Source organism: Glycine soja, chromosome 11 (genome assembly GCF_004193775.1).
Source record: "Glycine soja cultivar W05 chromosome 11, ASM419377v2, whole genome shotgun sequence".
Taxonomy (NCBI): domain Eukaryota; kingdom Viridiplantae; phylum Streptophyta; class Magnoliopsida; order Fabales; family Fabaceae; genus Glycine; species Glycine soja.
In genome coordinates this window covers 15,420,025-15,490,512 of record NC_041012.1, presented here as the reverse complement: position 1 = coordinate 15,490,512, position 70,488 = coordinate 15,420,025, and the positions used below count along the sequence as shown (strand labels likewise).

At 32.5% G+C, this 70,488-nt stretch overlaps 3 protein-coding genes, 2 long non-coding RNA genes and 1 other non-coding gene across 16 annotated transcripts; 3 read left to right on the top strand and 3 right to left on the bottom strand.

The window, feature by feature from the left end:
• Nucleotides 1–12,131: 12,131 nt before the first annotated feature.
• Nucleotides 12,132–12,560, top strand: LOC114374970. The gene is made up of 2 exons (XR_003658669.1): nt 12,132–12,219; nt 12,298–12,560. It is a non-coding gene; the product is annotated as an uncharacterized LOC114374970 (long non-coding RNA).
• Nucleotides 12,561–27,028: 14,468 nt separating this feature from the next.
• LOC114376886 (photosystem I subunit O-like) lies at nt 27,029–30,069 on the top strand. Its single transcript, XM_028335197.1, has 4 exons — nt 27,029–27,255; nt 27,600–27,675; nt 27,826–28,005; nt 29,774–30,069. The coding sequence occupies exons 1-4, from the start codon at nt 27,180–27,182 to the stop codon at nt 29,862–29,864; spliced, it is 423 nt and encodes a 140-aa protein (XP_028190998.1). The 5' UTR covers nt 27,029–27,179; the 3' UTR covers nt 29,865–30,069.
• Nucleotides 29,578–29,649, bottom strand: TRNAQ-CUG. The gene has a single exon. It is a non-coding gene; the product is annotated as a tRNA-Gln (tRNA).
• Nucleotides 30,070–34,125: 4,056 nt separating the features above from the next.
• On the top strand, nt 34,126–37,726 carry LOC114373479 (uncharacterized protein At5g41620-like). Its single transcript, XM_028330942.1, has 3 exons — nt 34,126–35,072; nt 35,181–35,306; nt 36,072–37,726. Exons 1-3 carry the CDS (start codon nt 34,596–34,598, stop codon nt 37,455–37,457), a joined length of 1,989 nt encoding a protein of 662 aa, XP_028186743.1. The 5' UTR covers nt 34,126–34,595; the 3' UTR covers nt 37,458–37,726.
• Nucleotides 37,727–39,197: 1,471 nt separating this feature from the next.
• Nucleotides 39,198–43,623, bottom strand: LOC114373604 (bifunctional nitrilase/nitrile hydratase NIT4A). Its single transcript, XM_028331102.1, has 5 exons — nt 43,407–43,623; nt 43,010–43,189; nt 41,336–41,629; nt 40,393–40,674; nt 39,198–39,635 (listed from the first exon to the last, which is right to left on the bottom strand). Exons 1-5 carry the CDS (start codon nt 43,549–43,551, stop codon nt 39,484–39,486), a joined length of 1,053 nt encoding a protein of 350 aa, XP_028186903.1. The 5' UTR covers nt 43,552–43,623; the 3' UTR covers nt 39,198–39,483.
• A 14,673-nt stretch (nt 43,624–58,296) lies between these two features.
• On the bottom strand, nt 58,297–69,863 carry LOC114377511. 11 transcript variants are annotated; one of them, XR_003659096.1, is made up of 17 exons: nt 69,721–69,862; nt 69,578–69,632; nt 69,433–69,475; nt 69,148–69,299; nt 68,961–69,021; nt 67,857–67,905; nt 67,030–67,105; nt 65,098–65,129; nt 64,913–65,008; nt 64,425–64,496; nt 64,212–64,284; nt 62,319–62,638; nt 61,436–61,649; nt 61,097–61,272; nt 60,274–60,379; nt 59,516–59,617; nt 58,302–58,521 (listed from the first exon to the last, which is right to left on the bottom strand). It is a non-coding gene; the product is annotated as an uncharacterized LOC114377511 (long non-coding RNA). The 11 variants fall into 11 exon arrangements; XR_003659090.1 differs by adding an exon at nt 60,664–60,967 and having other exon boundaries at nt 58,297–58,521; nt 64,212–65,008; nt 69,721–69,863; XR_003659095.1 differs by having other exon boundaries at nt 58,299–58,521; nt 64,425–65,008.
• Between the last annotated feature and the right edge of the window lie 625 nt (nt 69,864–70,488).

Here is a 70,488-nt window from a genome sequence, read left to right as displayed (position 1 = left end):
TGCCCACCATTATGTATATTAAGAATTGAAACAAAAGAGCTAATCAATACACAAGTGTAATCACATTAATAAAATTGTAGCACACATAATTTGCAGAAAACCAATTTCAAGAGGTAACAAAACAAAGCTGACATATTAAATTGGGAAGTACTCTTTCATAATAGACTACATGTATATAAATGAGACTAAATGAAGTACATAAATAAACCAATGTTGTAACACTACATGATGTATATGATTTTTTTAATGTATCATTTGGTGTTGACAAGACGCAGAGCTATATTTATACTGTTGATATGAATGAAATTGGTAAAATAGAAATGATTTTCTAACAATTTTAATATAAATTCTGATACCAAATTATAAAAATGGCTTAACACTTATGTATTTTGAAGAATCAAAATGCAATAGAGAAAATGAGGTTTAACACGCAAGACTACATGTACTATGACATGCCTAACACTATCATTTTCTTTTTTTCCACTTGTAATGCACATTGGTTAATTAAAACTAAATGATTAGGTCTCTAATTTGTGTTCCATACTGTTATGATTATCCAAAAATTAATATACTTTGTTAATGAAACAAAGTAAATGCAAAGAATCGTAAGGGTAAGATTATGTTGGCTCCATGAGCAATCTTACCAAGCGCGGTGCTTCGACGCGTGTTAGGTGTCCGGTTGACAGTGGTAAGCAACGACATTGGTGGACACTATCGTTGCGTGTGAGACGGACCAACTTCATCTTTGAAGTGAGTTTCTTTCTTCATTTTTGACAGAAAATCGATGCTTTTTCCACTGGTCAGTGAAGAAGGCACAACAAGGTTTGGAAATGCAAAGGATCAAATGAAACTGTGTTTGCAGTTTTAAAAATGAACAAAGTTTTAGCAGCCCCACTTTGGCTTCCAGCAATCACCAATATACTTGCACACCCAGACTATTTTGGATAGTTCAAAAATTTTCCTTCGATGAATCTGATACGTACTACGAATCCATAAAATCATTACGAATTTGTAATTCGTGTGGGTCAATAATGATTTTTTGTTTATTGCTACTAATTTGAGTGTGTATAAAAATAATTTGTGCTATTGTAGTATATAAAAATAAGTTTCAGTCAATGATTAACATTAATATAACACTTTAAAATTAAGTTTTGAATTAATTAAAAAGCATTGTCATGGTATCATATATTGTGGACAATGCAATAATTAAGGTCTATTAGATCTGTTAGTAACTATTGATAGTTACAGGAATAAAATGTGGATTTGTAGACATTAGACATAGATTTGTCAAATAAAAAATAGTCAAATTCATTTTTTGAATATGTAATTAATCAATTTTTGACTATTTCAATAACGGGTTAATAGAAGACTCTGATATTTACAAAGATAAATTATAATTTATTTGAAGTGGTTATAGAAAACAATATGGGTCAAGGTAGCATGAAAGGATGGAAATTATAATACTTGTCTTTCTTACTTTCTTTATAAATCAAGATATTGTGTAGTTCTTATTGTGCATCCGCACAGGTAAGCTGAAAAATAAAAATTACATTACAAGTGTCCATTATGTAGTTACAATAGTGTACAATATTGGTATTTATAAAATTTGAAAGCAAGTTAATGAAGAAAAATTAATATTCATTAAAAATGAATCATTACTATGTATAAACTAATTTGAAGATGAAGCAAAAGGAAAATAGATATTATATACGAAAATGGAAATAAAAAAGTCATAATGTTAAGAGAAGGACATTGTTGATTTACAAAAATTTACATAACTCAAAATAACATTGTACTTAATTTATAAATATGGCCAAAATAAAACATAGTTAATGGTTGGATCGGGGAATTCAAAGACAATTTGTATGCCAGGTTCAAAAGATTGTGTTTGACAAAAAACTTTCCATCCGAATCCAATTTTAGTTATCTTTCTCCCGTCATTGTAAACAATGTGGCATTCCACAATGTCTTCCAAATTCAAATGATTGAACCATTTGTCTTTCATGAAATAATACATACCGCTTGGAACATCCGGATGTTAACAATAACTTTTTGTGAGAAATGAAATAAATTAAAAATTTGGCAGATAAAGGTTAACTGAATGATTAAGTAAATTACTAAGTAACTTACCAAGCTACTGCAAGTAATTTTGTATTGATTCAGAAGCACCGTGAAAGTCACCGAATTCGACACTTAATGGTATAATGAGTGCCATTTTGGGAACAATTTTGGATGGCTGTTGGTTTTGAATATGGCCAGCAAGAATACACTCTGACCAAAACAGATTAACGTCAGTTAATGATCTCTGGTCAGGTGATAGAAATCCCTCAGTGCTGTCCACCCTGAGACAATGGTTGGGCTGTCCAAATCTTAATTGTACACAACAGATGCATATTCCCATTTTTGTCAACCAAATGCAGTAATGTTCAGGCTAGTCCTTCCATCTCATGGCAAACGACCTACTAACTTCACTATAAGTTTACATTAGGTGTAACATTAGAATGAGAATAATTGGTTGGTTAGTTGTACAAAATAATTGAAAAAATGATATCTTAAATTAAAATGAAAATGATAATAATATCATAATAAATGGTTGACCTGCTCCTTAGCATGAACGGTGTTTAAAATCTCCTCTGATGTTCTTGTGATCTGTGACATGATCTTGGCCATTTCGTAGCACTTTGTCTGCTCTTCTTCGTTCATCAATTTTAACTCCATATAGAGTTAAAAAGTTCGCAGCATTAAATGTTCATACATAAATAACCATTTAAGCAAACTATTATACAATCCTATAACAAAATTGACACTAATCTTGTGTCACAATGAAAGTCATTTCCTACAATACTTGGCATAAAGATGTACATCACACATCTATTATGAATTGATAAAACTGCAACACTTATAAATTGCATATTATGAATTGATAAAACTGCAACTCATAAATTGCATATTATATACATCCAGATTATGCATATTATGAATTGAAACAGAACAACCAACCAATACATAAGTGTAATGACATTGATAAAACTGCAACACTCATAAATGGCTTGAAAGCCAATTTCAAAAGGCAACAGAACAAAGCTGAAATATCAACTTCAAAAGTACTCTTTCATAATAGACTACATGGTATACCAATGATACTAAAAGAAGTACAGAAACAAACCAATGTTGTAACATTACATGATCCATATGATTTTTTTTCAATGTATCATTCTGTGTTGACAGTAGCCAGAGCTATGAATATAGTGTTCATATAAATGTACAGAAGTAAGGACTACCTATATTGTAATTTTTTTGACAGTTTGCCCCAAAATTATCACTTATTAAGATAGTTCATGAAATATGTTGAGTCTTCAACAACTTAACATATAATGTAATAATAGTTAAGTTCATTCAATTCACAAAACATAACCTGTTGTTGGCCACTAGTAATGCAGTTTGATAAATTAAAACTAATGCCCAGGTCTATGTTTTCTATTCCACAGTTTTATGATTATTCAAAAAATATTATACTCTGTTAACAAAACAAAGGAAATGCAGAGAATTGAAAGGCTAATATGATGTTGACTCCATGAGAGACAATAGATAACCCTAAATGCAATGTATTGGTACAAAAAATTTACCAGGCACGGTACTTTGATGCTTGGTAGGTGTCCGATTGAGAGTGGTAGGTAGCGGCATTGGTGTAGGAAGGCACTGTCATTGCGAGTCAGATGGACCAACTTCATCTTCCAAGCTAGGCTCCAACTTCATTTTTGGGAGAATATCGATGTTGTTTCCACTAGTCAGTGAAGAAGGAAAAGCAAGCTTTGGAAATGCGAAACATAAAATGAAACGCCACCTTTGCTTCTTGCACCCACCAATATACTTCCACACCATGCCATTTTGGATAATTCGAAAATTTTCCTTTGGTGAATCTAATACGTATTACGAATCCATAAAGTTGTTACGGATTTGTAATTTGTAGGGGTAAATAGCAACTATTTGTTTACTGCTACTATTTTGCGTGTGTATAAAAATAATTTGTGCAAATTTATTTAAAATTAATTTTTTGCCCAATGAATGAAATTAATATGACAATTTAAAATTAATTAGAAATCAATTTCATGGTAATGTACAATGTGGACAAAGAGATGATTAAGGCCTATTAGATCCGTTAGTAATTATTGACCGCTGCAGGAAGAAAATGTGAGTTTGTAGACATTATTATAACAGTCAAATTCATTTTTTGATTGTGAAATTAATCTATTTTTGACTATTTCAATAACTGGTTAATAGAAGACTTTGATATTTAAAAAGATTATAATTTATTTGATGTGGCTATCAAAAAAAATATGGCTCAAGGTAGCATGGAAGGATGGAAATTATAGTTATTGTCTTAGTTCTTTCTTTATAAATTATTCAATTTTTTAATTCTTGTTGCCTTTGAAATCAATTGATATCAACAGGAATGGTCATCATATACACAGTACAGGTATGTCTAAATGCTAATTCATTGTATTACATCAAAATGCAAATGATAAATGAGGTCAATTTTAGCTCTGGTGTATTAAGAAAGATGAAGGAATTGCTTATGATAATAATATATTTCAAATCATGATACCTTGTAGCTTAAACTCTTAGAAAGTGATGCTTATGATTCAAAAATAAAAGTTGCACCATTACATTGTGATATCATTTATTCACAAGAGAGTATTACATACAAAATCAAATTAATTTTGGCTTACATGACATCTGTGGCAAACACCAATGTTAAACATTGCATTCAGTATACATGCATTCAGCCTTGAACTGAAACCTGATGCTCCATACAAGAGTGGTGTTTTTATTCAATGAGTAAGACCAAATCATTACACTGTAAATACAATATAATACCTTATCCCAGAATTACAAACACATGTAATCTTAAACTGAGTCCAAATCAATAAACCATTCACCACAAACACATGTTACGATCTTAGGAGGAACATAGGTAATTAATGACTCATATTCAGACAACTGACAAACACAAAGAAATGTATTTTAAGTGCCTAGCTTGTAGATACTGTTAGCTGTGTTAAAAAATTTCAAAGAGTGTTACAAAAATTTGGCTTGTATCGAATTCAACAAGATGTTGATGTGATCAAACAAATTCAGCAAAAACTTGATGTGATGAAGGTGTTCCAACATACACTGTAGTAAACAACCCTGCATGGAAAAGGTTCATGATGAATATCAATAGCTTTCAATGTCATCAATAGTTATTTAGCTAGTTTTAGATCATAGTACAGATTTTGAAGAACTTCCTTGAAAACCAAATTGGTTGTTATGTTTAGTGGTTTTCCTTCTTTATCATGAATAAGAATTTTCAATCCACTTTTGCTTTGAACTCTTGAGAATTCCACATAAAGCTAGCCATGACTGAAAACTAGTTTATGAAGATATAATCCTACACTTTGAAGAGATTGTCCTTGAGATTTATTGATTGTCATGGCATATGAAACTATAAATGGAAATTGTCTTTTAGTCATCTTGAAAGGTCATGGAGATTGAGATTGAGATTGCGATAAAGACATTCGTGGAATATACACCAAACTTCCTATGTTTTTTCCCCAAAATTATCCGTGCTTCAATAATGTGATTGGCCATTCTAGAGACAATTAGCCTTGTTCCGTTGCAAAGGCGTTATGCTTGATCTAAATTTTGAATCAACATAATAGGTGTGCCTGTTTTTAGCCTTATCTTATGATTAGGTATTCCCGATGTCTTCAATGAATGTAGAAATTCTGGTGTAATAGCTTCATAAGATTCATTTGCTGCAACATCTCCCATGTCAATTGAATCACAACTGAAATATTCTTCCTCTTCACCTGGGATGATGTTTGATATCTAGTCATTTATTTGGTCTATGACCTCATTTGTTGTAGCTATAATAGCTTTGGATTTGAGAAATTCCTCATCCTTATACTTGTGCTTGATGTCTAGGTAAGTATGGGCGACAATTGCTTTAATATGATCAGTGAAGTTTGTAATCAACAATTCTAATGGAATTTCTATGTCATATAGCCCATCATCACCTTTTCCTAGTTTCCCATCACCAATATCTATCAGCCACTGAGAAAAGCACTTAATTTCTCATGCATTTGTGATTGTTAGGATGGAGTGCAAATGCATGTTTTTTGTCAGGTTTAAAACTGTGCAGTAGTCCCACAGATATGAAGCATTTATACTATGTTGGATCTACTTCCTCTTAGGATGACAGGAAGAATTTGCTTGAAATCACCTCTAAACAGAACAACTTTTCCACCAAATTGAACACTGTTGGAATTAGACATGCACATGATGTCATTCAATGTTTTATCTAATGCTTCAAAACAATACTTACGAGCCATAGGAGCCTCATCCCATATAATCAACTTAGTTGCCTTTAACTGTTCAGCTTGTTTTGTACCTTAGTGGATATTACATGTGGAGTTATCTAATGTAGGCACATGAATAACAAAATTCGAATGTGCAGTTCTGCCATTGGGTAATAATAATGAAGCTATACCACTTAAGGCAACTGTCAAAATAATATCACCCCTTTCAAACGTAATGCAGAAGCTAATGTCTTCCACATAAAGGTTTTCCCAGTACCTCTATATCCATACAGGAAAAACATTCCACCAGCCTATCTATTGACAACATTGATGATTAAATTAAAGATATGTCTCTATTCATCTATTTTTGTAATTAAAAAATGTAACTAAATTGACATGATTGAGCCATCATTGTTGCTATTCTAGTGATATTAGAATAAGAAGAACACCAGCTTTTCCTAACCTGTTAGAGAAGCAAAGAATGTTTAGAAATCATGTTGTAATTGAGCCTTGTCATAATTATGTTTAGCATATATATATATATATATATATATATATATATATATATATACACACACACACACACACACACACTACCAAAATGTGGTCGGAACAAATTTTTTGGAAAAGGCATGGTTGGATAATCCTTTAACGATTTTGTTAGACAAGCGGCCTCAGATATCTTAAGAAGGGGGGGTTGAATTAAGATATTCCAAACTACTTCCCCAATTAAAAATCTATTTCACTTTCTATTCAAGTTATAAATTCCCTTAACAATGAACTTCTTAAATATTAATTCAAATAAAAACAATTTGAATACGAATATAAAGCAATAATAAACAAAGGAGTTTAAGGGAAGAGAAAGTGCAAACTCAGATTTATACTGGTTCGGCCACACCCTTGTGTCTATGTCCAGTCCCCAAGCAACCCGCTTGAGAGTTCCACTATCTTGTAAATTCCTTTTACAAGTTCTAAACACACAAGGACAATCCTTCCTTTGTGTCTAGAATTTCTTTACAACAAGAGACCCTCGGTCTCTTAATCCCTTAGAGAATTAAAAGGAGAAGAAGAATGAATCTCTCTAGAAAGAGATAGATTTTACAGGTTGAGCACTCAAATAATTCCTTAATGAATTGCAATTGAATTGGCCAAGGAATTCTTAAGAGGATAAAATGATTTTGCTCTTTGAGAGGATAAACACTTTTGTTCTCAAAAACTCTGAGCAAATTCGTGTTATAAGTCACATATATATAGACCATTGGTGGTCATGAAAAAGCCCTTTGAGAAGTTGTGACTCTTAGAAAGATTTTTCTGAAAATCTTGTCTAGTAATCGATTACAGCTTTTAAAATTTGAAATAAAACGTTTATTAACTGCTGGTAATCGATTACCAAAATTGTGTAATCGATTACACAGTCTAAAATTTAAATTCAAATTTTAGTAGTTGTTGGAAAACATATTTGGCCACTGGTAATCGATTACATCCTCTGGTAATCGATTACCAGAGAGTAAATCCTTTGAAAAAACACTTTTTAATTTAAATTACTTGGCCAAACCTTTTGCTAATTCAATTAGGAATTCCCTTCCTAATATACTAGTGATCATCTTGATGTTGTGACTTGTAATCTTGAAGTATTGTCCTGAATTTAATCTTGAAAAGCCCATTTGCATCAATTGCATCATATCATCATGATCATCATCAAAACACCAAAAACAATTGCATCTACATAAAGTTGAGTGAATAAGATCTTAAATGGCACAAGAATGATGAAACTCTTGGTTCTACTCTTTATGTTTAAATTTTATCTTTACTTCTTTTTATTTTCTTATTTTTTCTTAATATGCACTTATTCCCCATTGCTCCTCTATTCCTTTGGGATTTAGCCACTTATTCCATATTTTTCCATACCTTGTCCTTGGCCCCATTACAACCTTAAAAGACCTTTTGATCCTCATGTGCTTGTGTTTATGGGTTGATTGCCAATTTTAGAATCTTGCCAAGTTTATGTGGTGTTTGTTTTCATGGGTGCTTTGAGGGTAAATAGTAGCCTAGACACTTGAGAGATAGAGTGTATATCTTGTGAGGCTTTATCATTTTTCATTCTTGAGATGATTAACTATTTTGCCATGATTGGGTTGCTTGGATGATTTTCATGAATGTCTTGATCTTCTTATGTTAGATGTTACCCATTCCTTTCATTCCTTGATGTTCATTGAGAAATATGTGAATGTTTTTGTTTGTCTCTCTTTGATATCCTTGGATTTTGTTCTTTGTTTCATTTTGCCCAGGAGTGCAAAAGGCTAAGTATGGGGGGTTTTGATGTGCCATCATTTTCTTCTATTTTCTAAACCCTTTTTGCACCATTTTAATTACTGATTGGTCTTAATTGTCAATTAATCAGGCAGTTTTATTATTTGGGCTCATTTAGCTAATTTGATGTTTTTAATCTAATTTCAGGAATTAATGAAACATTGGGCTTAATCCGGATTTTGGTTATGGACTTGAAGAGGGCAAATAAAGCAGCGCTTACCTTAGTTAATTTCTAATTAGGAAATTTCGCAATTTTATTTTATGTTGTTCAGTGTTTATTTCGTTTTGGGCCATAGTATTGTAATAGGGCCCAGTGACTTTGAGTGACTCTTTTTAAATAGCAGCCTTGTGGTTCGTGCAAGGCTATTCTGTTATGTTATTCATTATTCAGAGCTTTTGTTTTAGGGTTTTACGTTTTCTGCTTTGATGCTACTGTTCACGTAATGCAATTTTACATTTTCTGCTTCTAATTACAATTTCGTTCTTGTTTCTTCTTCTACTTTCAATTTCGTTTCTGTCCCAAATTCGTTTATGTTCATTTACATTTCTGTTCGTTTACGTTTCTGCTTCATGTTTCATTTACGTTTTCTATTTGAATCTATGGAAGGCTAAATATTTTGGTGTTGTTTCCTTTTGAAAATGAAGCCCAACTCTCTTTGAGGTTTCGTTTATAATGTGGTTTCCTGGCAGTTTTCCCTTCACCAGTTAACCCAAATTCGTGAACATTAATCAGTGCACGCTTCGTGTTCGATTAATTGCCTCTGAGCCTAACTTATGTTCATGCTTAATGGACGAAGGGCTAACTAGTGTATGTGGTGCCTAATCACGTATTGACAACCCTAAGTTGATTTTCGCTTAGTAAATTGAAATAGGGTTGGATTAAGTGGTTAACTGTTAGGGACAAATTCTCCATGACCCAGGATAAGAGAATGGCTTCTGAATCAGAGGAAACAACCCGTTTTTAATATTAGTAGTTTCATATTCCAGTTTACTTATTCGGCTCTTTAATCACAAAACAAACAAACCCCCCCCCCAATCGTTACTGTTACTGCGCAAGTATATTATGAACATTTGGTTTGTCATTGCTCGTTGGGAAACGACCTAGGATCACTTCCTAGTTACTTCATTTTCATGTTTATTTGATTCGGGTACGGCCTCGATTACTCTTATAATCACTAATTATATATACCTTTTTACACTTATGTAAATATCACCCTCATCTAACAACTGAGATAGAACAAAGAAGATGCATGTTAAACAACACCAAAAAGATATGCTATTGGAGTATGATGTTTTGGCCAGGGTACCAAGACAAGATAAAAGGAGCTAAATGCCAATAGTAGGAAAATGGATGAATGAAATAGTTTCAGTGTTAGGACATAATAACATAATTTCATACAAGGATTCAAACTGCTTTTTATGAGGGACTGCAGTTGCAAATTCTGTTCATCTTTCCGCTACCCTTTTATATATTCTCAATGTCCCATTGGTACTAAGACACATATAAAACTTAGCTTCTAAATTCATTTTAAAGGAAGGTAGTGCTAGTGACCCAAAAATCATTTGCTATCTATTGTTACCACACAACAGCAATTATATCTAAAGCACTTTAAAAAAAAAAGAAAACAAAAAGAGGAAGAAGAAGCAAGCCGGTGCGAGGTAAGGCAATGTGTGGATAAAAAAAAACTAAAACTCAGCCATACGAGGTGAGCCCAATTCACACTACTACAAAGTGCGCTTTTTAAATCGGTCGAAAATGACATTCTACATTGGTGGTCAACTGATGTAGAATATGACGTCGTTGTTAGTGTTATGTTTCAACATTGTTCCAAAATCCACCGTTGTAGAAATACAACGTTTTCTACATCAGTCCTAACCCCACCACCATCTTTGAAAGTATTTATTGAAGACGTTGACGGATTCATCAACGACTTAGAAAGTGTGTTATCTACGCCGTTGCAAAATTTACGCCCGTTGTTGAAGGTCGCATTTTTACATCGGTGCTATCCAGGCCACCGATGTAGAAATTACATCTTCTAAGTCGGTCGTTCCTTCGTAAATGATGTAGAATATGTTTGTTTCCACATCGGTGCTGACGTCAGGAACGATGTAGAAATATGTAGTTTCTACATCGTTCTTGACTTGATGTCTACACAATTCTACTTTTGGCCATCAGCAAAATGTATGAAATACAAGAAAATTAAAAAAATAATAAAACTTTGGAAGAAACTGGATGTCTACACAGTTCTACTTTTGGCCATCAATGTATCATCCAAGAGGAAAATCAAACTCTAAACCAAAATAATGCAACAAATTATCTACTTTGAAATACTTTAACTGTTTGGCATCACACCCACCCTCAATTTTTACTTCACTGGGCATACCATTAATATTGCACCAATCGCATATAACACACATTACATCCAAGGATGAACAATTCATCCAGGTCAGAATTCAGTGATTAAAAAGATATTCATAAAAAAACAATGATCCTTACCATTAAGTTCATCCAAAGTAAGGCAATAACAGTTCATTAATAGGTAACTTGGTACTGTAAAAAATATTCATCCTCATTTACTATCATCCCTAGTAATTAATTACAAGTAGCAGCATGAATCACCCAAGTGAAGACACGCTGCTACATTTGTAATTTGTAAATGGAAAGAAATCATGGGACTACATATGCAAAATACCTCCTGTGGCACAAATATAAATGGGTGCACAAAACATACACATAACTAGTTTTTAATTGAAAAATCGAAATTTTCATAGAAGTGAGTTTTAATCCAAGTATGTAATATTATGCATCATAAATTTTAGCCTCTCTGTGATTTAAATTTTCATATTCAAGCCACTAGGGTCAGGCTACTGGGAGGCATGGGGTTCAAAACTCAATGCCAGTCTTGTATCCACAAGAAAAAAAAGAATCATATTCTACTCCAGACTAGACAAAAATTACCTGAATAATTTACTAACAAGGACAAGCATTAGTGTTTGGGGATTCTTAGCAAGTACACTCAATTACTTTTGGTGATAGTTTGCTGGTAACAAGAGTGAATTGTTCTGCTAAATCCTTTGTGAACCAACATAATATTCAACATAAATCCTTAAGAATGTTAGTTAAGAGTTGATGATAGCAAATTATGTTAATCATTGCCTAAAGGACTTGAAGATGTCTTACATGTGGGGACAAAAAGATGCATCAAACTCCTATAAATTTGCATGACTTGAATTTTCAGTGTACTTGCATCGAGTTTTAATAGACTAATATGAGAATTTGAGATTTTCTTTCTTTGTCAAGGTCTGATGCAGCAACAAGTAAGTTAGAAGAAGCTAGTTTAAAAAATATAGCATGCATAACATCTGGCCTTCAAACTGTAAAACCAGGTTTAATAATTATTTCACTTGTGTTTAGAAGTTAACTTATCTTTTAGGATAACATTAAACTATTTTTACTCTGTAGGGACTTTTGATTCTATGGGGTCTACAGAGTTGGAGAATGTCGGCAAAGCTGGCTTGGTGACAATCCAAGGAAAAATCTCAACTGTGCTGGGAACTATTCTTGTTTGTAAGTCTTTTTTTTCCAACATTTTTGTATTACTATTTTTTATTCTCATATTGATTTTTTTTTAATGAAAGTTTTCAGGTGCATATATATTCGTTACCTTTTTCCCTGACCAAGCAGAGAAGCTATTCCAATTGGCCTCTGCAGGCTAAGCCTAATAAATTCATTGTAGTCTTTCTTGATTTTGTTCTTCCTCACTCATTATGCATTTATGCATGTAGCATAATTAAGGAACGTGTGATTAGAATTGAGGGGGAAAAACATGAAATGTGAATAAAGTAATGTAAGAATTAGTAATGTGAGTATATGGCTATGATGCTCAAGAAACCAAATGGTTTATATCACTGGTAGTATACTCACTACTAATTTAAATTTTGTCTCTACTCTTTCAAACAATATTTAAAATGAAAATATATAAAATCACCTATATATGCACTTGGTGGACAAACAAAACAGGTTGGTTAGAACAACTTATGGATTGTGAGTGGAAACTACAATAGTAAATATGTACAGCCCCGACATCACCGCGATGTTTTTTTTTTTATATCTCATGACATAACTTCCCTAGTTTTGTGCTTCTACATCACTAATAATGTAGTGGCACCACTGATAATGTAGTGCCTACCAAATTTTAGAAGACATTGTCCACAATTATTTAGCAATTGGTGAGTGTCTATGATAACTGTTTGGATACTAATCTATCAAAACACTGAATTTCGAAGGGGCTTTTAAACTAATTAGGAAAATAGGTACGCAACAAATAAGAAAAATAGACATGAAACACTTCCAAATAATGCTTACTACCATCACTAAAATTTAAAATTGTGATAGGTAATTGGGGAAAGTACAAAGAAGCATTTAAGGAATAAAAGTACAAATTAGGCATGTGCAGCACATAACAAATTACCTGTATACATAAATCAGTGGAAGACCAAAGAAATAAGCAGTATCGTGCCAAGAACAGGGAGTTTGGTATCAATCTAAATCCTGCAATACTAATGCCAAGTGTGTTCAATTCAATAGGAACACATGAATCAGAAAACAACATTATCCCATAATAAAGTAATACTTATTTGAAATACATGTTACATATACATATAAAAACTTAAAAAAGTTGAGTTAGTCATATATGCCTCCAAGACATTCAGTCTTAAAATGAATCAGCTTGAAAATGTCTAACACTCTACATACATAGTTAAACAAGTATTTCATGATTTCAAACACGTAATATCTTCTATATCTATATTTCTAAAGGAAGAAGTTCCAGCAAAGTAGCTAAAGGTCATTGGCAGATCAGAGACAATCACACATTTAGTATCTTTGTATAAAGTTGACACTATGAAATACTTTAAATTTAAGCCGTATATATGTTCAAACTTGTAGAACATATGCAACAAGTCAAACAAATCACAAGTCCAAAAAGTAACATGCGAAACTTGCTTGGTTTTGGTATGAACTAACAAACATTAGTATGAAAATGGGACATGCTTAATTCCCCTTATATTAACCAAGGTTTGAAGTATTCATTAAGTAGCAAGAAATAATCAACAGTAAGAAAGAATATTTTGTGCCAAGATGAAGTGAAATGTTGTGGATAATTAATAGTGAAAAGGAAAATGAATCCATGTGTTCCTATTATTGATCTTTTGTTTGAGGAGTTCCAAACATGATTAACAGTACTTGATGGCTTGATGCCTATTCTATTTTTCTGTTTTGCTGGACCAAGAATTGTTTTCTCAGAGAGCCTTGGATTTAAGGTTGGGTGGGAAGTTCATCTACTAGATCTGTGTGGAGTCTATGCGGAATTCCATGAAGTTCTGATTTTAAACTGTATCAATTTTTTTTTTTAAAAAAATCCTTACTGTTTCCATTTAGAGCATAATATCATGGTTAATTGAACGCGTTTGTAATTTTATAGGTACCTAATTCATTGTACATCGAAATGCTTAAATATGTAAGTAATTTTACATTACATGCATAAGCCATTGATTTAATGTTATACAGATGCCAAGACTTAATATAGAGCAAGAAATGGCATGACACATGAGAGAGAGAACATTTTGTCACATGATGATGCTATCAAAACTGGGCATAAAGACAAAAATGACTGCTAAGCTAGAGGACAGAGTATGACAAAGCATTATGAAATAATCGTAAATTCCAAGTGTGGGGATCTAAAGGATGCCTGGGAATTAATTGTTCGGATTCCACAGAAATATGTTATGTGCTGGAATGCAATGATTTTTGGGTATGCTCAACACGGGGCTGGTGAAAAAGCTCTTTGTTTGTTTGATGAGATGAAAAATCAAGGCATGAAATCAGATTCAATTACTTTTATTGCAACATTGTTAGCATGTAACCATGCAAAATCTTGGGGTCCAATATTCTAACACAATGGTTAGAGATTTTGGAATTGAAACTAAGCCAGAACACTACGCATGGATGGTTGACCTTCTTGGTCGAGCTGGAAAGTTATCTGAGGCTATAGATTTTATCAAAAGTATGACTTTTAAGCCCCATGTTGCCATTTATGGAACACTTTTGGGTGCTTGTAGGATTAATAAAAACTTACAGTTGGCTGAGTTTGCTGCCAAGTTTCTGCTTGAGCTTGATCCAACTATTGCAACTGGATATGTTCAATTGGCTAATGTTTATGCAGAGCACAAAACAAATGACCATCTAGCTAGTATCCAAAGATCAATGAAAGAAAATAATGTAGTGAAGATATTTGGATATAGTTGGAGAGAAATAAACAATGTGGTGCATGAGTTTAGATCAAGCAACACATTGCACCCCAAATTGGCTTTTCTATACATGTAAACTAAAAGACTTGGAGAAGAAAATGAAGCTGACTGGTTATGTTCCTGATCTTGAATTTGTGTTGCATGATGCGGGAGAGGAGCTGAAAGAACAACTTCTTTTATGGCATAATGAAAAGTTGGCAATTGCATTTGGACTTCCAAAGGTACCATTAGGGGTTCCAATCCCCACACTTGGAATAAAAGTTTTATAATTTGGAATGTTCACCCAAACAAATGTTTTAAGATACAAAAGCTCTGTTATCAATGACACCCAAACCAAGTTATATTATATAACCTTAATTTACTCACAAAGCCTTTTCAAAACACAGCAAACCTACAATTACTTTCTTGTTCTGCTACATATTGAAGCTTTGATTCTCATGTTTAATTTGAAGAAAACAAATAAAGAAAAACTTAATTAGAGTTAGAAGGAATAAGCCTTTATATGCAAAAACTCAAGGAATGAGTAATTCAGATGAAGTTAGGCATAATGAGATTGTTGTGGCAACAAATTTTGTATCAGCAAGAAGACTATTTTATAGACAATAATAATACATGCTTTATAAAAATATAAGAATACTAAATCTTGTAACAACAACAATATTACTGTAAATTCCAAGAGGGATAAATGTATTTTTAATTAATCTAAATTCTAAAAAGGAAAGAATTTTTCACTGGTGTAAAGGCTTTATAGCAAAGGAGAGCACCTTTAAAACAGAGATGTCTTTCTCTGTTCTCGCAGGAAATGTTACAAGGTTTTTAGATTATTTTTTTAAAATTCAAAGCTACATCCTTTTTAATTTATTAAAGAAATAAGGTAAACTACATCCCGTCTTTCATTCCTTTCACCTCTTTTTAAATCCAAATAAATTTCAGTCAACAATCATTTTTTTATACATGTGCCAATAGTTGTTAACCATTTAAGTGGATCAGTTAGCTAGTGGCATTATGTTAGTTAGTTTTGTATTCTGCTATATTCAATGAGTGGGAAGTTAGTGCAGGTCCTACTCTCATTTTCATGAATTGAAACAAGAATAGGAGTTACCCAACTCACAACTCAACCATCAAATGCTACCCACAAACCAATTCAAGGTTCTCTAGATAAAAAGTGCTTCAACCAGGATGAAAGAAATAATTAAAGCAGAAATAGTTCAAGGTTCTCTACATAAGGAAGTGCTTCAAGATTGAGTTATCCTTCCATCTTGTTTTAAAACAAGAAGGAAGGAAAAATATTTTTAGATGCTAATGTTCAAAATTGATTCAGAGAAGCTAAGTTATACTTGACAAGAGATGCTAATTAAGTTGAATTTCAAAATTGATTCAGAGAAGCACAAGTGCTCTCAACAACCTAAGTTATACTTGACAAGAGATGCTGTGAAATATCATAATGTTCGTGATTTCAATAAACCCTAATGTTCCAAAAAGGTCGAAAATTGCCATAGAACTACTAAAGACCATGAAGACCTTGAAGGAAATGTTCGACATTTCAGGAAGCGTACCTTAATGGAGGGTTTTCCACATATATGTAACAATAAAATTAGGGAAATCAGAGACTGACCTAGCTACATGATCACAGTAAGTGACAGCGGCCGAAGATGTTTGACGTCAAGGGCGAGGCGGCGTCAAAGGTAGCTACTAGGAACACCGTGAGCTCAGGGAGGGAAGGCTATGACGCGTGCGCGAAGATTAGAACTAAGTGAGCACACAAATTCCAGGGAGGGAAATCTTTCACGTGACTAAATGACGGGATAGTCAACGACGATGCTTCCCAAAAATGCGGTGGAAAAATGGGAAAGGACTGTTCAACGACGTGTTTTTGTAGCATCGTCGTTGATGAAGAAGCTAATATTACAAAAATCCCACCGTCCAAGCAACTACGACGGGTTCGCACAACCAATGTAGAATGCGCGTCGTAAATTTGGCTTTTTCTAGTAGTGTCAGCCATGGTATTGAATACAAAAAGATGCAGAGAAGAAGACAGAGTCACAAAAAAAAATGCAGCAAAATACCTGGGTATGATGGTGAGGTGTCACGGTGATGACCTGTCATGGTGGCGGGCTGTCACGGTGACTGCAAAGGGAGATAGAGTCACAAAGATGAAGCTTAGGCAAAGAAGAAGAAAGCGCGAGTAAAATAGGGCTCGTGTTCTAATATTTTTAAATGTACCTTCAACATCGATTTTCAATACAAAAAAAACTGATGTTAACAAAACAATGTAAACGTTAACATCGGTTTTATTGAAAAAATCGATATTAACTTATCATACGTTAACATCGATTATGCATAAAACTGATGTTAACAAATTTACATTAACATCAATTTTCTGCATAACCAATGTCAACTAATGTACATTATTTACAATTATGCCACCACATTTATATTAACATCGGTTTTATCAAACTTTATTGGAAATCGTGGTGATAAAAAGTTTATTAATAAGCGTGGTGATAAAAAGTTTATTAATATAAATATCCTATTTGTTATTAAAACTAAACTTTATTGGGATAAAAAAATTTCTAAGGATATTTATTTCTAAGGATAATTTTTTTTTAATTTAGAAAATATAAGAGTAAAACAATTTATTCTATATTTATTATGAAATAATAAAATAATTAATTATGTACATATTTTATTTTTAGATAAGTTATAATCTCACCTTCTCATGTTTAATTAATGTTTAATCTCAATAGAGGAAATATAATTTTTTTTCGCATGTAACATGAATCCCTTCATGAATAAAAATTTAGATATATCCTCGTATACATTACTCCACTAATCTCTCAATGCTCCTCCACGCTATGTACTGTAACTTTTTCCTTTTCCACAAATTTCGTTCCTACATGTTGCGTCAATTTCATCCATCTTACCGTCAATTTCATCCATCTCAATGCTTCTTCGTGAGTGAATTTAAGTTACTTACCGCCGATTCTTGCATGATACTCACGAAAAAAAATTCATTTCCCTTCAATGTTCTTCTTTTAACAGGGTTATGTGTATACTTAGATATGAAACTTGTTTAGCATTTATGCATAGATAGAAATTGTGAAGGTTCTGCACATTGGTTACATTCCATAAAAAAATACCTTTAACACAATAACAATAATTTAATAATTATAATATGCATTCTTAGAAAAAGAATAAGTCAATCAAACACATATTTTGATTATTTTTTAAATATAAAAAATATTTCCAACCAATTTTAATAGTTACCCAAAAATATTTTTTTAATAATATCCAAAAATAAAATTCTGATGTTATATTCTCAGAAAAAAATATTTCTAAAACTAAAAAATTATCCGTGCAACAAATATCCTTCTGATTATATGTTATTGATTCACGCGTTCAAATTCATTTAGAACTTTATTATTTTTATTTTTCCTTTTGCAATCATTCATTTCCTTTTATTTTAATTAATTGAAATATTTTTTGGATATTATAAAAAATATTTAAATTTAAGATTCAATTAGACTAAAATAAAAAAATAAAATATATATAAAAAGTAACAGTTGGATGAAAATTACAAGTTTTTAAAAATATAAGAATTAAAATCACTAGAAAAAAAATAAAAAAAAATCAAAATCACCGATAAAAATTATGGAAATTAAATTTACAATTTAACCAAGAAATAAAATATATCACTAGAACGACTCATTGACTAATTCTTTATTTACGAATTGAATCAACCGGAGCTCTATTAACTCAATGGCAGAGTATTTGCTAGCCCTTATGTCTTTCATAATTATCATGTGTATGCACGGCCGAGTCCTACTTGAATGATTTAATAATATGAGTTTGTTTTCTTAGAAAAACTAGACTTTTGCCCGTGCATCAGTTTTGAGATTTCTTAAATGTTAAATAATACTAATATTTAGGAATATTTTTAAAAATTAATTTGTATTTTTAAGCAAATAATAAGTAACCATATATCTAGTAATATGATTCAGATTACAAAGAGGAAACATTGTCTGATAAGATTAGTAATGTAATTACAATTCAAGTATTATGACAGACACGCATAACATATTCACGAACAAACAATCATATAAAAAACGTATAAGGTTTCATTTTCAATCGGAGTCTCTGATCCGCATAGAGGAATGCACTACTGAGTGTTGGCGTAGGATCAATGGTCTGCAACAGTAAATATATATACTAAGTACATGAAAATGTCTCTTGGTTTTGCAAAGCTATACAACCACTTTCACTAAAGTGCAAGCCTTTGTCAAAAGCCCAGCCCATATTATTTGGAAACAACAAACATTGAATATAACAAAATAATAAATATGTCATAGAAAAATTAAATCCACGAACATAGAATATAAGATAATAATATTTGTACTTTTGTTAATAATGTTCAACAGAAAGTAAAAAAAAAAATTGTCCATTACCCGAAGGTAATTAAGTTACAAACATAATATATAAAAATAAAACAAACAAATAATTAAAGAGTTCTTCAAATGGAGTTAGCTTCGTCCTCTTCCTCATCTCATTTGACTTGCTTCCTATAGAGGACCTCCCATAAATTTTGGTTGAAGTTGTAGTAAAAGACGACCTCATCTCCAGCCTTCAAATGATCGTCAGTTAAATATTGGATCCAGGACTTAGCAACACATGATAGGCCATTATTCATAGTGATCATCCATTCGTAAAGTCTACCACGACCACAATCTACAATCATATATTTTTTTGATCCAGATAAATAATTTGAAGCCTCTGGTGGTAGAACCTAGGTTAGAACTAACACAGTGATTAAAGATAAAACTTCAAAAATAAATAATATAAAGGATTATGATTATATTAACAAAAGCCTACCAATTGATAATTGTGTTGTATCATATCTTCAGAGACATCAATGGCAAAAACATGGCGCTTGGTGGTTGCGGCTGACCTTTTGTGTGTTTGCCTATGTAGAGGTCCCACGACGTCCACATTGAAAGTAGTATTTTTGTCCCATGCTACAAAATGCATGATAACACTTTTATAAATGCCATGGGTTCTCCTAAGTTCCTTGAGTCCATCGCCAAAAAAGAATCAGTCAGCATATTTATGAAGCTTTATAAAGTGCTTGTTTCCTTTGTAGTCGAATAACACATAAGTTGAATAATTTGGGGACCATTGTCTATGATAAGATAAAGGAACCTCAATGACATTCTGCACGTTAACATTTTAAACATATCACCATTGTATCAGAAACATTTAGTAAGTATGACATTATTTATTTGAGATTAGGATAAATAGATGAATGTTTAGGTGTGGAAATTGTGACCTTCTCAACACGGAATGACGCCTCAAATCGGTGCACAATTGTTGATAACTGTAAATTTGACGGGCCCTAGATGAAAAACATTTATGTAATGAGTAACTAAAGAAACTTGTACCCATTGAAAGGAGAAGATAAATATGCGCAATATCGAACATGTAGTAAGAACGAAAAGAGCAAGCATACAAGGATAAAAGTTATCGACAATATATCTATATCGAATATATACATGTATGAAGCAAAAAAGAAAGGAATGAACGTTAAAGATGAAAGATGCATGATGAAGCAAACTCGAACTTATACTTATAAGAAGGTAAACATGAAGGATGGAAAACTTAAACTTACAACATCAGATGTGTCGAATGGTGTAGTCATGGTGTTTTGTGTTTGTAGATGTTCTTCGACAAATAACTGAAGAGTTGGTGATACTCTATGGTTATGGATTGATATAATACCTTACTTTAATAATGAGAGGGGGAGGGTGAACACTTATAATGAATAGTTAACCATGTATATAGTAGTATATTAACCGATAGCCTTTTACACTTCCCGTGCTAGTTTATTATGAATAGTGTTGTATATTTATTGCGAGGCTATTACACTTCCCATGTTAGTTTATTATGAATATTGTTGTGTAATTAAATGATGATAAATAATTTCAAGCGAAGCTTCAATTTTTAAAATTAGTTATAGTTAACGTTAATAAAAAATAATAATTATATGTATATCACAAAGATGATCTTTTTCACTAGCCGATTTATGAATAGACAGGTAGTATTTTGGCATTGGTAAATTGCACCTCAGCAAACATGTAGTAGTGTATTAATTACATAGATTGTTATATCTACTCTAATAATTACTATGGATGTCACATGTCAATATAAATTAAAATCAGAATATTGACGGTCACTACACACAGCCCATAAAGTGTTAGGAGTCATTAGTACATGTATAAACACAAATTCCCAAAAATATACTGACGGGATTTTGTAGCCGTCTACATGTTACCTTGATAACAACATCAACATTTACAACTATGTTGTACCTTTTATAAGTTAAGTTCACAACGACGTCAGAATTTATGCAATTATTATTAATTATTAAATTAAATCTAAGAAAAAATATATAAAAATAATATTTTTTGTTTACGAAAACAACCCACATGTAGTAAAACAATTTTAAAACATGGTTAAGGATGGTCAGAAACACCAAAAAGGCTAAAGAAGAACAATAATCAACGACGGTCAAATAAGGGTGAAGAAGAACAATAATGAACCACGCTCAAACAATTGCAATGGAAGAACAATAATCAAGCACACTCAAACAATTGCAACAAAATTCAATATTTTGTACCGACAAAAGCCAAAAATAATTTTTTTTTCAATGCAAAAACTAACAAAACAAAACAAAGGCAAAAACAGAATCACGAAATGTACCATTGCATATGGTAACTGAAAAAGAAAGAAATATGAAAGATGAACATTATTTTGTACACCAAACCACTATGGACTAATGCAGAAATCCTTGTATCACCAAACCAAATGAATCCAACCAAATGCTAGCCAACATGGTTGCACTATGGATAGGAATGATGTAGAGTACAGGAAAATTATATAGACAACCACTTTGACTTGAAAAGAGTCACGAATTGGGATTTTCATATCAAACCATAGCAAATGTCATTCAGTTACTAATCTAAGGCAGCAAAAGAAAAAGAAATAAGATTTATCCCAATTATCAGTTCTACAAAACCACACCAAATTTTTAAGTTAGATGAAGTCAAATTATATGAAGTTTTAATAACCACGCAACTGAAAAGCATACAAAAATCCATAACAATAAGAGCATACTAAAGGGGATACCTTCAATTTGCATTGCTTCATAATAGGAGCATCGCTAATAGCTCTAAGATGAACAACCACTGCAACAAAAACGAAAACCCAAATCAGAACAATACACATTGCAAAGAATATTAAAATTTCAACAAACACAAAACAAAGTTGCCCTTTTTTTAAAAATGGTTGATCATATGGAAAACACACTAAAATAACCAAACAAATCATTTACAAAAGGTTCAATCCTTGTGCCACCAAATGAAACCAATTGAACCAAATGCTAGCCAAGATCGTTGCACTATGGATAGTAATCATGTACAGTACTATAAATTATATAGACAACCTCTTGAGCTCAAAAGAGTCAGGAATTAGGATTTTCAAATCAAACCAAAGCATAATGTCATTCAGTTACTAATCTTAGGCAGCAAAAGAAAACGAAATAAGATTCACCCCACTTATCAATTCACCTAAACCACACCAAATTTTTCAGTTAATTCTACACTATTTATTTAAATGAAGGGCTGTGAAAAATTCTTTGAAAGTCCGAATAGAACAATAATCCAGTGCCGGTGGAAGAACCATCTTCGTCATCAACTCAGATATAAGACCATCTCTCTCACCCACAAACTTGCCCTTGCAACAAATTAAGTATAACTGACATCAAAAGAACATACCCATTAAAAAGGAAGGGCGAAAGGGGATACCTTGAATTTGGATTGCTTTAGGATAGAAGCAGCGTCGGTGGCTCTGAGATTAACAACCACTGCAACAAAGACCAAACCCAACTTAGAACAATTAAGATTGCAAACAATATTAAAATTTCAACAAACACAAAAATAAAGGACAAATAAATGAGATCACAAACATGTATTCGAAATGGTGGACACTATTAGTCGTGTAGTTTGTTGGTCTCGGTCAAAATTTAAAACTAATGTCAATTAGGATATACCAAAATATAAGCAACCTTAACTAAACAACATAATACACAGACAAATAATAAGTAGGTGATCCAAAACACACCACGACCACAAAAGCAAACAAAGTTTGCGTATAAGAAAAATGGTCCACCATACAAATTAAGTATAACTGACATCAGAAGAACATACCCATTAAAAAGAAAGGGCGAAAGGGGATACCTCAAATTTGGATTGCTTCATAATAGAAGCATCGATAGTGACTTTGAGATGAACAACCACTGCAATAAAGACCAAAACTCAATTCAGAACAATAAAGATTTCAAAGAATATTAATATTTCAACAAACACAAAACAAAATGAAAAATAAAATTCATCACAAACCTTTACTCCAAATGGAGGACACTATTAGTTGTCTTGTTTGTTGGTCTCGGTCAAAAACAAAAGCCAAGTTCAGTTACAATATACCCAAAAATAAACACAAATGGTCCATCATACAAATTAAGTATAACTGACATCAGAAGAACATACCCATTAAAAAGAAAGGGCGAAAGGGGATACCTCAAATTTGGATTGCTTCAGAATAGAAGCATTGACAGTGGCTTTGAGATGAACAACCACTGCAACAAAGACCAAAACCCAATTCAGAACAATAAAGATTGCAAAGAGTATTAATATTTCAACAAACACAAAACTAAATGAAAAATAAAATACATCACAAACCTTTACTCCAAATGGAGGACACTATTAGTTGTCTTGTTTGTTGGCCTCGGTCAAAAACAAAAGCCAAGTTCAATTACAATATACCCAAAAATAAACACCCTTAACTAAACAAAAGTAAGACAACAATAACAAAGAAACAAAACACCAACAATATGGTAGGGAACCACAAAGACAAATGCAATGAAAAGGGAATGATACACATACAACAACAAAATCATAAAGTTGCAACCACATATTTGACGTAGACATTATTGGGCGGGTGGAAGAAGTTTCATGAAGACACTGAATCACAACTTGGATATTGTATTCAGAGAAGGTGGAATAAGAGAATAAGGTTGCGAGAAAACAAAAAACCGAAAATAATCTGAGACATGGAGTGTGCCTAAGAAGTTAAAATAATTTCATTCATTTTATGGCCAATATGTTTTAGAGCATAACCCACCATAGAATTAATAATCTGAGACAAAATTGACAAAAATATAGGAATTTGTTCAACATAACATAACCTGAATGATATTGTCAAGGCCAAGTTAATATATACTTTAAACTGTGAAGGGAGTAATCTTCAAACCAAATGAAAATAAAGTCACCACTACGGACCAATAAAGATGACGAACACAAAAAAATTGAAACCTATATACATCAAATTAGGGGATAAGGGGACATAACAATGAGTAGGCAAAGGAGAAATTGTATACATGACAAACCTTTAGTCGTCTTCTTTGATGCTCTCACTCAAAAACAAATGCCAAGTAACCTAAGAAATGAAGAGAAAACAAATTTTGCCATCATCTGCTCCATCATATGGTAAACACACTAAAGTAGCTAAAGGAATGACGCCCAAAAATGGTACTGAAAAGGGGCGTTTTTTGAGTTAAAATAAATCACAGCTTTTGTGTGTTGTTGGACCTTCTCTGCGAAACAAAGAACACGCAAGAAAAGTTTAAGCAATAATTAAAAAAATCCCCAACAAATCTAAATGGAAGAAAACACAGAACACTGGGAGGGAAAACAAAGAAAGCGCCATCAAGGTAGGAGAAGGATCAGGAATACCCAAAAAATTAACCAAAAAAATTAAGCCTTGATAAAACTACAAAGAAAACGCACCTATTGTCATAAAAATCACCACTTTTTTGAGATAAAAATCGAAGCTTTAGTGTGTTCTTCGACCTTGTCTGCAAAACAAAGTACATGCAAGAAAAGTTTAACCATTATATAAAAAAAACTGCAACAAATGGAACTCATAGAAAATGCAGAACATCGACAACGCACCTGTAGTCATAAAAATTGTCGCTTTAGTGTGTTCTTCGACCTTCTCTGCGAAACAAAGAACATGCAACATAAGTTAAAGCAAAGCAACATCATAAATCTTTGAAAGAGCATCATTATAAACACACTCGTACTTATAAAAATCGAAGCTTTAAGCATCCAAAAACCGCAACAGATCGAAATAATAGAAAACGCAGAAGACGAGGAGGGTAAACAAAGTGCATCAACGTTGGAGCAACAAAGAAAATGCACCCGTACTCATCAAAATCGCAGCTTTAGTGTGAAGAAATGGAAAAAAACAAAAAACAATAAAACGCAGAAGACGGGTGGGCAAATGAAGAAATCTTACGAAGGGTAGGGTTATGCGTGTATACAACTACGGTGGGAGAAAGCCAATGGTGGGATAAGCAAGAGCATGAGCAGCAAAGAAGACATGAGAAGCTTCCAGTTGTGATGGCCATCATAGAACAACAGCACCAAGCCAGTGTCTTCCATGTTTTTTTCTCACGGGAGAGAAAAGAAACACAAAACCAAGCAACAGGAATGCAAGAGGAATGCAAAATGGCATGTAACTCGAAAATGCAAAACACGTGCAATAAACGCAAAGCAACACGTGGCAAACCCGATTGTGACATTTTTGGGCGGAAAATAGGTGCACCAAAAGCTAACACGTGACAAAAATTGGGTCACGTCAATCAAATCAGGACCTTATTTGTATAAGGATAGTAGATAGATAATGACAGAGTAATGCTGTGACAATGTGGCGTAGTCATTACTCATTTATTTATTTATTTTGGTAACGACTCATTATTTTAAATATGATATATAAGGAGTTTTTGATTCCCCCAGCCCCCACCAAATCTCCAATTCATGTTTGAAGTAATAATAGCGTTTGTCAACAATTGTAATAAAATAGATAGATAAGAAATAATAGAAATTTTGTAAAAAAGAAGAAATGATAGAATTGTGAATTTTAATTCTAAGAAGTTATCGCGTATTAGAAAGATTTTTTTTTTAAATTTTATTTAAACAGTTGAACTTGTGCAAGCAAATAAAAAACTCTTTTAGAACTTAATTTGTTAAAACAAACGATGCTTTTAGACATACTTTAATAAAATTCGATTTTTTATAAACAATTTTTATTTAATAAAAACTTATTTATTAGTGGATGATTAATTTAAATAATACTTATTAATGTTCTCTAATAAACAGGATTGTTGTAATGAAAGATACCAACCCATCCATAAAAAATAAATAAGAAAAGTTATTTATAAAACACACCCTCTCTATTAGTCTAATTAAAACATTCAGTAAAAAACAATAGTATAATTAAAACATCATGAAGATTAGGGTGTTGCTGAATTGAATTAGATCGGGGTCTTGAAGAGAAAAATTATCATATTCAATTATTTTGATTTTCTTAATTTATCATCAAATCGAGTTAATTTAAATTTTTAATTCAATTTGATCTGATCTAATTTTAAACGGTTTGATCTTTTATTTTAAGATTACTTTTATTTTTTTAAAAAATATTAAATAAAAGATAAAATATATAATAAAAATAATTTAAAATATCAAATATTTTATTTATATGTGATTATATAACTAATAATAAAATAATAATGCATCTTAACTTAAATAATTAGTAAAAATATATATAATTAAATGTATTTTTCATAAATAAATATAAGTTATAAGTTACATAATAATTTTATATATATAATAAATAACAATGAGTGATATTAAAAATTTATAAATAAAAATATATATAAATTTTGATCCTTTTCTAAAATCAAATTTAAAAGTTGATGCGATCCAATAATTTTTTTTCCAATATTTTGATCAGTTTGATTTTTAATTTTTTGAATCGGTTGATATTAAATGGGATCGATTTATCAACATATTTTGCTCCATGGATTATCAAGGGATTAATGTAGACCCCACTTTATCTTATAGGCTCCAATGTGGCACAACGTTATTGCATAACGCTCGCATCCATGCAAACGCAATCCAAACCCAATCTAACTCAATGGAATCCATTTGGTAGAAAACAAGAATAGGAACCGAAAAACTACCATAGCCACTACTTGCTTCCACTCCTGATTCAGAAACTCTTAGGCATTCCACATTCTCAACCCCGAACCCTAAGAGCAGAGCGAAAATGACAACCACCTTCGCGACCGTCGCAGGACTCGGTGGCGCATTACTGTCATCCACCTCATCTCGTCTCACCTCAGGTACGATACATACACGTACCTATATCATGCAACGTGTATGAGTTGGTATTTAACAAATTAATTTTTAATGAAATAGATTTTATAAAATTGATTCTAATTAGAATTGATTTTGAAAGTGAAATAAATGATTTATATCTAGGTATTTTAAATATAATATTTTGGATCCAACACAATTGACCTAACTTGTGTTAATTGAAAATTAATTTTAGACTCTGCATTAATTCAAAATTTATCTAAATTCAATGTGATTTTGGATGATTCAATGTGAAAGCATAGAGCAGGATCAATCAAGAATTAAAGATCGATGAGCATGTTGTGTGACATGTTATGTAATTTGTTTGCAGGGTTTGTGAAATCCCCAGTGATTGCTAGGAATCCCTTGAGGCAAGCTGTGGCAATGGGAAATGGGAGGATTACATGGTAATTTTAGTACAAGATTAATAATTTGTCTGATTTTGAAATTGGAAAAAATAACTGAATGATGATGATGTTGTATATATGATATGATACTTGAAGCTAACAAACCTACCACTAACATTTGTCAATAAAAAAAAAAAAAAAAACTTAAAGCTTTGAGAGGAATTGGCTGCGGGCAGATTACAGTGTGATTGGGTTTGGGTTGATTGGTTGGCTAGCACCCTCAAGCATACCGGCTATCAACGGTAAAAGTCTGACTGGCCTCTTCTTTGAGAGCATTGGAGCTGAGCTTGCTCACTTTCCCACCCCTCCTGCCCTTACTTCGTCCTTTTGGTTTGTCACTTCACCCTTTGTATTACTTTTCTTTCATTCCGTATTATTATTATTATTATTATTATTCAATGGTTCTTTACTTCACAACAACAACTATAATCATATTAATATTAAGAGAAAGAGAAAGAAGAAGATGATGATGAGGAATGAAGAGAAAAATGAAATTGAAATGAGTCACTTGGATGTGTTGGACCTTGCACAAAGAGAAAACCTAACTAGTATGTGTTTGGATTGTTGTTTAGAATTTGTTAAGCCAATAATCACACTTTCAAATGTTAAAAACAAGTAAGGAAGTCTCTCTCTTTTTTGTTTTTTTTTTTTTCATCTCCTTGAGATGAAAGTAAGTTACATTCAAAGTAACTGTTATACAAACACATCTAGAGTATGTTTGGATACGGGTTGTATTCATGTTTAACACAAAAATCACACTTTTCAAAACAAAAAATGTCAAAGTAATTATTTTATAGCTTTGATTTGAAGTCTGTATGTGTGAGACTCAATTACTTCCCAAACACACATACTAGTAAAGTTGAGACTTGCTAGTTCTATTTGACACTGCTCTCTAATCTTAAATATTAAGATGGTTGCATAACTGAATGAGTTCACGAGAAAAATAGTTGATGAAATACAAAGTTACAGATTTTTTTTTTTAAATATAAGTGATTTCTTTTTTTCAAAAACAATTCCAACCAAACATGTATTTAGTATATACTTACAGTAGAAAAGGCTTTTACATTCCTTTTTTTTTTTGACAAAAAAGGCTTTAAATTCCCCTTCACTAATATTTTAGCAGTTATTTTTTTCACTTATATTAATCAATGAGAGAATAAGATGGTAATAGATAGTATAATATTGTAATGTGCTAATATAATATTTTTGATAATGAAAATGCATGATAGTATGAAAATGCATGATAGTATTTTCTTATTTTGGCTATGAATATTTATAATAGTTTTGCCCAACTTTAACAACAAAAATATGAGAATGGTGTGGACTTGGGCCCAGATTGCAAATTCTTCAACGATGTAAGCCCAATTCGTTTAGTGGACCAAAGTGTTGTTAATTATTAGAACATTTCTATGGTTGACCAAAAGAATATTTGTGTGGACTCTCGGATGCTTGTTATCTCTTTTCTTTTACAAACTCTATTTGACAAGTTTGATGATGACCGAGGTTGACGAGCTTTTTTTTTTCACTTGGTATTAAAATATAATTAATTATCAATAACTATTAATAAAGATAATTATCTCATTTGGTATACACATTTATTATTTCTAATTTATTCTTTAATTATTTTAAAAAATCACTCTCAATCACAAATAGTTACCGTTTAATAGTTTTTCAATATAATATTTATTACTACTGCATCTAACTAACAAAAACTAATTTAGCTCATATGAACTTCTCAATACAAATTTATAATTTTTTTATAGAAAAAGCAAGAACCATAACTCAAATAGCCTTTCACTAAATACAGCAACATATAAAAACTTTTTGCCAACAATATTTGAAATTTGAAGTAAAATAAAAGCATATTATAAAAACTCTAAACCAACGTTAATAGAAGAATAAAGGTCCCACCGAGATTTGAACTCGGGTTACTGGATTCAGAGTCCAATGTCCTGACCACTAGACCATGGGACCACAAATAAAAAGAATACAATTTATTAAATAAGATGAATAAAACATATCTTCTTCTACTGTTTTCTCTTTCAAAGCATTTTCTTCGAGACACACTAATAATTAACACGAGGCATACGTCATGCAGGTTATGGCTGGTTACGTGGCACCTTGGCTTGTTCATTGTCCTCACTTTTGGGCAAATTGGATTCAAGGGAAGGACTGAAGACTACTTTTGAATTCTAAACCTATGGTCTCTGTTTTTACTTTTTTTTTTTTTCTCTTCCTTGTGTGCCCCACTGCCCCAGTGCCTTGCAATCTATGATGACTCTATGCTACCTTTTTCCTTCTTACTAGGAGAAATCTATGTAATATCGCCTTCATAATGTTGTATATTATTATTGTTGTACTTGCTCCTCATCAATGTCCCAACTTCTTCTAGTCTGCAAAATTTCCAAAGGCTTCCCTGCAGTTTCACTAACCTATCATTATCATAATTATTGGTCAAGGGAAAAAAAAATCATCTCTAAATTGCCTAATATTTTTTCTAGTATACGTGGAACTCACATTTCATCACTTATTTCCACCTAAACTCACCTTTACCAAACCCACATGAAGAGTTCCTCCGTCGCCCCTCCTCCCTAGCTCACCTGCACGGCTGTACCAAACACAACGGTAAGAGTTATCCATATGATAATATTCTCTCTTTATATAATGATTAAATAAATTAAATTCAATGTTTAAAACAAAATTGATAAGCATTTAACCCAAAGGATTTACAAAATTAGTATAATAAGATTTTGTTGTGTTTACATGTAAAATAATATTATATTTATTGAAAAAAAATAATGTTTTATTTATTTTATGTATCAAATTCTCTTAAATCAATGATAATGATGTACTGTGGAATGAAATTAATTATTTATGATCTAATGGGTTGAAGGAATACTCATAATATTTGATGTAAGACAATTTTTTTATAAACTTTTTAATAAGAAACTCATTAGAGTATAATAACGTAGAACATAGATTATCTAAAAAATTCTAATCGATTTGAAAGGCTTTGTACCAATTCTTTACTAATCATAGTTTTGAGTTGAATTCGGTTTTGGTACCGTTTGGCATTTAGTATGGCATTTCTATTGAGAAAAAGTACATTTAATTTTTTCTCCGTTTGTGGGTTACTTGTGTCCTATAGCAACAGACACAAAGAAAGAGTTCATTGATTTTGCAACGGAACTAGCTGTTGGACCGATATATATATATATATATATATATATATATATATATATATATATATATATATATATATATATATATATATATATTATTGACTAGTATTATTTTTTTTAGTTTAACAATTTAATATTTTTTTCTATCATGTAAAATTATATTTTTATTTTTAGTCCTTAATTATAAATTGTTTGTTTTAATTTTTATTTTTATAATATTTTAGATAACATTTTTAAAAATATTATTTAAATTATTTTAAGGACTAAAAATAAAATAAATCTAATTTATAAGAATTAAAAATAAAAAATAATCTTACAAAAATAAAAAATAAAAAATAAAAAATAGTAAGTTATAAGATTAAAAATATTTTTTTTATGCGAAGGATATGGAACCAATATAATATATTCTCATCAATCATTTCATCTAGCAAGCTACCTCATCGGCAATGTTCAAATTAAGGAGGTTTCTCGCAACCTTTTCATGTGATGTACCCATTTCCTTTTCTTTGAACTTGGACAATTTTTCTGTCTTGCCATAAATTTCTCCCTTACCATCGGTTTCTTATCTAGCCAAAACCGAGCATTAATAATGCCTCCACCAACTCCAAACACCAATGTCCATGATTTTATTGTTGAATAAAAAATAATAAAATGGAAAGACACTCAACACTATCGGACAATTCTTCATTGTTAACATGCAAGAAACTACTCAACTTCTACTCATAACAAAATACCATTAAAGCTTAAAAAAAAAACTACTGTATAAAATAATAACTTTAATTTTTCATTTGATTTATAATTGGTAGATACCAGTCCATTTATATAATCCTAGAAGATGTTAATTAATGAGTAATAATTATCCAAATGTCAACATTCCTAGTATTTTTTTAAGAGAACATCACACGTAGTGTTATTTTAACAAAGGTAATATAAAAACTATAATTTATAAATCAGATATCTAATTCCATCCTGTATAATCTCTCAACCATTTTATGTTGGGTCTAAAGGGTATCCTATAAGAGACCTATATAGAAGATTACTGCATAAACCCAAACCGCAACAAGCTATTATGAGCAAATGGATCTTTCCGAAAAGCATTGTCCCCCAAAGGGATAAAAAATAAAACTGATATTGAAGATATTTGAACCTACACTCATAAAACAACAAAAGTTTCTACCAAATTCTTAATCACTTGTATCCGTTAGCATTGACACACACCAATACACCATTGTTGATGGTCTTAGACACTCCACTAATTTGAAAACCCAATTGGGATATACCCGTTTTCCTTCTTTCCCCTACAAAATAGCTGAGTTTTACGTCCTTGGAAGGCAAATCTGAGTAGATACTAGGGATCTTATAGACAATGCAGTAAAGCAAGCGATAAAAGGTGCTAGCTCAATGGACGAAGATTATAACTTGGTATTAATGCGAGTGCCGTGCAAGTTCCCGCATACTTCCAGACATAACGGCCAAATGTCCAAACGAAACCACACTGTATGTTCCCATTCCAAAAGAAAAGAATCATAATAATAGGCAAAATTAACCCCTTGGTGGGGGCCTCCCATACAACAAATTCTGTCTGTTTCCTTTACGACCATTAGATTTGCTAAAAGCCACGTTGAACCGTTTCCTGGGCTCCACATCAAAAAACCCCATTACCCTTAACTTGTTGACATTATTTTTATCATCACGTTATTGATATGAATAATTTATCAGCTTTTATCTAGAATTAATTTTTTTTTTTTGAAAAATCTGACTTTAGTGAAATTTCTTTTATTAGTTATGTTTTTTTATGCACAAAATTTTAATTCTTTGAAATTTTACTTAAAAAATTTAAATCAATATCACTTCAATCAATAACTTATAGTTGATATATGATTGATTAGGAATTTTAACTCATACCCGATTAATAAGATTACTGATTACACACCCTCAGCTCAATTATTATTCGGTACTTGTAATTTTTTTTGGCCTAACTCTGCCGGTGCAACCCTACTTTTTCTTCTTTGTTTTATCTTCCTTTCAATTATCCCATACATCACCTTCTTCTTTTCTCCATAAACGTCAATGGGATTCTGTCTTAATTTGGTTGTAATGTTTGGTTTATCTCCATCTCTGCTGATTAATTTTGCTACCCGTCAAATTAAGAAAACAATAAATCAGCCCTATGACTGCTAATGATCATTAAGCATTCAATGCATCAATATCTTCCACATGCATGCTGAGACGTGACAATAATTAATGTTTCTCTTACCCATTAATCATCTTTTAATCATATCAAGGAAATTATTGGGATTGGTCCAATTAGAATAAGTTTATAACTCCAAGGAATAATGACAAAAGGAAGAGAAAAGTTATTCCTGGACAACAAAATCGTTTTATCGAACAAAAATGTATTCAATCATAAAATATTTGATATGATAAAAAGAAAAAATAAATAATGTTACAAAATATCATTAAAATAAAATAAACTATCATTTATTTCCTAAAAGTTTATATCATTATTACACTAATCATTGAAGCTATTAAGTCTCTACCATTTTTACTTATTTCATCTAAAAGTCTTTAAAATTAATCATTTATTGTCATTTTAGTATCAAAATATATGTTATTATTACTTAAATTACATATTTTTTTTAACTATTGTAATTGACAAATTACACTTTGAGAAAAGTCTCCAAAATTAATCAGTTATTGTCTTTTTAGTTTAAAAATATATTTAAATATTATTACTTAAATTACATATTTTTGTTTTTTAACTAAGATAATTGACAAATTACATTTTAGTTTCATATACTAATGTAGCTGTGTTATACATCGTCAAAGACTAAAATAACAGTTTATTTTATTAAAAAACAATATAATTCCAGAAAGTGGTGCCATGGATACCGTGAAATGTCTGCAATGGACAGATTTGAAGAACATTCCAGGTGTGATCAGGGTTTAAGTCCTAAACGCACAATATAATATAGAATTACAGAATAAGAAGATTGATGAGATGAATCAAAACAGTACAGAGAATCAAGCCAATAAATCAAGACAATAAATTAACAATATCAATTAATGTACCAATATATTAATAATATGAATATATTACAACTCTTGTGTACGTTTCCTTGAACCTTGAAGTGTTTTTAAGTAACACAACACATGCACGTCCCTGATTGAACGCACATGCACCTCACGTGTCTGCCACGTTGTCTCTTCCCGTCTTTTTAAGTGGGTTATTATTATTTTTTTTAATGAGATGACCAATAGATATAGACTGTGTTGTTGTGTGCACCCTTCCCTCTCACAAGATTTTTCTCTTTCTCTCTCACTTTTTTTTTTCTCTTTCTCTTTCTTTCCCTCTCACAACACCACTTCACTTCACACCAAACTCAACTTAAAGCTTCGGTTTTATTTCCATCCTCAAACGTATCTTTCCATTTTTTGACATGTTCCTACTTTCCCTGGTCCTCCACCACCCTCTTTAGCCGTTCAAAAATAATCAACGTAGAAGAAGAAGAAGAAGCATAAGAGGAAAGAAAGAGAAGATCTTTGATGACCCACTTTGCTAAAAAAGAGAAGATGATGATGATGCTGACCACAACTGGCACACCTTGCTGCTCCTAGGAACTTTGTAACACACTACACTACACTGCACTTATCCCGTGTCCGAATCCTCATGTGAATCACGCACACCCCGGGATTATCGGGTACCTCAAACTCCTTCACACAAATTTTCTCATCACCATGCCCTCTTGTCATTACACCACCAACAACAACCTCAACAGCAAGACTAGGAAACGAGGTTGTTCCTCCTCTTCCTCTTCCTCTTTGGTAAGAAGATACCGTTTCAAGAGAGCTATTTTGGTTAGGAAGAAAGGAGGGTCGAGTACTCCAGTTCCCATGTGGAAGACCAAAACAAGTTCTTCTCCTTCTGTTCCTACTCAACAACAACAACAACACATGAAGCCTTTGTTGCATTCTTCTGGCTCCATGTTACCCTCCAAGGACAAAGAACTTTCTGTTTCTGCCAGAAAACTCGCTGCTACATTGTGGGAAATCAATGATTTGCCTCCTTCGAGGGTGAAGAAGGAGTTCGAGGTTGATCAACTGAGAGGCTTCAAGGAGAAGGTTAGAGGCAGAGAGAAGAAGAGTGTGCGGTTGTCCAGATCGGGCCTGTTAAGGCCACAGATGTCAGATCCGTCGCATAGTCCTGCCTCAGAGGTGAATTTTGTGTTAAAGTTTTTATTTTATTTTATTTTTTTGTTAAAGTTCTGTTTTTTTTTTTTGCGTTGGTTCATTGGGTGTGGTGTGATTTTTTGGTTTGTGCAGAGAATGAAGGGGCTTGAAGGGGATAATAGCTGCAAGAGAAGAGTGTCAGGGTTTTCTCATCAGCTTCTGTCTGGTGATTACTATTTGGATGCTCTTGATGCTCATAGCAGTGCCAATTTTATTGAGGTAAAGAGTGAATTTTTATTTATCAGACCAAATTAGAAATGTGTTAAGCATGCTGATTGGTTCATCATTTTCACAAAGTTCTTTTCTTCCAGTTACTTTTGATTTATTATTTTATCTGGTTTTTTTTTTGTTTATTTAATGGACCAAAAAGAAGATAGATCATGTTAGGATCCAATTGGAAGGTATAGTCTCACATTGGGAGTATGGAATTTTAGTGTGGGGTTTATTAGAGGCCTTGTTCTCTTCGATAACTAGCTTTTGTTTTGTTGTGTGGTTTATGGAAGGTTTTTATCAATTGGTATCAAAGTCTTTCACCGTGCCTTGCTACTGCAAACTGAGCGATGCGGGTGTTATGTGGGGTTTATAGGGCTTGAGTTGTCAAACTACAGCAAATGGCACGTGATGCATGTTGTGCCCATGAGATCTTTTAAATTGTTTACTAGGACTCTTTTTAAAAATATAATTTTTTTTTTGAACTTTAATGTAACAATCATGACCTTATAGCTTCTTAATTGGAAATCACTAGTTTAAAGACTAAACTGTTATTATTCACTCTGAACTGGTATGTTATGTTCTTTACATTGTATCCTGTATGTAGATTAGAGATTAGTATTTAAATTGAAAAAGTAACAGCAAGAAAAAATAGATATAGATCCGATCAATTAAATAATTTGTAATTTTGTTGCACATATTGATGTCTTGTTCTTTTTCCTATGTTTTTTTGGGAGGGAAGAAACTGAACTATGTTGAAAAGTTGAAATGCAGGAGGTAGAAAATCAGCCAAGAAGTGAGAAGAATCGCGGAAAAGGCACGGGTGGTGTTAAGAATCGTCTGAAGGAGGCTAGAAGTGGCCTATCTACATCAAAGAAGCTTCTAAAGGTGCTAAATCAAATGTGCCTTAGAGAGCAGCAAACATCAAGCATGCCTCTTGTCTTGGCTCTGGGGAGTGAGCTTGATCGAGTGTGCCACCAAATTGATCAGCTGATCCACGAACAGCGCTCGAACCAGAACGATGTTGAGTTTGTCATGAAGCATTTTGCAGAAGAGAAGGCTGCTTGGAAAAGAAGAGAACGAGAAAGGATTCATGATGCCATAAAACACGTGGCTGAAGAGCTTGCGGTGGAGAAGAAGTTGAGGAGGCAAACTGAAAGGCTGAACAAGAAGATTGCCAAAGAAATGGCTAGTGTAAAAGCTTCCCATTTGAAAGCATCCAAAGAGCTTGAAAGGGAGAAGCGTGCTAAAGAGATTCTTGAGCAAATTTGTGATGAACTTGCCAAAGGCATTGGGGAGGACAGAGCACAGGTGGAGGAACTTAAAAGGGAATCGGCTAAAGTTCGTGAGGAGGTGGAGAAGGAAAGGGAGATGCTTCAGTTAGCTGATGTTTTGCGCGAGGAGAGAGTTCAGATGAAGCTTTCAGAGGCTAAGTATCAGTTTGAGGAGAAAAATGCTTTCCTAGAAAAGCTGAGAACTGAGCTTGAGGACTTTATGAGGACTAAAGATGGACAAAATGAGGATGTTTCTCCCGAAAGTAAAAAAATCAAGGATCTTGAGTCTTATTTCAAAAATGTCTGTAGGGGATTCCAGAATGAAGAGAAGGAGGATGATTCGGATGTTGAAAACGATGTAGGGCATGAGGGAGATGATGATTCAGATGACAGTGATCTCCATTCCATTGAATTAAACATGGATGATGACAGCAAAGGCTACAAGTGGAGTTTTGCTTGTGAAAATGTTGCTCAAGATAAGAGGTTTTCAATTGGCAAAGAAAGTATCGGGAGGAAGTCTTTCTCTGAGAAAATTCAGTGGGGAAGTATTTGCTTCAACAAGGGGACATCAAGTGGTAGGAAGAGGGACTTTTCTATAAATATTCAGGAAGTTTCTGATCATTTTGATCCTGATAGGTCAATTGAATTTCTCTCACAAGCTCTGATACAAGATGATAAAGATGAAACTCAGAGCAATAGGTCTAATCAGGGGCTCCACGACACTATGTCATGTGCCAATTCGGATAAGAGAAATAGTCTACTATTAACTTTGCAGTGTGCTGGTGGAGAAGCTGGGGAAAATGCTCTTGCCTTGGAGGTTGACAATTTGAAGCATGAAGTTGCAGGAAAAAATCTGGATGTTAAGAATTTTGATAGTGTTAGTTAGTAACTTATTTTTATCATAGATAGCTTCAACTATTTCTGTTCTAAACTGTAAATGCTGTCTTTGATGAGTTAAATATATGTTCAAGGCTCATATCATTGTTATGTGTGGTAATTGTTAAAGCCATAGCAAGAAACATGTACATATTGAATAGAGCCACATACTGCAGTTTTGTGCTAGCTACCCCTGGCATCTGAAGTGCAAGTAAATGTTCCTATGTTTTTTATTTTTATTTTTGGAATCAAAGACCGTATCAAGGGATTTACAATAAATCATGCATCTTATTTGAATATTCAGTCGACATATCTATAATAGAAAAAGAAAAAAAAATGTAATTTGAACAAGTTGTTAATAATCCACTAGGACAAAAATTGCTGGCAAACAATGTCATTGCCACACATGTATTTTGATATTCCTTATAGTTCCAAAAGGAAATAATGGAGGCTTTTCAGCTTGACCTCAAAACAAATGAGATAAGAACAAAGAGAGTCTGCTACTAAAAAACTATTCTGGGGACACAATTATACGTATAGTAGCGATTTAAATGAAACAGTACTGGCTGTGACAGCGTGATGGATAACATTATCATTGGATACTTCCAACTCCAACAATTCAAATATTTGAATTCTGTACTCTAATGCTGCCTCAGTTTGGAACTTAGAATCAACCATCGTGTGGTGGGTCCTATTTGATATTATTTGACAACAACGGCTTTAACATTTTGCAAAACAAACGTTTCCAAATATTAATGTGTTCGTAGCTCTTTGTAGTTATATTAATTGAACGACTATTTCTTGAAATTATACATGGTGTGAGTTTATCTTCACATAGTAAAATTTATATGGATCATAGAATCAACGGTACTCAAAGGAATCTGTTTAGTAACATACTTGTGTTCTAGCACCTTTATTGTTTATGGAACGTCCAGAAGAAATACGTGTGTTAAAAAATTAATAGAGAAAGTTCTCATTTCTGAACAATATGAAATACCAAGCATATAACTAGTTGATGTGGACAACTAAGGTAAATAATGGTTCGTGAACAATAACAGCATTAGGGTCCTGAGAAGCTAAGAAAATAGAATGACAAAATACACACTTGAGCTTCAGATTACACAAACTTGAAACAACAACTCATTTTCCCTTCATATGCTCAATTTTTAGTCATCAAGTTATGCATGCTAAAGACTAGGAATTGGGAGTTGAAGAAAAAAAAAAGTTACTCAATCTACGAGCTAAATTCACTTGGCACAAGTAAATTAGAATACAAACCTATGTTTTGGTGAAAAATAAGATAAACGCATTAACAGATTAACACCCGCGTCAAACCAGTACGTTACAGTATACTGGGTGCTAAAATGTAAATGTATTAAGTTATTCATTAATTATTCAACTCATTATTGAAATTAAACTCAATTATTTAAATGAGTCAAATTGAAAGCTCAACAATCAACTTTGATAACTTGTTTATGTATATAAAATAAGAAAAATTAAAATTACATAAATTTCACTATATCATCATACGTTGAAGTTGAACACATTTCTATTTGTAAATGTTTTTTAAATACGAAATTTGTAAAGATAAAATTAAGAAAAATTCTGGTACTTGACTCTTGAATCATTTACACTCTACCGGACACAATAATAGGTTTATCTATGCCTAGTTAAGTAAATCGGGTTTGTTTTTAAGTAGAGCTTGTCAAAGAAACTATATAAGTGCGATTTATTAGTAAAAACTCGTTAATAAAAACAACTACTTGGGTTTGCTTAACCTTTTGTGCAAGCTTACTTTCATAAGCATAATTGTTAGCTTATGAAATTATGGGAAAAATAGCAGACATGAGTTCCAATGTAATTTTAATGTGGCCTCATATAAACCAAACCAAAATGCAACCGCTTATTGTATAAGGTAAGCCCAAATAACCTTTCATATATGGAGATAGGAGTTAACATACAAGGGGTCAAATAAGGGTATATGGACAAGGTCCAGAACTAGAGGTTTGGAAGTTGTTGACCATGAAAGGAAGAAACTACTTGGTCTTGTCTTCAATTTTTGTCGATGTTGATGTAAAAGTAACGGGGTTCGTTGGATGGTCCTTTACAATTAAGCTAAGCACTTCAGGCCTTGAATAGTGTCCAACCACATCAAAATCAAACTTAGCTCTTGCAATTTCTCCAAGATCTGTGCAAAATTTTCAAAAATCAGTGTTAATAGACATTATTTTAATAATAAAAAAGACAAGGAAATTGATCCAACAAAGAATTTCTGGGCCAACCAAAAACAATCTCAAGGAGTTCCATTAGTTTAGCTGACCATTTACATATTTGCCAATCTGTGGTGCAGTAACATGATAGGTCCAATATTAAGAGTTTACGAGAGAGAAAAAAAAAGGTGAAATGCTAGAGAAAAGATTCTAGAATGAATGAATTATTATTCAGAGTAATAACTCAGACAAGGAAAGTCCCTTCTGCATCTGAATGATCAGTTAGTTACAAGTCAATCTCATTGCCCTCCTAATTCCTGAACCCTTAATTTTTTTTTATCCATAGAAATCAAAGACAGTGTCACAAAATTTACAATAACTCACACTCCCTCCTTAACCAACTAAACTAAACCCCTTATCAAGGGATTTACAATAACTCCTTAACCCCTTTATTTATACTAGTGGAAAGGCACATAGAGTTATATCTATAGTAGTTAAAGAGATAAAATATATAAAACAAATGTGTAAACCAAAATGGGGTATCCTTCTTATTAGATATTTGCCTAACTAGCATGTGCATTAGTATGCCTTTCTAACTATCTTACCCACTTCGCTGTTTCCTTTTGGTACATACCTTTAATACCCTTGGTCCCTAACATAACATCATCAAAGAAAGTAACAATCCTTCTGAGCATTGTTAAGAGAATTGAAGCAGCAAGAGTAAATATGACATACCAAGGTCTGCTGAGATTAGGGCTTCCCCATCATAATTTGGTCCAGCCAGAACAGCCCCAGATGGTGATATAATGACACTACCCCCAGCGCATACAACGGAATCCGGTGTCAGGTCCTCTTCTGTGCCAGCAAAAACATACTCTGGAGGGGGAGGATAATCCTTTCTCCTACAGAACTGGTTTGCTGACAAAACAAAACATCCACCTTCAAGTGCAATATGGGTCATTGATGCTTGCCAAACATCCCTGGAATCAGCTGTTGGAGCACAATATATCTCCACACCTGTTAAACAAATAATATAATTAGAATACAGGTACAGTATACAGATTTTTTTTACTGTCATGACTCATGTCACTCAATTATAGACTGTCATGTAACTAAAAATTGACTCTTGTAATAGTTATTTTAAAGAGTAAACAGTACATGCATACACTGTTAGTGTAAATAATCTTGTATAGTTCATCTAATTATAAAACGTCATGTATAATGAGTTGGTTGACTTTTATAATATCTTAAAAGTCATACCAATTATGATTTCTAATTAGTTGATAGTATTTTAGAAGTCATATATAAAAATTGTAGTAAAATTAAAGTTGTTAAAATCCTCAAAAACTTGGCAAAAGCATAAGAGTAAATAGGACAATGTAAAAGGTTTTTATACTTTCATTTAATCACTATGTATAATATTGGTAAATTTGTTAACTTTTATAAAAATTCCCTTAAAAGTCATAATAGTGATGGTTTCTGATTGATTGACAGAGTAAACTTCAATTCTTTTACATTGACAGAAAGTAAAAATTAAACTCAACATAATAACACACCACACAAATGTAAACAAGCAGTCCCACTACAAGGAAAAAGCACCTTTACATGCTCTTCTTTAATGTTCTCATACAACACAGCTTGCTATTGAAAGATAAAAATCCAACAAAAATTTTCTAACCTTTGGCATACATTGCTGTCCTTAACAGTGGCATTCTGTTCTCCCAACAAATGGCAGCACCTATTTTTCCAACGGGAGTTTCAAACACTGGAATGGTAGATCCATCTCCGAATCCCCAGATAACCCGCTCCAATGCAGTTGGCATGATTTTCCTGTGCTTTCCTAGGTAATGTCCCTGGGAATCAAAGAACAGAACGGTGCAATAAAGTGTGTAGCCATCCCTCTCTATCACACCCATCACTAAATGTACTTTATACTTCCCTGCCATTGCTGCCAATCTATCAACTTCAGGACCTACAACAATACAACATTTGTTAATGGAAAGTGTGTGCCCACACTAAGTTGGATATGTTAGAATCAATGAGTGATAAATTTAGGGATGAAATTTTTACAAGAAAAAACTCATTCCCAAATTGTCATCTCCAGTTTAAATGTAAGTAAAAATATTTATACTGACAATCAATCAGAAATCATCGACTTTTAAGGTAATTATTATAAAAACAAATTTATCCTACATTGTGATTGGATTATTACACGGATAGTGCATAGCTTATTTTGTCTAAAACATCAAGTTAAAAAAATAGAAGTTTTATTATTAGTAAATTTTTCACCTCTATTTTTATATCATACCAAACAGACCTGGGTCAAAATTCTCAGGCTGAATAAAATAATGTCAGCAGACAGCAAATTCATTCCTTTAATCCCTTATAAGTTTATAAAAATAAAACAATCACTTAGTTGACAGTAGTACAACGAATTAGACTAAGAAAATACATGTATATAATCAAAGGCGGCCAAACTTCTCGACCTTACCTTAAAATCCAACAAGGGGAGTTAGTTAACAACGTATAAGTTTAACACGGAACCTAAGATCTTACTTTTAATGCAAAATTATATTTAAATTGCATATATACGTACAAAAAAAACACAAATGGACAAAATGCTTTTATATAACAATTAAATAAATCCTATACCCCAACTCACTTTTTTTGTTTTTTGTTAAATCTGAACTACAGGGTATTATGTTTGCACTATCAAGGAGGTCTAGTTCAGTTGGTTGGTTGAGTAGGATATGTGAGTGTTATAAATCTCTCCATATAAAAAAATATTATATTTGCACTTGGTATAGTAAATTAGGGCTAAAGTTTGTGGTCCATGCCTCATTTTCATCAGAAAGAGTTTAAACAAGGGAAATACTGGGTTGAGTTTCACACCAAAAAGAAGCTACAGACAATGCCTTAAAGTTAAATCTAACGTGTAACAGTAATCAGGTGTCAGTTACAGACACGAAAACATCAAGCTTTCAGAATCACCATTTTGACAACCATTTGAATTTGACTACCAATACAATTACAAACACACTAATAAAAACAAAAATTTAATTGAAACATGGTAATCACGGACTCTCCAATAAATATTGAAAATTATCGAATATTGATTTCTGTGACTGTAATGCAAAAGTTATCCAAAATTACTTCAAATCAAAATCAATATGAATATATGATCAACTCTTCTCAATGCGGAACTAAACATTGAAATATTCATCGAAAATCATGATAACTGGTACTTCAACGTGATTTTCAATAATCGATTGAGAATCAAAATCTGGGTTCTGTAATAGTTTGTTCCAACATAAATGGCTGCAGAGTGAGAGTTTGATATCTTAGCTCTTACCAGGCACATCAATGGCTGCAGAGTGATACTTGCGAAACTCTTCTCTACCCTTAGCAGTGCGATTTCCTATTGAAAGACCAAAAGCTGAACCACGCGGGTAGCCACCCACAAACGCTTCTGGAAATACCACAAGCTGGGACCCATAGCTAGCAGCTTCAGCCAACAACCTCTCAGCCTTATCTACTCACAGAAAAAAAAAAAACAACAACCAATTCAGAATCAATAAAAGCACTCAACAAATTTGATAACTTCTCGAGCCAAAGGATCAATACTGGGACCAATTTGGAGCAACACAGATGGTGCTTTCAACACGAAAACACAAAAAGACTAGAAATTTGGCACAAAACGGAAAAGGGTAACGGATAAAAAAGAGAAAGGTGGAAAATTTTGGAGGGACCTAAGGTGGCTGGAGTGTCGTAGAAGATGGTGGAGGCCTGAACAACGGTGGCTCGTACCGTTGGGGCGTTGAAGTCGGAACCCATGTCAACCTCGGCGAACAGAGGCCCCTCATTGATGGTTGGGTTTGTTGTTACGAGTGCCATCTCTTTCACAAACTTTTCACTCTCTTCTGATCCTCTCCGTTGCTGTTGTTTCAAACAAACATCATCGCAATGATCCCGAATTGCAAGCATTTATTTGTGTAAGAAAATTTAAAATTTTCTAGGCTCGTAATAATTAATACTAGTAATAATTTTTTAACGTTAAAATACAATTTTTATCTTTCTATTTATTTTTTTATATCCGTGATGTTAATTTTAATTTTTTATTTTTTTAATTCAGATATTAAATTTTCTACTTTAATAATTCATAATTTTAATCTTTTTATTATTTAATAAAGATATTTTATCATTTACTTTTAAAAAATTTATAATTTAACTGCCCTTAATCAATTTTAAACTTGATTGTATATATTTTTTTAATAAATTAAGTTTGTTACCAACTAACTAATTTTTTTTAAAAAAGTATCACATGAATAATAAACAAACATGTATTGATAAATGTTTAGGAAATACATATAGATCAATTGACCATAGGAAATAAAAGTACAAATTTTTCTAAAAGCGAGAGATGACTAAAATTAATGTCAAATGAAATATTTCAATAAAAAAATAAGAGAACTAAAATCGTAAATTTTAAAAAATAGAAATACAAAAATTAATCATTTTTATTATTATCTACAACCTCTTTAAACTAACTTTGACCATCGCATGAATTGTTTGAAAATAATAATTAATTTTTATTTATCTTGTGGATTTATAATCTCTTATTAATTGTTTGAAAAAAATAATTAGCTCTCTTTATAACTTCTTTATTAAAAAAAACAATAATACTCCATCCGATCTCAAATACTCTCCAATTTTGATTATAAGCAAAATATATATATATATATATATATATATAAATTATTAAGAAATTAGTTATGTTGTGAATCCCAAATAAAAAATGATCATTTTTCTTAAATTATTCTTTTCAGAAATTAGATATCAAACATAAAAAAAAATATTTAACCTTATTAAATAAAGGATACTTTAGATATAGTCTCATTAAATAAAAGATAGATAATTGAAAGTATCCAATGATAATTAACTTTATGTTATAATATTTCACAGACAGGGCAAGAACAATGGCCATAACAAGTTCAACAGAGACTATAGCATCAGTTAATAGGCGCGGTGGTGGTGATCATACAAGCAGCATGGGAATGCATGGTGGTGAGAATGGTGAACACGGCAATTTGCCTCGCCCACTAGATCATGGTGGCTTAATCCCTTTATATGGTGCTGCTGCAGGATCTGCTCTCCAGAGAAACAACAATCACCACCATGGTAAAAGTAATGGCACATTAAATTACGTGTGCTTTATCATTTCCTTGTTTTGTTTCTTTCTATTGCTATGGGAATTTCTCTATGTACCTAAGCATACATATGTATGTAGTCGCTTTATGTTGATTCTACAGTTATCCAATTTAACAACTTTTGGATACGAGTAAGGTGTGATAAATTGATACATGGAAAGTGTGTTTATTTGGTTAATCTATACTTAATTTATATATTTATTTACTAATATGTCATTGGTTGAGATAGAACTGTGCAAGAGTACCAAGTAGCCCGTTGCTGCAATAGCCTAGTATGTATGTATTTCTGATGCACTTTATTTCGACCCATCTATGTATGTAATATTTTTAGTGGTGATTAATGATTACATAGAATTGTTCAAAAAATAGTCACCATTCAAAAATTTAAAAGATATGCAAAATAATAAATTTTATTCTGTAGTTATATAATTATATTTAAATGCTTATCAACTTTTATTATATTAAATAATTATAATTATAATTCCTAGTATAATCTTTTTATTTATTTCTTTAAAGAACGTATTGCTCATACATAATGTTGAGAAATAAATTTTCTTCCTCTATGAATACTCTAGAAAATTCCGGCCCCAATTAAGGCTACCTGCCATGCTCCACAAAGACTTCAGCATTATTTTCTCTTAGGCTTTTAATTGAGTTATTCAGTGTGGATCGGAGTACTAGTGGACAATGTATCATGTAAAGGTAACGATAATATATTCATTTCTTGCTATATAAGCTTGGTGGCCGATCGAGTCATCTTCTAGAATGGTAGTTTATTTTATTAGTTTGTTTCTAGCAGATTCTTTTATTTTTTTGTTTTAAACAAGTTTCTAGCAGATTCTATGAACATTGCTTTTGTTACAAAAATTGTATTTCCTACTGATAGGAAGAAGAAAGCGCAGAAGGAAGAAACATGTCTCCTAAGGCCCAAAAGGAAAATAGCTCCACCAAAATACCTCAAGGACGATGCATAGCTAAGTAGTGCTGAGCTGGCTGAGAGTAGTGGGTGTTTTGAAATGTTGTCTGCCATGATTCCTGCCCTGATTCCCTTGTCTACCATGATTTTCTCATCTTTACAATTCTGTTATTTTGTTAGGATTCTATTGTTGCCAAGAATTGAGGATTAGAGTACCTCAAATCATGCCTATATATATATATATATATAGCTATTAAGCATTGTAAGTTCATGCCTATATATATAGCTATTAAGCATTGTAAGAAGGCAGGCAATTAATGAAATACCATTCCCCTTCTTCCTAATTGTTTCTAGAGGTAACACTAGACCTCGAATACTAGTGAATTCATACCTGCTTCTGGTTTGCTCCTAACAACTTGGTGCTCTCGTTGTCATGGCCGATTCGACCCGTTCAAAGACCAACATTATCAGAATTGAGGATGCCATTGCACGGCTTACCTCTAATCAATTCTCCCTCACTGCTACCCAGAACTCCATGTCCTTGAAATTGGATGAACTTTTGCAGAAAATGGCCACCCTCGAAACTCAACCCCACTCCCCGTCCCATTCAACATCGCCACCCCAGCCTTCCCCCACTCTCCATGGCCCTCGCCTGAAGCTCGAGATTCCGCGATTTTATGGTTCTGACCCTCTTGGGTGGATCTTTAAAATCACGCAGTTCTTCGAGTATCATGCAACTCCCGAATCTGAGCATCTTACTCTGGCTTCTTTCTCCATGGAAGGACAAGCGCTACCCTGGTTTCAATGGATGGCTAGTAACGACCAACTCACTTCCTGGGCCATTTTCTTGAATGCCTTGCAGTCTCGTTTTGCCCCTTCTCACTACGACGACCCCACGGACGCACTCTTCAAACTTACTCAATGAGGGACTGTCAATTCATACTTATCGGAGTTTGAAACACTAGCTAATCGCATCACGGGCCTCCCATTGCCCTTCTTTTTGAGTTGCTTTATCTTCGGTCTGACACCGGAAATTCGTCCAGAGGTACAGGCTCTGCAACCCCTGACCTTGGCTCAAGCGGCCGACCTAGCCAAATTGCAGGAAGAGAAGTTCCGGGACTTGCATCGTTCCCTGCATGGTCACTCCTCGTCGCCCTTCTCTCTGCCAGCACTTGCACCCTCTTTAAACCCACCCCCTTGCCCTCCGTTGCTTCCATCACCACCGAAACCACCCCTCCATTGCCCATTCGAAGGCTAACCCCAGATGAGATTGCTTCACGCCGAGAACGGGGACTTTGCTTTAATTGTGATGAGAAATTTCATCGCGGTCACCGGTGTGCATCTAAGATTTTTCTTCTGATTGCAGATGAGGAAGATGATTTTGCCTTGGGTACCCCTCTTCTGGACCCCATCACGGACCCAATGGTTACACCCGACCCAGCCCAAACACATATTACTCTTCACACCTTATCAGGCCATCTCGCTCTAGAAACTCTGCATGTACTGGGCCTTATCGACACTCATCAGGTGACTATACTAATAGATAGGGGTAGCACCCATAATTTTATCCAGGAAGCGCTAGTTGGCGTTTTGGGCTTAAGAACGGAGCCCACTACCCCCTTACGCGTCATGGTGGGCAACGATCACCAGCTTTAATGCCATCTCTGGTGCAAAGCCGTCCAGGTCCGAATTCAAGGAGTTCTCTTCTCCGTCGACTTGCATGTGTTGCCTGTTTATGGTGCCGATGTGGTTTTAGGAGTCCAATGGCTTCAATCGTTAGGTGTTCTGCTCTTCGGCAAGTGTACTGATTCGCTCAAGTAGTATAAAACGATAAGATCGAATATCGTATCCTCAGGAAATTTGTTTCACTCAGACACTGTACATCCAGTATGCAAACATTTGTATGGATTAAAAGCAAAGTAAATATCAAGTTTAACTATGTACTAAAGTCTATTTGAACTTAAGCTAAATATCTAGAATTATGGAAGTGAAAACTATCAAGTAAAAAGCGTTGGGTCGTTTTATTGAATTTCTCTTGATGTTAATATGTATTTTTCTCTATTTAACGTTATCCTAGTGTTCTTATGCTGAGAAACTACTCAAACCAAGATTCCTCTAGTGAATGAGCCTAAATCTCTTTAAACTTCGTCCTTGATCCATCAACAAACTTAGTCTAAAAGAGTTGCATTAATTCTACAACATAATATGAACTAGATCAATGCACTCCATTCCTAGACATACATATTTCTAGCTTGATCTACCGAGTTCTAAGGCTTTAAAGCATTTCCCAATGCTAAAAATCCTAACTATACATTCAAATGGGTGATCAAGCCACAAACATGTAAAATACGCATAGATAGAAGCAATGAACTCATAAAAATAACATTAAATAGATAATGAAAGAGTGTTACATCAAGGTTTCAGCAGGACTCCCCAACCAAGAGGCTTAGCCTTCCGTTACAAGTAATGCAATCTCTCAATACAAGGAAGGAATAGTTTTGAGTGAAAGAAAATGGCAAAGGATGGTTGAGGATGTCTCTTACAACCTCTAAACCCTAGACTTCACTCTTTCTAACCTAAGCTCTCTCAGCTGCTTCCTTTCTGTCTTCTCAGCTTCCTCTAGTGCGCTCTCTCTAACTCTATGCTTTATTTTTGCCAACTTTAGTGTTTTAAAGGCTCTTGGACCTTTCAGCTTTCGAAGGCTCGCTTAGTGAGACTAGCTCGCTAAGCTAGAGTAAATGAATTTTGGCTTAGCGAGACTGAGTGTGCTAAGCGCGAGAAGAGACAACAACCTTGCTGGGTGGGCTGGCTGCGCGCTGGGCGAGCACATCTCAAACTGATCCTCTTCTAGGGTTTCCCAACCCACTAAGCGAGCTATATGCCTCGCTAAGTGTATGCCACTCACTGAGCGACTCATCAACTACTTGAACCTTTTCTTCTTTGGCCTAAATAGAAAAATGGGAGTATCTACTCTAGAAAATCACACTAAACAGAAAAATATACACAATTCCTACAAAAAGAACCATAAATTGGAGGTAAAGCACTATTTCCTTGCAATTATTCAATATCAAACTAACTCATGAATAGCGAATAACATTAGGTCCGGTCCTTATGGATTATAAGGCCTTAACCATGAAGTTCATCCGAGAAAGGCATACAGTTGAGCTCAAAGGCGACGCGAACTCCAGCCTTCATGCCATAACCCCCTCACAGCTTCATCGCCTAATCAGCACTGATGTCATAGGGAATTTCTTTCACCTTCGGATTGTCCCTAAAGAGCTTCCTTCGACCTAAACCACCTTCCCTGAATTTTCACCTGAAGTCTCTGCTTTCATCACCAAATTCGACACCCTATTTCAGACCCCCACTTTTCTTCCACCCTCGTGACCCACTAATCACACTATTCACCTCATCCCCAGTGCTGAACCTATCAATGTTAGTCCTTACAGGTACCTATATTTACAAAAACAGGAAATCGAAAGTTAGGTTGAGGCAATGTTGCAACAGGGTATTATTAGGCCCAGTACCAGACCTTTCTCGTCCCTGGTCTTGCTCGTTAAAAAACACAACGGCACGTGGCGGTTCTGTATTGACGAGCTCGGTGACGCGGCTTGGTTCTCCAAGCTTGATCTCCTCCAAGGTTACTATCAGATATTGATGAATGTTGACGACGTTATGAAAACCGCCTTTCACACTCACCATGACCACTACAAGTTCCTGGTCATGCCTTTCGGGTTGTGAAACACCCCCTTTTTCATTTCAGGCCACCATGAACACTCTCTTCCGCCGATATCTCTGTGAGTTCATCATTGTCTTTTTCAATTATATACTGATCTACAGTCGAACATATGAGGACCACATCTTCCACTCGGAGACAACATTTCAACTTTTGCTAGGAAAGCAATTCTTCCTGAAGCTCTCCAAATGCTCGTTTGCCCAAACGAAAGTGGAGTATCTTAGTCATGTTGTCTCAGCTCAAGGGGTTGAACCCGTTTTGGCCAAGGTCCAGGCCATTCTCCAGTGGCCCACTCCCCAATCTCAGAAGGCACTGCGAGGCTTCCCAGGCCTCTCGAGGTTCTACCGGTGATTTATTCGAGGATACGCGACTATAGCAGGCCCACTGAATAAACTTCTGATGAAGGATAGCTTTGGGTGGATTGAAGAAACCTAGCTTGCCTTTGCAAAGTTGAAGGAAGCCATCACAATGACACCAGTACTCCAACTACCCAATTTCAATTTGCCATTTACTCTGGAGACAGATGCTGCCGGTGTAGGGATGGGTGTAGTTCTGTCTCAACAAGGCCACCCAATCGCCTTCTTCAGTAAGCCCTTCTCCCCCAAATTGATGCACGCCTCTACCTATGTAAAGGAACTATCTGCAATCATGGCGGCCATTAAAAATTGGTGTCAGTATTTGTTGGGTCACCCCTTCGCAATCTTAACAGACCACAAGAGCCTCAAGGAGTTGATGACTCAAGTGGTTCAGACACCTGAGCAACACATGTACCTTGCCAGATTAATGGGGTATGATTATATGATTCACTATCATTCCGGTGCTTCGAATATGGTGGCTGATGCATTGTCACGAATATCGGAAGCCTCGTCCGGCATGCTTCTATCCCTTTCGGTTCTGTGTTGCACCTTTCTTGAGGAACTCAAACAGTAGTTGGCCAAGGATACTGAGTTTGCGGCAATGAGCCAGTCAATCACCAACAATCCGACAACATACCCAGAATATACCATGATTCATGACTTGATTATGCATAAAGGACGTATCTAGCTCCCAAAATCTTCTTCTTTCATTCCAATTTTGTTGACAGAATATCATGCGTCACCGACAGGGGGTCATATGGGTGTGAGGAAAACATTGGCTTGACTCAGCGACAACTTCACTTGGACAGGGATTCGAAAAGTTATGGAATGATTCATCGCTGCTTGTGTGGATTGTCAACACACAAAGTACGAATCGCGCAAAGCTGGCAGATTACTCTGTCCGTTATCGGTCCTACTCCGGCCATGGGAGGATCTATCGAGGGACTTCATCATAGGATTACCTCCCTATCGCGGCAATAACACGATCTTAGTTGTTGTTGATCGATTCTCAAAGGGGATTCACTTGGGTGCCCTCCCTCAGAGTCATACTTCTCTAATGTTGGCCTCTCTGTTCATGGACATCATCAGAAAACTCCATGGAATGCCCAATAGCCTTGTCTCCGACTGCGACCCCCTCTTTATTAGTCATTTCTAGAAGGAGCTGTTCCGCCTTAGTGGAACCAAGCTGCGTATGAGCTCAGCATATCACCCTCAATCGGATGGGTAGACTAAGGTGATCAACCATGTGATCGAGCAATACCTTCTCACTTTCGTGCACAAGAGACCTTCCTCTTGGGCAAAATTTCTTCAGTACGCGGAATGGTCATACAAAACTTCCAAACACTCAAGCTCGGGCTTAACACCTTACGAGGTATCATTTGGTAAGAAACCCCCCACTATCATGCACTATGTTGCTGGGAACTCCAATGCTGAAGCATTTGATGATTTTCTGACAAGTCAAGAAGAAGTGTATATGGAACTACGAAAGAAACTTCTAAAAGCTCAAGAACAAACGAAGAAGTATGCAGATGAAAATCGTCAGGAGCTCTAGTTCAAAAAGGGGGATTGGGTCATGGTTCTCTTAAGGCCACAAAGACAGACCTCAGCAATAGGGTCCTTGGGAGCCTATTCTAAACTTGGAAAAAGATACTATGGCCCCTATTAAGTTATGGCGCGAATTGGAGGAGCTGCTTAAAAACTAGAGCTACCAATGGAAACACGAATTCATCATGTTTTCCACTGTTCATTACTTAAACCATTCCACTCTGCAGATAATGCTTTTGCTTTGTTACCCCTGCCAGCCAAGATCACTGAAAATCAACCAACCATTACTCCTCTAGTGATCTTAAGCACACGTTGGGATACTACTGAAACTGAGTCTAAATTGCAGGTTCTGGTTCAATGGGAAGGCTTATCCCCGAATGATGCTTCATGGGAGGATTAGGAGCAATTGAAGGCTGACTACTACCTTGAGGAAAAGGTTCTTTTAGATGGCGTAGGGAGTGATAGGAAGAAGGAAGTGCAGAAGGAAGAAACAGGCCTGCTAAGGCCCAAAAGGAAAATAGCTCCATCAAAATACCTCAAGGACTATGTGTAGCTGAGTAGTGCTGAGCTGGCTAAAAGTAGTGGGTGTTTTGAAATGTTGTCTACCATGATTCCCTTGTCTGCCATGATTTCCTTATCTTTACAATTCTGTTATTTTGTTAGGATTCTGTTGTTGCTAAGAATTGAGGATTAGAGTACCTCAAATCATGCCTATATATATATATATATATATATATATATATATATATATATATATATATATATATATAGCTATTAAGCATTGTAAGAAGGCAAACAATTAATGAAATACCATTCCCTTCTTCTTAATTGTTTCTGGAGGCAACACTAGACCTCAAATACTAGTGAATTCATACCTGTTTTTGGTTTGCTCCTAACACCTACCTTTTTGAATAATCTATAAAATAAGAAATCCTTTAGAACGAGGAATTTACTTTAAAATTAGAAGTAATAATTGTAGACGAGGAAATAAAAATGCCCTTTAGCACATTAAATAAAAACTTTTATATACACATAAAAATTTAACCTATGTTTGCAGTATTTCTTTTTAACAACCTATCTAATAATTTTAATTAAATAGTAATAGTCTTGTGTATTATGAGCGAGAACAACTGCAAACGCAATAGTTAACATAAATCTATGTATAATTGATCCAATTAGTATAAATGAACTTTTTTAATATAATGGAAAGTGAAAGAAATAACAATGAGAATGCAGAAAGTTCTAATCTTGCTCTATTTGTCTCTCAAGATTGTGTTATTGGGAATGGGCTCGTCAACACTCAACAGTGACTTCGGGCATTTTGGGTTTAAAATGTTTTAGTTTTACTGTGCTGGTTATAGTGCTTTGGGTTAGTCTTTGAAATCGCCTGGATACTTGTCCATTGCATGGTTATGCTTAAATGATTATGGGCCTAGTCTGGTTTTCTTACTATTGTTTAGGGAATTGCTATCCAATCCCTACATGTTGAAAACTATATTATTCCAAAATACCCTTTTTGGCGAAAATATGATTTTGATGTACATTGTATAATGGAATCATATTTATGTTTCTTATTATTATACACCCCATTAATAATATATAATAAAAATATATTCCCATTTAATAATGTACAACATGATCATATTTTTGTTGTAATATACAATGAAAATATGATTATGCTAATAATATTAAATGAAAACATACTTTCATTATAAATTTTAATAATATTTCATTTTTAAAAAAAGTTATTTTTGTAATAAATATGAATAATAAATATTTATATTTTAATTATTTGTTGACTCTTGATTAGTTAATGCATATGGATCAATGTGATGTGCATCATTAATTTTTAAGGGCAAATCAGACCATTTCTTAAGTTGGACTTAATATAGCTAAAAGGAGGAACATAAAGATGGTCTTAGGTTGGGCTTGACTTGTTGACTAAAAGGAGGTTCTGATGGCGGTTGCTTTGTGCACCTAACATAATTTCTGGTACACCTAGCACAATAACACAATTCCAATATTGCCATTTCGTAAAGCTCATAGGGGGGTTTACGGTCCGTAAGCCCGTAGGAATTGAACTTATCACTTTCGTGTTATTAACATAACACTCTAACCAACTGAGCTAATATGTCAATTATGTTATAAAATAATTAATATCATTATATTTAACACTAAAATTTATAATGTATATTTAATGTGCATGTAAATTTAGATAATAAATTTTGTGATAATTAATTTTAATCTAATAATTAATTTGTTTACATATATAAATTGTAAATAAAAATCATAGGTTTATTAACATAAATCTACTAATGTATTTTTTGACCTTATTACAATTAATTTTTATCTAATAATGTATTTTTTTTACATATATAAATTTCAAATAAAAATCATAGGTTTCATAAAAATTCGTATATGTAAACATATTAATTATTAGATCAAAATTTATTATCTAAATTTACATCATATTAAATATACATTATAAATTTTAATGTTATATATAACAATGTTAATTATTTTATAACATAATTAGTCTATTAGCGCAATTGGTTAGAGCATTGTGCTAATAACGCGAAAGTCCCAGGTTTAGGCCATTAATTGCCCAATCCATATGTTGTAAATTAAGAATCGATCCTCAACCAACCAAATCCAACTTTGACCACCCTAATTTTGACTCGTCCAACTTTGGGATAATTAAACACCAGTGATAAGCTTTTGATACAATCTTAAAATAATCCTAACCAAATGTAGTTGTCATAACTAACCCAAGAGTTAGCAAACTAACCTAGCATAATTATATATGCAATGGGAATATTACTCAACTGCATACTCTAATCAATTTATGCAGTATGCTCGGTGAGTTTCTTTGAACTTGGAAAAGGAATTTTAGAATTGAGTTTGTGCTATACTACTTTAATTGACTTGAAATTTGGCATAAACTTCTAAGGGCTATATTAAGTTGTAGGAATTGATTTCATCTAAATATCTGGTTGGAATGTTATATGCACTAAGGACACTAACATGAAGCCTTAATTAACTTGCCCTTCTAATTCTAGAAATCTAGATTGAGTTATAGTAATCCAGATGATATGAAAATTTTACAGGTATATAAGTAATTTTTATTGACAGAAAATTAAATTGTATGGGAAAAACATTATCTTAAAAAAGAGTTTTTGGTCTGAAATATGAAAATATGAAGTTAGGCTAATTAATTTATAGAATTTGCCAGTTATGTCGAAATTACTTATGAATTGGCCTCAAACTAGGAAATCATCTTAGTTTTGGTAATCTTAAAATTGTAGGGAAAAAATCTAATAAAAAAACTTCAATTGGAATTTATGCAGATTAGTTACTCGAGGTTTCTATATTAAGCTATCATTGGCAATTGATTGTCTAGTTTGAACAATTTGATTATGTTTGATTTTTGTAAGCAAGTTCTATTTAGGCTACTTGAACTTTGTGTGTAGGTATAATATTAAAAATATTATGGATTGGAAGTTGGTGTAGTGGTCACCAAATGTGTTTTGACTTAAAATGAAGAACATCTCTTGTTTATCAAATATGGTGGTTTTATGAAAATAGATTTTTATTAATGGAAGTTTGTATTAAGTGTAGAAAAAGTTCGAGACAGATTTGTTTGATATAGCTGGTTTTATTTTTATTTCTTTCATTTGTATACTTTTGTATGTCATTCTTATAGGTTTTCCATTTTTTATTGTATTTATATTTTATGTATATATTTGTTCATTTTTGTATTTTCCATAACTTTATATTTTGATTTTTTTTATTATCGATTATGAAAAGAATGGATGAATAATTGTGAGGACAAACAAATTTGATAGATATTAATCATCTCAATTGACTAACCTATTTTTAACAACAACAAAAAAACATAGCTTAGAGAAGATAAACATTTTTCAATATTTTTTTACATCTAAATCTGAATTTGAATTGCCAACAAGTAAATTGAAAATGCCAATTAAAACAACCCTAAAATGAGTTGTTAGATATATCAAGGCCCCCACTCCAAATATATAATATGGACTACTTTGGTGCTAATATTTTTTAAGTTAATTATATTTATGTGTATGTTTTTAACTAATGTGTGGATAATTAGTAACTTATAGTTTTATGCACAAACAAATATTTAGAGAGACTTTACATTATTATAAATAAGAGATTTTATAACACTTATTTAAAGTCTTATGATGAGTTTTAATTGTCGTAAAAAGTTGATTATTTTTCACGATGATTTTTAAAATGATATAGAATATGAATTTTTACATTGATTTTAAAAATCGATGTGAAATTTATTACATTTTTACAATAATTTTTTTATTTATATATATTTTTACATCACAATTATAAAAAATGTAATTTTAATATTGATTTTTCAATAAACCATCATAGAAAATCTCTTTTTTACAATAATTATTGAAAAATTGATATAATTTTTACATATTTTTTTTTTCAAAATCAATAGTAATTGTTATATATATATATATATATATATATATATATATATATATATATATATATATATATATATATCCATTCTTTTAACTGATGTTTTGTAATTCCTCATGCACTATCCGCATATATGGATCCTCTAATTCATCTGCTTGATCTAACAAGAGTACTCCATCAACTAAATCAACCAATTTAAAATTTAGTCAATTTTACAAATTATGGTATCATCAACAATGACACTAAATAAAAGTTAGCAGACCTCATCAATTTTCAGACTCATAATCATTGACTCAGATTTAAATAAAAATGAATAAAAGAAATTACTCCCGATACCTTGTCCATGTAGTGTTTAAGAATAATAGGTACATTAGATTTGGGTTTGAGTCCTCCAAAGAAAAACCTCAAGAGGCTCTTCCCACTACGGAGGACTTCACTACAACTAAGGCTCAGTGTGGATCCTGACTTGTCCACTCGTAAAACTACTATTTTTCCACGACCCTATACGCAAAACATCAATATTAAACAACATTTAATAAGTTTGCATCTGATAAGAGTTTATTAATGGAAATTGCAATCAAGTCTGTAACAATTTGACAGGAACTAACTTCATTTTCATGAATTACTAGGAAATTCAAATTAGTTGGCACAAAAGAAAACTATTACTAGTGTTAGTTTTAGTGGATTTTCAAGTTTTGTGCTATGATCCTTGATTATACATCGTGCTTTGCATGAATATTAAATTAATAGTATAATTAACCTCTTGTTTAAAAGACATTAATTAATTAATTAATTACTCGCACACTCAAAACTCACCACTAACATGGAAAACGTGTTGGTTGAACCTTTTCTGTGCATTAAATTTTGTTCTCGTGCTAATCATAAATAACCATAGTTGTATTTAAGTGGTTGTGTGCACAACACTCAAGCAAAAGTAAATGTTTTACGGACATATATTTTTAATTATGTTATTGGCAGAGACTATTCATCGGCTTTCACTATTGCAAAAGGCGCATGCAATGACGGTTGTAAAGGACATTCAAAGGCGATTTTGAACCGTCTTTGAAACCAACATCGTTGAATGTCAAGACTTTCGACGACGGTTTCATAAAAAACCATCTTAAAAAATGATATCTTTCTAAGATGGTTCTTAGATAAAAGTTGTCTTAGAAGGTTACCTTTCTAAGACGATTCTCTGACAAACCATCATAGAAAACCCTTCTAAAACGATTCTTAGTTAAAAACCGTCTTAGAAGAGTACATCTCTAAGACGATTATATGAAAAATCATCTTAGAAATGTCTTTTGTTTTAAAAAAAAATTAAAATAATGAAAATATTATTATTAAAAAATTATATATATATTAAAAATATTATTTTCTTTATATTTTTTAAAACAAGAAATTTCATGCATAGCAACATATAAAAATGCCATATTATTTTTAAATAAAAAATTTATATTAAATCAGCACAAATTGGGTAACAAATGAATTTTTTAAAATATATACTAACTTCTAACAAAAAATATAGTAATATTACTAGTTTTAAATTAAAATTTATTTATAATATAAACTGTAAAGCACTTTGAATACTCATCAAGAATGCAAGCTTTTGTTAGTGAAATAGTAAACGAATGAAAAGGATAGAATAATAAATGAAAGTTCTAGATGTTGGTTTACATAAGAAATTGCCACAAACCAAAAAAATGTTTGATTTTATTAATAAACATGTAAGGGAATATTAATTCATATTGGACATGTAAGATAAACCCCAAGAATATTTACTTTTTGAATATATTATACATATTAGGCTAGTTTACTTAAGCTTTTTTTTTTAAATAAAAAAACATAAATTTTTTAATAAAATAAACAACTTTTTCCTTCAATATATTTGTCAACATTGTTTTTAAAGTAATTTTTTATTTTTTTAAAGAAGCAAGTTGGATATACCTCTTAAAAAAATTATTAATTTAAAATTCATAATTTATAATAATTTTTAAAATTTAAACAAAGCAAGTGTTACATTGACTTCCATTCAATCCTGTGTTATAATAGGTACTTTACTCCCTAATTAAGGGATATAAATATATTATATCTTACTCTATAATATATATATATTTGAAGTTTTAATTTTTTATATTTTAGAAAGATAAATTAAAATTATTTTTCTATAATTCGTATATTCAATTGTTTATGTTTTAAAGAAATTAATAAAAAGATATAAATAGTTTAATTTGACAAACGATATAGTGAAAAAAATAAGAAAAAAGATAAAAAAAAATGAGAAAAGGTATGTGCATAGTATTTTCCTAAATAGAAGTTTTAATAATACATTCTCTCATATTTTTTCTCATATATTTTCTATTATTAATTGTAATTTATTTGAAGTTTCAAAATTATAAGTACGACCTATTAAATCATAAGTAAGATTCGTAAAATTTTATAACACTAGAAACATTTAATGTCAATCAATAATAACAAAAATGTGTTCACATGAAAGAAAGTCTATGAGCAAAGCAAAGAAAAATGGGATCTAAATGTTTCCTATTGCCACCTAAGACCCAGTTCAACATAGAAGGCATCATGATGTCAACCAAAAAACCTTCCTCCAACTCTGCCAGGATGTGGTATATGAAACTGTAGAGTAAGGGAAGCAAGAATGAATTTGTGCATTTAATAATCAGCACAAGCACATGAGAGGTATATAAATCATTCACTAAAACAAAAATATATTATTATTGTAGAGAAGCAAAAGACAACTAATATTGAAATAATAATTAATAAAAAATGTATTAGAATATATTTAATAGATAATAAATGTAAACAATCTCCCGTACAAAGAGGGAATAATAAGGTTCAAATTTTGCACCATATTTAGAAAGCTAAGAGCTAGTTCTCCACCATATTCAGAAATAAAGTCTGGATATGTTAACTACCAAAATCTTCCAGAATCCTGATTAGAAATTTAAATTTAAAATAAAAGGGAAACAATAGACTTGTTCTCAATGGGAAACAATAGACCTGTTCTTAACACTAAATCTGCAAAAATAATAATCAATTTCCTGAGTACACCAAATGATATTATAGCGTAATGACCAAATTAATACATATATATAGTAATGTTAAAGTAAACAAATGTAACAATAAAAATCAGAAATCCCAATTTTAATTAATGTGTTGAACATGATTCTCAACCGAAATTTTACTACCCACATGCTAGTACTAATATACTAATGTATTAAATATAAGAAAAAAGTGGCCACAAACAATCACATAACTGACGTAAGCCACTCTTGCTACCAATTAGGTCCTTGATGTTAACTTAGAATCTACAGATTCATTTTAATTTATTTGCACATATATAAGATAGCAATATAAAATATTGAATTTGACAAACCAAGTCTCTAACTCATAAAAGTAAGTTGTATACTTGGTTCTAAAGGTATCAAACAAGATATCAAAATGAATCACATGTTCCCTTCTTTTCAATTCAACCTCTTTAGCTTGAAGTTCCTTCTCCTTTTCTTTTGAAACAATATGTTAAGAAGTGCATAATTAAACCTTTGGTAAACAACAACATTGAGGCAAATATTTTGGATATTTATTTCAAACTTTTTATAATCCAGCCTACCTTTGCATTATCAAGGGGGATGTCAATAGTTTCCCCACGATAATAAGGCTCTGGAGGAAGGGATGAGAGCCTTGAGTTTGCGGAGGGAACACTTCCAATGTTCTGCAAATTCATACAAATTGCAGCAAGTTAATTAATGTACAAGGCATTTTTTCTTCTTCCTTTTACATTTTATGTTTAAAAGGAAACACAAATTTTAGGAAATAGCCCCAAAGAGAAAGTGGGAATAAAAAGGACACCAAATCATCCTATTGACAAGTTGTTAGAAAAGAACACCATAATATAATAGCAGTGCATCAATCTATATTTAGTGACCCCCTCAAATGCCAAAAGAAAAGAAATAAAGAAATAGCAAGACAAAAAGAAAACCATTATTGTTATCATCATCATCATTATTATTATTATACAATAACAATGCTTCCACCAAATGAGAAATATCCAAACTATATATTAAACAAACAAATGCTACTTAGAAACAAAGGCAACATATAAGATAGGAAAAATGATAATCAACTGTAACTTGCCAAACGTCATATCCCTTCTTGACATAATCACTTTATCCTTGTAAGATACATATTGATTAAACACATAATGTATGTGGTTTCAAACACTAATATTTTATATTTTTTCTCTAGTTTGTAAAAGTCTTGTCCAGTCTGCAGAGTTGAATTTAATATTAAAAGGAAGGACACTAGAGCTGGTTAGGAATTGGAAGGAAAATTACAAACAGACAAACTAAAAAAGAGAAAATGCATCACCTTTGAGCAAGCTCAGCGACAATGGGTTTAGCAACAGTCTTGGGCTTGGGTTTTTGTTCAATGGAAGTCTCAATTTTTGTGCCATCATAATGCAAAGATTCCCTTGCTAATACACATTAAGAATGTTCAAACCCTAATGCAAATGTTATATCCTCCACCAGAATTTAAATAAGTACACAACCTAGATGAAGGCATTAATGCTAATATTTTACATAAGGAAATCAATAATTCTATATATTTGGAAGGTATCAAGACGTTAAAACAAAATTGAACAAGGTAAGGAATAAAGAATTTATCAGATGACTCAGAGTTTGCATTCAGCCAAGCAAAACAAAAAAGGCAAACAAAGAATCATGAAATTCTAAAATAAGAGAAAGGAGGTTAAAATACCAATTGTGCAAAACACCAACATAACCTCGATGCTGGATCAAGGAAAGATAGTTGAGTCCAATCAGAGGGACCACATTCATTACCCATATGGATTTTTCAGCTTGCAACATTGCATAATTAAAACCACCAACATGAGCATTCATGTCTAGCACATTTCTTAGCTTGTTATAAGGTGGTGGAGGGTTCTTATCACCAGGTTTCTTTGGATGATCAGAAAATATTAAAGGTGACAGAAGAGACCAATAAATTTGAACTGCTGCTTTCCAGCTTTTAGAGTCCTTAGCAAATTTATTAGATTGCAACCCTAATGCAAGTAAATATATACATATTAAGATAGCCTACTAGAAAGGAGATTTCATTCAGTGATACAGTACAATGAAATCCTTCTATTAAGAGAAATCTATAAATAAATGTTAAAGAATATAACAATTACCAAAGATTGCAAGCTTCTTTTTGTTCAAGTGATCTCTGGAAGGCCAAGTTTCTCTCTCTTTGATAGAAATCCAGCGGCTGCTATGTGTTCTTCCTATGTAGTTTTGCCATTCTCGATAATACGGAGACTTCACATCATAGCCTTTGCCACATAAAGGAGGTGGATAACTATTCTTTCTGAAAATATAGACAAGAAATGCTAATTATCAGGGACATTTATAAAATTTCATGTAGTATACAAATGTATATTCATATAATGAAGGTCCTAGTTACTAGATATCTTTTTCCATGATATACAAAGTGAAATACATTTCATCAATACATGTCACAGAGGTGCTACCTTGAACTATAGCAATTCCTTTTACTAGTTTTCTTCCATACGACAATTTCATCTTGCTATGATAGCATATCCCAGCAAAGGTTTTCAACAAAACTTTGTATGAACTTCCATCTTTTCTGACTGTCTTTGTCAAGTGCATTTGTAAGTGGTGAAGTCCAGACAAAGTAGCCCCCCGGTATTAAAAGTCTACCCGCTTCAATCATGAGAATGCCATCTATACCATGTAATATGAATGTTAGTAAGATCAAGCAGAGTCCAGATATTCAATGAATTCATCTCACTGACCACAAGGCACTACAACATTAATAAATGTAGAAAAATTAAAGCTAAGGTTTTAAAGCTTATAAGTAAATTTTCAAATTCTAGAGTTTAAACTTTGAAAAGGGAATAATAATATGAAAGAGGCAGCTTGATGGGTGAAATTCATGCAGACATAAGAGGAATACTTCAACAAGTTAAGTCCAGTTTGTTAGATAATTCAATGACTAGGCAAATAAACATAGAAGGTATATGCATATTTTGCTTTTAGTAGGTTTTCAGTTAGACGATGGGTGTAATATTTTATATTAATTCTAATATAATGTATTTTGAGTAAACAAGAAACCCATATGCAATCAATGATGAGTGATTTTCTCAATAAATACTCAACAAAAAAGAATCAAATAAGTACAATGTTTAGGTTGACTTTGACAGACAACAATCAATAGCTACTTTAACTTTGGGAAACTTCCTGTAAAAAAAAATTGAATTTCATTTTTTCCCCAAAGTGTACAACAAAGAACCCCCCCCCCCCCCCCCCTTTTTGGTTCATTCCGTAGGGAGCATTCTAAATCCCTCTCCATTGGAAAATTAGAATCAATGATGGAAGAGGCACTTGGAGTACTTAATCCAACGATGTCATCATCAGGGCAATTCACATTGTGCAGGTGAGATTGCTTTTGAAGATGAATAAGGGCAGTGACAGCTTGAGTGAGGTTCCTTTGAACACATTTATTGAAACCTATTTCTCCATCTATGAACCTTCAGGCAGATTTGGGAACCTGAACGGTTAGGTTTTGATTGGCCAAACCTATCTTGAGAAATCCTTTGTGGCCTTGGCATCCAAACAATTGTTCCTTGTCATAGTTGTGTGGTTATTGGGAGCAGAGACTTCATCATCGGAGAAATTGGTATCCTCCGTGCTTTCCTAACTATCATCGTGATCTGCAAAGGCGAAAAGAAAAAAATGAAGAGAATGAGAATATGAGTGATGAATGTAAAATTGAAGAAGGTGCGAAAAGAGGAAGAGAGAGAGAGAGAAACTCAAGGAGAATGACGACATGAATGAGGACGTGAGTGTAGAGATAGGTTTGTGACTATAAAGACGAGTCTGTGAGAGATAGATAGAGAGGGATACAAATAAGGTTTTAAAGCAATCAACGACGATTATATAAATAACCATCGTTGATGCTACCTTCTAAGATGATCTTTATAGGACCGTCATTGTCAAAGTTGATCATATTACAAAATTTCCATCACACACACATTCTAAGATGGTTATTAAGAACCATCGTCGCTTTGATGTCGTAGAATGTAGTTTTTTTAGTAGTGTTTGTAGTCATAACTATGTAATTAAATATTCAACAAGGCATGTATGTTTAAAAGATAAGAAGTCAAACTATGTAATTCAAATTATTTTAAAGATAAAAAGATTTTGAATATGAAAGGAGACTTCACATCATCCCTTGAGCAGATCAGTTTGGCAAGTTGTTAGAAGTAGTCAGGTCAACTTTCAACAGCTTGAAACCAAACTGCCAATTTCTATAGATATATTAATTTTCTCCTATTTGGTCTGAATTCCTGATGACAACAATGGTAAGAAAAAAATGGCAACATAAAAAAAGCAACTATAAGCTACTACTTTTAAGGTAAAATGTGTAATCTACATAACAAAGTGTTTTTTAAAATCTGAAATAAGAGTTAAACATACTAGATGAAAACACACTTCCAGGGTATATAGATGAGATCACAAGTGACAATGAAGAAAAGGAAAAGAAACATGAGAAATGGGGATGAAAATTGGTCAAGCATATACTTGTAATGTAGACATTCATTAACCAACAATTTCTTATCTAAATTGTCTGAATATGTGCAATATTGCCTTCTCGAATATTTTGACACTGAAACATTAGCCACCTTTGATTCAAATTGTCAAAAGGACTCTTGCTTGAGTCACAATCACAACAAAGATTCATAAGCTATACTTCAAAACATTTTAAAATATTCTTTAAGGTAGTGAATATACAACACAAATCCCAACAGGAAACCAAAGACCAAACATACAAATATGTTTCAAAAGAAAATGATAAATGGCTCTAACTAAAGCAGTTAATGATGATGGTGTTGTATGATAATATTTCCATGTAATGTATTAAACTTTACATGTTCTATAATAGACAAACTAGGACATTTCTTAAACCTAAACAGGAAATCTTAATTATTGCCTGCCCCCATCCAATATCAATTCCTATTTGTCAACTTCTCCATCAATAAGCCAAATTCATACCTAAAAAGGGTTACATCCTTATATAATTAATGTTAAAATATTTTTAAATTAGTAGGAATCTCAGTAGTATGAAGGATTTCTTTTCAACTTTGAAGCATTGCATCATTATTTCAACCGAAACATTCATTCAATGTTTACCATGAATGATGGTTACAATTGCCTTAGCTTTATATTTGAAAATGAGCAAGAATTGAAAAAGTTAAAATGTAGAATATAATCAATATTATGTACCTGAATCATGAATCAACCTTCTTTCTTGCCAACACCCTCACAATCACCTTGAAACGCTTCCTTCTTGCGAACACTTCCATTGAAATTTGATATTTTGACGCACCAAGCAAATTGTAACACAAAAAATAACCTCCCTCAATTAGTGGAAGATTTTGACAAAACATATAAGAAATAAAAATATTTATAGAAATTGATTGAATGTACTACTCCAACCTGTACAAAATTTGTCATTGTGATTACCGCTGCCAATAGGACTTTAAAAATACAATGGTTGACAATGAGCGGCTAGATACCAAGTGTGGCATCACAAAAAACAATTATACTATCAACGCAAGTACACATTGCAAATACAAAGCATTGTGCAAGGAGTTCGGTACAAACAAATAGTAATAAATAAATATGTTACTGCTGAAATAAATGTCAATTCTTTACCCAAGTTGTAAATAATGTTAACAATAACCATGTTACGTTCAAAACAATATCATCCTATATCATCTAAATGTTTCTAAAGAACATGTTTTTAACTTGTAAAAAATATGTTGCCCATTTCTTGCGAAGTGTTGTCATGACCTCTATGTCTAAAGTTGATCCACCACAAAACCACTACAAAAATTAAAATGATGAAATAAGTCACGTACATCAAACATTCAATTACAAATTGATACCAAACTAACAATTAAAACTTGTGATACTTAACATACCCTGTTTCATTCATTCTTCAAACCACCGCTGACTATGCACTACATCCAATGCATGATATAATATCCACACTCATAGCCTCCAGTTTGAACATGACTCTAAATTGAACATGAAATAAATTTAAGATGTTGTATTTGAAAAGTTACAAATGTTAGTAATTGGAAAGACATAGGTTGATCAGACTTACCTTCGAAAGTAGTGGTTAATGTCTTCATTGCACTGGTAACAAAAAGAACATAAACATATATAACATGAAAATGCAACTACGTATCCTTCAATTGTTATACCATAAATGAATTATAATTTTAAAAATTTTTATCTGTATATAACCAGCTGAAGTTCCTTTTCTTCTACTATCTGGTATTCAATAATCAATATACAGATTAGAGATTAGTTTTTGAAACCTAGTAGCTGTCAATATAGACCATCACCAGTGGGTTAGGACCAGCATAATAAATTAAAAGAAACCATAGAGGTTATTTAAAGGGAGGGTCTTTTCTAAAAAAATCTAATATATGTGAAGAATAATACTCTTCTTATACAAATTAACATGCATCCATAAATTTGGCCAATACAGACTCAAACAGTCATAGGAATTTTATATATCCCAAATAATAATATGTGGTGAAGAGCATCCTATAGTACATAGGAACAATAAGATAGACCAAAGGAGCATACTATAGTACATAAGATCATGGAATCACATGTACACGGACTAGACAATCGCCACTGGTGTTATAGCATATGTGATTGGAAATTATGGCCTAATGCTATAATGAACGAGGGCAGCATACATGTAAAGCATTAACTAATAAAAAACACTCCCAATATTAGATCATGTTTTTAGGGCTAATAAACTGATCATAAAATTGGCTATGGCCTATCAAACTTGACCTCATACGTATACTTGACTGGTTGTAGATATTGTAAAAGGGAAATTAGATATGCTTTTGTGTTGAAAGTGGACTTAATTACCCAATCAAATGTCCTAAATATATGCCCTATACAAAAATTGTCGCTTCACATTCCTTTTCTAATACAGTACATAAGTTTTTGGAGACTTTCTTTATACAAGATTCACTCTCAAATGTGCGTGTGCGCATATGCACACAGAAGCTACTTAATGCAAAACTCACAGTCACCAATCTTTAAATAATGAAGAAAAAGTAATGTTAAATATCAACATTCTATATAATACCATATATATAATTTCCTAATTTAAGTATTTGTTAAATCGAATACTATATATCATTTAAGGATGGGGAAGTTTCGAATTTGGATACCGTCAGCTTTTTTTTTAAGAGTTGTTAATGTCTCTAAAGAGATCCCTCATGACAATCTTAATGCAATCTAGTATATAGAAACACTAGTTCATTTTGCCAACTTCAGGGATTGATTTCCAAAAGCATGGTCGGATAATATACCAAAAAAAAAGCATGGTCGTATATATATAATAATTATGTATACCCACCACAAAATCATAGTTTGTGCTATTTACGGAGTTTCCCCCCTTAAAAAAAAGTATATGTAACAAAAACCTGATTGTGTCATGTTTGAACATGATTTTGGATCTCTCAAATCACCATTTAAGTGGAAATGCAGCTTATTTAAAAAAATTAAGTGGAAATGAAAAGAGTTAAATTTTTCTTTATGTTAAACCTGAGTTGCAAATTATTATAATCCAAATATGCTATGTTTTATTTTGTCATCTCATCTTCTATATATATGTGCAAACCATACATATGTGGCATGATGTAATTTCCCAATTCTACATTCATGTTTTTTATTTTATTTATGGACGTGTTACTTAAACTAGAACTTCCCGGGGGAGGGAAACCAATTGAAGGATGTGATTTCCCCTTATACCCTCAAGATTAGCATCAATATATATATAGGTGCTGGATGATTCCATTGGTAAATTTCTTAATTACAATAAAAGTAGGAATATTGGATTGTCACCTTCAGCAAGAAGTTTATAGAAGAGACAAGGCATAGTGTCCGTAAACCGACACAAGTGGCTCCAAAAGACATGAAAAAGATAGAAAACTAGCATGCACTTGTGTTGATCACACAATGATAATTGATAAATGTAGTAATTATTAACTAAGCTTAAACTCACGTTTTTTGCTGCTGAGCTGAAAGCCTCCCTGTGGCTGATATCTGGATTACTAGCCTTAATCCTTTGAATTTCCTCCCTGCAAAACCAGCAGTTGAAAAGACTTGCTATTTGTTTTTGCTGAATGGAATCATCTCTAGTCTATTCTCATGTTTTCTTTTGAAATGAAATCACACACACATTTATATATTCTAATATTTATTTTAATATTCCCAGAAACTTTATTTAAGAAGTAAGAGATTATATTTACTGGACTAATTTTTATCATCTTTTTGTTTGAATAGAAATTAAAAAAAAAATCAAGTAATAATAAAGTATAATCCTTTTTATTTATATTCTTAAAATATATAAAATGATTTCCGTTAAAAACAAGACCTACTTTGATGTTGTTTGAGACTAATGTTAATAATGCTGGCATCTTTCTCCACTAAAAAAACCTTTAATATTATTTTATATATCATTCTTAAAATAAATAATACATTCTGAAAATTTACCGTCATTTAATTATAAATCATTATATATATACAAAAATTAATTATAAAAACGTTAGACTTGTCTCTATTATTTTTATGTACGAACTATATATATATATATATATATATATATATATATATATATATATATATTTCTTATAAAAGGTGAAAAAGGAAGGAATTAAAGTGCCAATTTTTAATCAAGAAAAGTATAACTGTAATTAACGTTAATTTTATGGGAAATTGTTATAATAATAATAAATAATGTAGGAATTAGACAAATCCTGCATAACAAAGAAGATAGGGAGAAGCAAGGAGCTTGATTTAAAATAGTAGTAAACTCGCAAGAATACTTACTTAATGAAGCGATTATAAGCAGAAGGAACACGATGTCTCTTCTCTGTAGCTGTTGAAGAATAATCAAGAGATCATTTAATTTGGAATATTAAATAAATAATACAATATAATATCAATCATCAAGTAAAATTTAGAGTACATTTGTAGCCTAAAAAATTTACTTCAAAGATTAAGTCACCAACAGAAATCAGGTTGAGATGAAATTATTTTTCACAAGAAAAGGCCACATTCTTGGACAGACTAAAACTGTAGAAATGGGTAGTTGAGGACCATACTAATATTGCTCCTAGCATTCAAAATAGCACTGGAATTTCACTTGTTTATCTAAGAGTCCATCCATTGGGTTTTCCTTTGTTATTTCTGAATCAATTTTTGTCGTCATTGCTTTGTACAGATCAATTACAGCCAGAAAATCGCCCACTTAAATAACTCAAGTACTACACTACTACTACCACTAGACTATTACTACATTTGTCAGTGTCAATATATTTATTGCAGATGACATACAAATTATTTTTTATTTTAAATATCTTATTAATTTTTTTATTCTCTTTTTAAGTATTGAATAATACATCAGATATGTTTATCAAACATTTTCTTATAATTACCTTGATGAGCTGTTATATAATGGTAAGTGGAATATGTAACTGTAAAATGAAATTACACCTGGATAACTGTAAAATGAAATTACACCTGGACCCTCCCTTCAAAGCCCAGGTTTGGCAAATATGCTAAAGCCTAAAAAAAGATGGTGCTTGCCAGTTGCCATTACCAATTTACCATGACTTCCCATGCCAAGTTACCAATAATTATGAATTCCCTCTCTTTCTATACCCCTCCTATGATAAACAATAAATAAATTCTGCATCCAATGTACCTAATTCTCTTAAGTTTAAACCTAAAAATGCCAACTATAACATGAGCCAAGGTATCGCAACATTGAAACTGTAAATTAATGCAGAAAAATTATCTCCATATCTGACATCAAAAAAGGAAACTCACTCAAACAATAATATTAATCTACAGAGCCAAATGCTGAACTGAAGAAAAAATCACAAAACAATTAGAATAACTTTGCGAAGAAGCAAAGGGAGCGAGAATTACTAGGTTTGAACTATAGTTACTCCTGAATCCTGCCAACACTAGCAACCTTGCCCCAAAATTCCTGAACAGAAATATGACAAACAGTATAAGTTGAACTATCAATTTGTAAACATGTAAGAACAATCACAATCGATGAGAAAATCAGAAAATAACAATCAGAAATTGCAACGAGATTTCTATTCGAGACCTGATTCAAGTTCGAATGTTCGGTTTGAGCCGCGATTTTGGACAATTGATTTGGGTGGTATGGTGAACGAGCTCTGAGTTAAGGTTTTCGCGGTTGTGTTGAAGGAGAACGCAATATTTGGGCCCAGTTCAGTTTTGAACCAGCTAGGAACCCTTGATTGAATATGATTGAAACAATAATCTATTTTCAAATGCATTTTACTTGTACAACCAAAAGCTGCAAATTCACTACACTAAACTAACTCAAAGCGAAAGAGCAACGAAACCGGTGAGGGAAACAACTTACAGAATCGTGGGTCAAATAGGTGTCGCAGTAGTCACAGTAGTACCTGTGATGCAAAATCAAACAAAAAAGAAAATGAATACCATGGATTCGATGAAAAGTGAAATACAAAGGACTCGAGAATTTCTCAGCAACAAAGCTAATGTACCGAGGCATGGCTGATTCAATGACGATGACGACCGCGACGACTCCCGCCAAAAACCCTAACAGTGGAGCAAATTATTATTATTATTATAAAAATTGAAAGAAAGTTAAAACCCTAAATATGTAAAAGAGGAGTGATTGACGGACGATAACAACTCGAGGGAAGAAAACGAGAAGAAGCACTTAGTCGTCGATTAAAGCGTGGACGCTGCTGTGCCCAGACTACCCAAGTTTCTGGATTCCATTACAACTTACCAGAGCTAATTATTTATGGGCTTATTTCATCGTAAATTGTTTTTATTTCTATTTGTTGGGTAAAAAAATATCTTTATTTACGTAAAACTATTTCACACTAATGACACTTGTACATAATCTTGTTTTCTTAATTTTTGTTCAGTTTCGCATTTTTTATTTATTTAATTCTTTAAAGTAAAGGTTAAAAATAGTTAAATATGTTTTCTTCCTGTATGTGAAATTGAAAAAAAAAATGTGTAAATAAATTAAAGTAATATCTTTTGTATACACGAAAAACAACTTATAATGGCATGTATAAATTGATAAAATAAATAAATCATTTAAGAAAATTTTAATATTTTAATTTGACCAAAACAATTAAGTCAAGCTCTATAATTTTTTTTATCAGAAGAAAAAAAAAGTAAAATATATTCAGCTTTTGTTACGAGAAACTTTTTATAAGCACTTATAAAAAAAATGAGTAAGGTTACCGTTTAAAAGCTTGCAAGCATATATTTTTGGAGAAAAGAAAATATAAATGGAATGTTTATACTTTCTACTAACAAACTTTCAGTGTATGTTCAAGGGTTCCTGAACCAGCTATCGTGAATGGACAATTGATATTTGGGCCCAGTTCAGTTTTGAACCGTTTAGCCCAACTAGAATTTTTTAACAGGCCTA

Excerpts from the sequence above, each read along its gene's own strand:
- LOC114376886 (XM_028335197.1), top strand. The coding sequence starts at position 27,180 with ATGACAACCACCTTCGCGACCGTCGCAGGACTCGGTGGCGCATTACTG. Across the intron at positions 27,256-27,599 it reads CTCATCTCGTCTCACCTCAG|GGTTTGTGAAATCCCCAGTG; the intron begins GTACGATACATA and ends ATTTGTTTGCAG. Across the intron at positions 28,006-29,773 it reads GCCCTTACTTCGTCCTTTTG|GTTATGGCTGGTTACGTGGC; the intron begins GTTTGTCACTTC and ends TACGTCATGCAG.
- LOC114373479 (XM_028330942.1), top strand. The coding sequence starts at position 34,596 with ATGCCCTCTTGTCATTACACCACCAACAACAACCTCAACAGCAAGACT. Across the intron at positions 35,073-35,180 it reads CGCATAGTCCTGCCTCAGAG|AGAATGAAGGGGCTTGAAGG; the intron begins GTGAATTTTGTG and ends TGGTTTGTGCAG. Across the intron at positions 35,307-36,071 it reads GCAGTGCCAATTTTATTGAG|GAGGTAGAAAATCAGCCAAG; the intron begins GTAAAGAGTGAA and ends GTTGAAATGCAG.
- LOC114373604 (XM_028331102.1), bottom strand. The coding sequence starts at position 43,551 with ATGGCACTCGTAACAACAAACCCAACCATCAATGAGGGGCCTCTGTTC. Across the intron at positions 43,190-43,406 it reads CGACACTCCAGCCACCTTAG|ATAAGGCTGAGAGGTTGTTG; the intron begins GTCCCTCCAAAA and ends TTCTGTGAGTAG. Across the intron at positions 39,636-40,392 it reads CCTAATCTCAGCAGACCTTG|ATCTTGGAGAAATTGCAAGA; the intron begins GTATGTCATATT and ends AATTTTGCACAG.